At 36.5% G+C, this 72089-nt stretch overlaps 3 protein-coding genes and 1 pseudogene across 4 annotated transcripts; 3 read left to right on the forward strand and 1 right to left on the reverse strand.

Annotated features, from left to right (window-relative positions):
- Nucleotides 1–19531: 19531 nt before the first annotated feature.
- LOC113312033 lies at nucleotides 19532–19939 on the reverse strand. Its single transcript, XM_026560807.1, has one exon. The coding sequence runs from the start codon at nucleotides 19937–19939 to the stop codon at nucleotides 19532–19534; it is 408 nt and encodes a 135-aa protein (XP_026416592.1).
- A 10383-nt stretch (nucleotides 19940–30322) lies between these two features.
- LOC113314296 (transcription factor FER-LIKE IRON DEFICIENCY-INDUCED TRANSCRIPTION FACTOR-like) lies at nucleotides 30323–31893 on the forward strand. Of its 2 annotated transcripts, none has more exons than XM_026563086.1 (3): nucleotides 30323–30982; nucleotides 31089–31367; nucleotides 31593–31893. In XM_026563086.1, exons 1-3 carry the CDS (start codon nucleotides 30395–30397, stop codon nucleotides 31677–31679), a joined length of 954 nt encoding a protein of 317 aa, XP_026418871.1. In that variant the 5' UTR covers nucleotides 30323–30394; the 3' UTR covers nucleotides 31680–31893. The 2 variants fall into 2 exon arrangements, with proteins under 2 accessions (XP_026418871.1, XP_026418870.1); XM_026563085.1 differs by having other exon boundaries at nucleotides 30326–30982; nucleotides 31089–31469.
- Nucleotides 31894–33093: 1200 nt separating this feature from the next.
- On the forward strand, nucleotides 33094–35690 carry LOC113312034 (interactor of constitutive active ROPs 2, chloroplastic-like). The gene is made up of 9 exons (XM_026560808.1): nucleotides 33094–33435; nucleotides 33505–33801; nucleotides 33877–33888; nucleotides 33999–34116; nucleotides 34227–34375; nucleotides 34457–34664; nucleotides 34757–35272; nucleotides 35356–35547; nucleotides 35614–35690. Exons 1-9 carry the CDS (start codon nucleotides 33094–33096, stop codon nucleotides 35688–35690), a joined length of 1911 nt encoding a protein of 636 aa, XP_026416593.1.
- A 15944-nt stretch (nucleotides 35691–51634) lies between these two features.
- Nucleotides 51635–52991, forward strand: LOC113312035 (annotated as a pseudogene).
- The last annotated feature ends 19098 nt before the right edge of the window (nucleotides 52992–72089 follow it).

A 72089-nucleotide genomic window follows, 5' to 3' on the forward strand; every position in this document is an offset into this window, starting at 1 on the left:
AAGATGGTTGGTAGATCGGACGGTGATGCGGAGGTAAGCGATGAGCCACCGTTGGATATATGATACAACAAAATGAACGGTACTTGATGGAGTTAGGTACTGTAGTGTGAAGCGGAGATATCAAACTTCGATGACAGCAAGGGAGCGACCGTTGGATTCAACTACCATCTAATCTGAAGGCTTGGAATTTCAGCGCTGTGGTGCTTGGCAGAGACATCAGATTTTGATGCTCAGCAAGGAGCGACCGTCGGATGCTTCTGAGAAATGATCTGATGGCTGAGAACGGAGGCGCTTTTGTGTGTAGAAAATGAGGTTGTGCGCACCATTCTTCGCGGCTTCCTTGCGTAATTTCTCCCGGCTTTTCACTACTTTTCTGCTCTTTTCGCTCCGCGACTCATCCGAACTTTATTTACTACCTAAAAATGCAAAATTAATTAATAAAAATATTTATTCTTGAAAACAATGAAAATACAGAATATGGGATAAAATGTAGAATTAATGCATAAAAGATGAGTTAAATGCCAACAAAAAGGGATAGATATATACAATATTTGGCACTCATCAAATACCCCCAAACCTGAATTTTACTTGTCCTCAAGTAAACAAAACTAAGGAAATCCTAACTATACCACTGTCGCTGGTCTCTCGAATGCATTTAGCGTATGCACTAAGCCTTTTAAACCACTAAGTGTCCCTAGTGGACGAGTTGAAGTCTCGTGAAGGTTTACCAGAGGTGTGCCTACAAAACCTAAGGACAAAATATGAGCTCAGATTCCATCAAACGTGACATGTGCAAAACAGTTAAGCTCACAGCAAAATGGAGATGTCAATCTAGCTATCGAAGGCACAATCCTAGCACTGATAACAAAAAAAGACATGTGATAAGAGTGTAAAGTGTATCTACACATGTGTAAAGAAAGATCTGAAGTCATGACTACTAATCACCAAGAGATAGTTTCTCAGGCTAAGAACTGAGGTCGAAATCTAGCTAGCTGTCCGGACTTTACGAGAATTGTGAATGAGTTGGAGGTATTTCACAATTACTCGCGTTGTACATCAATGGCATACACCCTCCTTGCTTACAACACAAAACACAAAATGATATTTACATGACTCTTATTTACATTGACAATTCTCTTTTTATTTTTGGAACAAGAGATGAATTGATAATACTTGATTTTTTTTTTTTTTTTTTTCTGATATATTTTTTTTTTTTTTCCTGAATATATACATCGTTTTTTTTTTTTTTTTTTTTTTTTTTTTTTTTTTTTTTTTTTTTTTTAAGAGAAACACTTTTGATACATACAAAAAGAAACAAAAGATTACATGACACTTTGCAAGAGGTAGCCCTTTTTGATGCACCCAGTTAAATTCGATGGTTGTCTTTCTTAATGTAACCTCCATCTTCTATCCCAACCAACCAAAGAACAAGCTAGTCAAGTTTCGTTCAGTATTCTAAAGTGATTGGCAATCGTAACTTCCTATCCAACACCTTGAAGATCGAGGCCATACATGTATTGGTAGATCGTGCGCGTGCAAATTTCTTATCACTATGTGAATTGTGCTAGAATCAGGGTGCCTAAATATCTAGACTAAGACTCCTAATAAAAATACATATTTGCACAAGAGTCAACATTTCAAGGTAAATGAGCTCCATTTTTATGATTTTTCATTTTTTTAATTTTTTTTTTTTTTTTTGAATTTGATTTGATTTTTCAATTTTTTTTTGGAATTTTTCAATTTTTTTCAAAAAGAAGGAGTTCGTTTTCAATTATGGCAAATTATCATGGTATCTACTCTATACCCCCAAACCTAAACTAAACATTGTCCTCAATGTTTCAAATATGGAAAGAATTAAAATGCAACATATGGAAAGGGACATGCTGAGTAGAGTAAAAGGAGAGAGAATACCCGATTTCGGCGAAAGCAGAATTAAAACTCCGTTATTCAAGGCAAAAATCCAACATATTTCAGCCGAGATCATATTGGATTAGCAAAATATATACAAAAGGAAATTTAACTAACACATTATCTACAAGAAAATTTGGTTTAAAAATGGGAGCAAAGTAGAAATTTGGTTTTAAAAATAGGGAGCAAAAGAAAATTTGGTTTTTTTTTTTTTTTTTTTTTTTTTTTTTTTTTTTTTTTTTTTAAGAAAATAAAATTTGGTTTTTGAAATGGGAGCAAGCCCACTGTGCAAGCCTCTAATGAATGAAAGCTGCGGCCTACGAAAATCCAAGTTTTAATTTTGAAAGTTTAATTTGGCCCAGTTGGTTAAGGCCCGACGTTTGTTTTAAAACTTTTGGTTTCGAGGTCCACTTACAAGTCCATAATCAGTTATGACCTCAGCTGGGTTTAGACCCAGAGTCCAAAATACCAGTCCAATTTAAACAAGCCCACACAATAAATACAAGCCCACATATTAAACAACAAGCCCAAAATAAATTATTACAAACCCAAAATAGAAAAATAAAAAGCCCAAAAAATTGGGTTAATTATTACAAGCCCACAATTAAAAAAATTTGGAAGCCCACAGGTTGGGTTCTCTCAATGAATGGGTTTAGGCTTACCTTTTTAGCACAGCCCAGCTGCTCTGATATTGTTGCAAAAACCCAGTTGGGTTTTGGTTCTTTTCCTTGGTGGCGTCCCAGCAGAGGAAAAACAGGTTCAGAACAGCAGGTCCAACAGCAAATGAAGTGAAGCAGATGCAGATGCAAATGCTATGCAGTGAAATGCAAAAATAGCTAATAAACAACAGAAAACACAGCACCAATCCCCGGCACGGCGCCAAAAACTTGTTAGTCCCCGGCAACGGCGCCAAAAACTTGATAGGCTTCTAAAAGGTCCTAGAAATTATCCCCGGCCAAAAACTTGGTGGGCCCGGAAAGTATATAAAATTATGCGCAGAGAAAACGGAGGCCTACAGTAATACCGCAAGTGCACGGTCGTCGGTTGTAGCTCGTGCAAGTACGGGTCGATCCACAGAGATCGGGTGTGTTTGGAAGTGTTTTAGCTAATTGGGTTTCTAGTTTGCTTTGGGCTTAGAATACCCCTTTGGAAATATTGGGCTTAATGTACTAATGGGTTTGTTCAAAATAAAAAGAACTGAGCTTGGGCTCAGTTTGGTCTTTGAAGTGCAAATGGGCTTTGGCCTTACAATGAGTTCAGGTTTTTGGGTTAAGCCCAAATTAATGAATTGGGCTTTAGCTCTAACCTATCAATACACTAGGCTTTGGCCTTAATGAAATTGGGTTTTGGTTTTGGTCTTCTGATGAGCTCAAATTGTGCTCTGGGCTTTTGGTTAACTATGGAATGGGCCTTAGTGAACTGTGGCTGGGCTTAGTGAACTGTGGCTGCAACAGCAGCAGTAGCAGGACTGCACAGCAGAAGGGCAGCAGCACAAGTGAAGCAAACAATGCAAAGCAGCAGAAGCAAGAGCTGCACAGCAGAAGAAGTGGCAGCAGAAGAGAACAATGCAGCAAAGGAGTTGCAGCAGACAACAGCAGCAGCACTGCAGCTACACAGCAAGGGTAGCAGGTGCAGGAGAAATAGCTGCACAGCAAGGCCAAAAAGAAGTAGCAATGCAGCAGTGGTAGCAGTAGAAGTGCAGCAGCAAAAGTGACAGAATGCACAAGGAATAGCAAGAACAGCAACAACAGGGTGAACAACAACAAAAGGGTGAACAAAAGCAAAACAAAACAAGAGCAACAGAAAACAACACAAGAATGAACCAAGGCCTAAGGCCAAGGGCAGGGTTGTGGTGAAGAAACTGAAATGAGGCAATACTAAGGCAGCATACAGGCAAACAGGAGGTATACTAAAAGAATGGAAGAGAACTAGCTTGCTATAAGCACTAGTTTCTCCCAATGCACAATCAACACTACAACCTAAGCATACACAAGAATGGCAAGAAAATCAGCTTGCTTTAAGCACTGATTTCTTGCCATTGCACAATCAGCACATTGCTTCACAGATACCTAGCCTAGCATTCCATCAATTGACAGTGAATTTAAACATGACAGTGAATTGATACTAACAGTGAACAATAACAGTGAGTAGAATTAACAGTGAACATCAAGCATTAACAGTGCATGAGACCAAGTATTAACAGGAACATTAACACAACTAACATTAATCAGGAAACAAACAGGATATGAAAAGTCTAACATGAACAGGAACTAAGCAGCAAATTGAACTAAAAAATCAACATTAACAGAACATGGGAATTGAACTGAACATGAAATTGAAATTGAGTTGTAAACTGAAAATTAACAGGACATGAAAATTAACAGAACTTCGCAGTTCTGGATGCAGGCTAATCCCAACATAACTATTACAACACACCACAGTGCTATTTATATCCACAAGCACAATTAGGGTTCTACCCAAAAGAAATCAGTGAAGTTATGGTTTCACCCAAAAAGTGAAATTAACTCACCTAACCTACTGACAGCCCTAATACGTCGACCCATGCCTCTAATTATACATTCAATCACTTTCCCCCAATTATCCCCAAATTATGAAATTAGGGTTTATAAGAAATAAAATCAATCCATACCTAATCTCTGAAAACTGCTACTGACTTCGACCCATGCTTCTCCTTAGTCTCCTGATGCTTCCCACGCCTCCAATTGATGCTTTAATCATATATATCACCAATTTCTCACCTAGGGTTTTAGGCAGAGAGATGAGAAATTGATGTTGTAAATGATGATTAAAGGGATGGTACGTGATGGGTTTAGGTAGAATAGAGAGTTGGTGGTATGGTGGTGTTTGGTGGCGGTGTGGTGGGGCAGTGGAGGTGAAGAAGACGGTGGCAGGACATGGTTCTGCTGTGGAGAAGATGGTGGAGAGGGTATGGCTCGATGGTTTGGGAGAGAAGGGGGGGTGTGTCTGGTTAGGTGGGTGGTGCTCGGTCACTAGGGTGTAAGGCAGGTGTATCTAGTTTTGATGTTCTGTGACTCTGAGCTGCGAGATGCGAAGATGGTTGGTAGATCGGACGGTGATGCGGAGGTAAGCGATGAGCCACCGTTGGATTATATGATACAACAAAATGAACGGTACTTGATGGAGTTAGGTACTGTAGTGTGAAGCGGAGATATCAAACTTCGATGAACAGCAAGGGAGCGACCGTTGGATTCAACTACCATCTAATCTGAAGGCTTGGAATTTCAGCGCTGTGGTGCTTGGCAGAGACATCAGATTTTGATGCTCAGCAAGGAGCGACCGTCGGATGCTTCTGAGAAATGATCTGATGGCTGAGAACGGAGGCGCTTTTGTGTGTAGAAAATGAGGTTGTGCGCACCATTCTTCGCGGCTTCCTTGCGTAATTTCTCCCGGCTTTTCACTACTTTTCTGCTCTTTTCGCTCCGCGACTCATCCGAACTTTATTTACTACCTAAAAATGCAAAATTAATTAATAAAAATATTTATTCTTGAAAACATGAAATACAGAATATGGGATAAAATGTAGAATTAATGCAAAAGATGAGTTAAATGCCAACAAAAAGGGATATATATACAATATTTGGCACTCATCAAATACCCCCAAACCTGAATTTTACTTGTCCTCAAGTAAAACAAAACTAAGGAAATCCTAACTATACCACTGTCGCTGGTCTCTCGAATGCATTTAGCGTATGCACTAAGCCTTTTAAACCACTAAGTGTCCCTAGTGGACGAGTTGAAGTCTCGTGAAGGTTTACCAGAGGTGTGCCTACAAAACCTAAGGACAAAATATAAGCTCAGATTCCATCAAACGTGACATGTGCAAAACAGTTAAGCTCACAGCAAAATGGAGATGTCAATCTAGCTATCGAAGGCACAATCCTAGCACTGATAACAAAAAAAGACATGTGATAAGAGTGTAAAGTGTATCTACACATGTGTAAAGAAAGATCTGAAGTCATGACTACTAATCACCAAGAGATAGTTTCTCAGGCTAAGAACTGAGGTCGAAATCTAGCTAGCTGTCCGGACTTTACGAGAATTGTGAATGAGTTGGAGGTATTTCACAATTACTCGCGTTGTACATCAATGGCATACACCCTCCTTGCTTACACACAAAAACAACAAAAGATGACTATTTACATGACTCTTATTTACATTGACAATTCTCTTTTATTTTTGGAACAAGAGATGATGGAATTGATAAATACTTGATTTTTTTTTTTTTTTTCTGATATATTTTTTTTTTTTTCTGAATATATACATCGTTTTTTTTTTTTTTTTTTTTTTTTTTTTTTTTTTTTAAGAGAAACACTTTTGATACATACAAAAAGAAACAAAAGATTACATGACACTTTGCAAGAGGTAGCCCTTTTTGATGCACCCAGTTAAATTCGATGGTTGTCTTTCTTAATGTAACCTCCACCTTCTATCCCAACCAACCAAAGAACAAGCTAGTCAAGTTTCGTTCAGTATTCTAAAGTGATTGGCAATCGTAACTTCCTATCCAACACCTTGAAGATCGAGGCCATACATGTATTGGTAGATCGTGCGCGTGCAAATTTCTTATCACTATGTGAATTGTGCTAGAATCAGGGTGCCTAAATATCTAGACTAAGACTCCTAATAAAAATACATATTTGCACAAGAGTCAACATTTCAAGGTAAATGAGCTCCATTTTTTATTTTCATTTTTAATTTTTTTTTTTTTTTTTTTTGAATTTGATTTTTCAATTTTTTTTGGAATTTTTCAATTTTTTCAAAAAGAAGGAGTTCGTTTTCAATTATGGCAAATATCATGGTATCTACTCTATACCCCCAAACCTAAACTAAACATTGTCCTCAATGTTTCAAATATGGAAAGAATTAAAATGCAACATATGGAAAGGGACATGCTGAGTAGAGTAAAAGGAGAGAGAATACCCGATTTCGGCGAAAGCAGAATTAAAACTCCGTTATTCAAGGCAAAAATCCAACATATTTCAGCCGAGATCATATTGGATTAGCAAAATATATACAAAAGGAAATTTAACTAACACATTATCTACAAGAAAATTGGTTTAAAAATGGGAGCAAAGTAGAAATTTGGTTTTAAAAATGGGAGCAAAAGAAAATTTTGGTTTTTTTTTTTTTTTTTTTTTTTTTTTTTTTTTTTTTAAGAAAATAAAATTTGGTTTTTGAAATGGGAGCAAGCCCACTGTGCAAGCCTCTAATGAAATGAAAGCTGCGGCCTACGAAAATCCAAGTTTTAATTTTGAAAGTTTAATTTGGCCCAGTTGGTTAAGGCCCGACGTTTGTTTTAAAACTTTTGGTTTCGAGGTCCACTTACAAGTCCATAATCAGTTATGACCTCAGCTGGGTTTAGACCCAGAGTCCAAAATACCAGTCCAATTAAACAAGCCCACACAATAAATACAAGCCCACATATTAAACAACAAGCCCAAAAATAAATTATTACAAACCCAAAATAGAAAAATAAAAAGCCCAAAAAATTGGGTTAATTATTACAAGCCCACAATTAAAAAATTTGGAAGCCCACAGGTTGGGTTCTCTCAATGAATGGGTTTAGGCTTACCTTTTTAGCACAGCCCAGCTGCTCTGATATTGTTGCAAAAACCCAGTTGGGTTTTGGTTCTTTTCCTTGGTGGCGTCCCAGCAGAGGAAAAACAGGTTCAGAACAGCAGGTCCAACAGCAAATGAAGTGAAGCAGATGCAGATGCAAATGCTATGCAGTGAAATGCAAAAATAGCTAATAAAACAACAAGAAAACACAGCACCAATCCCCGGCAACGGCGCCAAAAACTTGTTAGTCCCCGGCAACGGCGCCAAAAACTTGATAGGCTTCTAAAAGGTCCTAGAAATTATCCCCGGCCAAAAACTTGGTGGGCCCGGAAAGTGTATATAAAATTATGCGCAGAGAAAAACGGAGGCCTACAGTAATACCGCAAGTGCACGGTCGTCGGTTGTAGCTCGTGCAAGTACGGGTCGATCCACAGAGATCGGGTGTGTTTTGGAAGTGTTTAGCTAATTGGGTTTCTAGTTTGCTTTGGGCTTAGAATACCCCTTTGGAAATATTGGGCTTAATGTACTAATGGGTTTGTTCAAAATAAAAAGAACTGAGCTTGGGCTCAGTTTGGTCTTTGAAGTGCAAATGGGCTTTGGCCTTACAATGAGTTCAGGTTTTTGGGTTAAGCCCACAATTAATTGAATTGGGCTTTAGCTCTAACCTATCAATACACTAGGCTTTGGCCTTAATGAAATTGGGTTTTGGTTTTGGTCTTCTGATGAGCTCAAATTGTGCTCTGGGCTTTTGGTTAACTATGGAATGGGCCTTAGTGAACTGTGGCTGGGCTTAGTGAACTGTGGCTGCAACAGCAGCAGTAGCAGGACTGCACAGCAGAAGGGCAGCAGCAAGTGAAGCAAACAATGCAAAGCAGCAGAAGCAAGAGCTGCACAGCAGAAGAAGTGGCAGCAGAAGAGAACAATGCAGCAAAGGAGTTGCAGCAGACAACAGCAGCACTGCAGCTACACAGCAAGGGTAGCAGGTGCAGGAGAAATAGCTGCACAGCAAGGCCAAAAAGAAGTAGCAATGCAGCAGTGGTAGCAGTAGAAGTGCAGCAGCAAAAGTGACAGAATGCACAAGGAATAGCAAGAACAGCAACAACAGGGTGAACAACAACAAAAGGGTGAACAAAAGCAAAACAAAACAAGAGCAACAGAAAACAACACAAGAATGAACCAAGGCCTAAGGCCAAGGGCAGGGTTGTGGTGAAGAAACTGAAATGAGGCAATACTAAGGCAGCATACAGGCAAACAGGAGGTATACTAAAAGAATGGAAGAGAACTAGCTTGCTATAAGCACTAGTTTCTCCCAATGCACAATCAACACTACAACCTAAGCATACACAGAATGGCAAGAAAATCAGCTTGCTTTAAGCACTGATTTCTTGCCATTGCACAATCAGCACATTGCTTCACAGATACCTAGCCTAGCATTCCATCAATTGACAGTGAATTTAAACATGACAGTGAATTGATACTAACAGTGAACAATAACAGTGAGTAGAATTAACAGTGAACATCAAGCATTAACAGTGCATGAGACCAAGTATTAACAGGAACATTAACACAACTAACATTAATCAGGAAACAAACAGGATATGAAAAGTCTAACATGAACAGGAACTAAGCAGCAAATTGAACTAAAAAATCAACATTAACAGAACATGGGAATTGAACTGAACATGAAATTGAAATTGAGTTGTAAACTGAAAATTAACAGGACATGAAAATTAACAGAACTTCGCAGTTCTGGATGCAGGCTAATCCCAACATAACTATTACAACACACCACAGTGCTATTTATATCCACAAGCACAATTAGGGTTCTACCCAAAAGAAATCAGTGAAGTTATGGTTTCACCCAAAAAGTGAAATTAACTCACCTAACCTACTGACAACAGCCCTAATACGTCGACCCATGCCTCTAATTATACATTCAATCACTTTCCCCCAATTATCCCCAAATTATGAAATTAGGGTTTATAAGAAATAAAATCAATCCATACCTAATCTCTGAAAACTGCTACTGACTTCGACCCATGCTTCTCCTTAGTCTCCTGATGCTTCCCACGCCTCCAATTGATGCTTTAATCATCATATATATCACCAATTTCTCACCTAGGGTTTTAGGCAGAGAGATGAGAAATTGATGTTGTAAATGATGATTAAAGGGATGGTACGTGATGGGTTTAGGTAGAATAGAGAGTTGGTGGTATGGTGGTGTTTGGTGGCGGTGTGGTGGTGGCAGTGGAGGTGAAGAAGACGGTGGCAGGACATGGTTCTGCTGTGGAGAAGATGGTGGAGAGGGTATGGCTCGATGGTTTGGGAGAGAAGGGGGGTGTGTCTGGTTAGGTGGGTGGTGCTCGGTCACTAGGGTGTAAGGCAGGTGTATCTAGTTTTGATGTTCTGTGACTCTGAGCTGCGAGATGCGAAGATGGTTGGTAGATCGGACGGTGATGCGGAGGTAAGCGATGAGCCACCGTTGGATTATATGATACAACAAAATGAACGGTACTTGATGGAGTTAGGTACTGTAGTGTGAAGCGGAGATATCAAACTTCGATGAACAGCAAGGGAGCGACCGTTGGATTCAACTACCATCTAATCTGAAGGCTTGGAATTTCAGCGCTGTGGTGCTTGGCAGAGACATCAGATTTTGATGCTCAGCAAGGAGCGACCGTCGGATGCTTCTGAGAAATGATCTGATGGCTGAGAACGGAGGCGCTTTTGTGTGTAGAAAATGAGGTTGTGCGCACCATTCTTCGCGGCTTCCTTGCGTAATTTCTCCCGGCTTTTCACTACTTTTCTGCTCTTTTCGCTCCGCGACTCATCCGAACTTTATTTACTACCTAAAAATGCAAAATTAATTAATAAAAATATTTATTCTTGAAAACAATGAAAATACAGAATATGGGATAAAATGTAGAATTAATGCATAAAAGATGAGTTAAATGCCAACAAAAAGGGATAGATATATACAATATTTGGCACTCATCAGTAATCCATATGTATGGATAGTTTTGTCACTAAAATTGACAAATGGGGAGATAGTTATGTCTCGGACTAGGATAAATTGTATAGTTGAGCATTAGACTTCACGGCGTTCATCAATTGAAGACGAAGAACTACTAAGGAGAGCTTGTGGAACTTCATCAACAAAAGGTATGTGGTGATTGAAACTCATCTATCACTTGTAAAGTCTATTTCTACTCTATTTCCTATATTGAGACATAAGTCGTGTTACGATATAGTTTTCTGTTATATACGTTTGAGATTTCAAGCTGAGTTTAACTCGCTTACATATTTCTAGGAATATGTGTTGGTAATCTTTCGCTTCAATCAAGTTCATCTTGATCATGTGAAAATCGCTGAGTAACATCTTACATGGTTTGTGTGATACAATCATTTGGTGTAGACTTGGAATGTTTCGTTAGGATTATTTCAATAACTTGAAAAATTCATTTGATGCTAATAGTGTGTGAAAACGGATATTGTCATCCTCTAAGAAAGTTTCAATGATTGAAATAAGAGTTTAGAATAATTAACCATCATTGGATTACAAACATATTGTGCATTCTTGCATGTATGTGATCCATGACCGGAACTAAAGTATGCATACCCGTATGTGTACTTGAAGTTGTGAAATTCCGTGTACCAAGTACACATACCGGTACGCATACTTGTGTAAGGTATAGGTCCGGGAATTTCTTCTAGGTATTGGAAGTGTACTAAGTATGCGTACCCTTTTGCACACTGGCGAACCCAAACTCAGGCCGGCTACTTAACTATGTATACCCGTTTGCATACTTGAGTGGTTAAAGTTCTAAAATCGGTTGGCTCATGAACTAATACGTTTATATATTAAGGAATGCATTCTTTGCAAACCGTGGCTATAATGTTCATGAATTGATTCGAGTGAATCAAACCGATTTTGCTTCAATTGTGTTCTTGTATACTTCTATAAGAATAGAGCAATTGAAAAACTCTTTAACTTGTTTCATTTGAGTCATTTGAACTAGTTATGGTTAAGATGAATAAGGTTGATATGAGAGTGTTCATATAGCTAACCTCGGTTAACTACGGTTGAGCCTACATGGTATACACGTTTAGGTACGGTTACATAAACCTAAATTAGGGTACATTTCATTTGTTTATAACAAGCTAAGTTCGATCTAACGGTTGAAAGATATTAGCTTGAATCTAATCAGGTTTTCATCTAACAGTGAATATTGAATTCTTTGTTACCAAGATAACATTGATTGCGAACCCTGATTTGAAAACTATATAAAGGAGAAATCTAACAACTGGCAAACCTGATCCCCACACCTCATGTGTGATACTAGTTGCATAAGCTAGAGTTGATTCACCTTTAACCTTAGGTTTTTCACGAAATCCTGTAGGTTAACGATTTGAAGACTTCATTGGAATTGTGAAGCCAGACCCAACTTTTTTCTCTGTAGTTACGTGATCTATCTTGTTTTTTCTATCGTTTTTGAGTACTATCTTCTTTAAGATTGGGTCGAGATTTAATCTCCGATAGGCAAGATAAAAAGTAATCACAAATATCTTCGTCTCATCGTTTGTGATTCCACAATAACTTGTTTCGCTACCATACGATTAAGATTATTGTGAGGTGATTGATATTTCTAGGATGTTCTTCGGGAATATAAGTCCGGTATATCAATTGGTTCCTGTTCACCTTGATTTATCAAAAGACGGAACAAAACTCGTAGGTAGTTCTGTGGGAGACATATTTATCTATTCCCATCGATTTTTCTGTGTGAGACAGATTTTTTTATCAAGTCTTCGAATTTGGGTTGTAGCAACTCTTGGTTGTGGGTGATATCAGCTAAGGAAATCAAGTGTGTAGTATCCTGCTGGGATCAGATACGTAAGGAGCGCAACTGTACCTTGAATCAGTGTGAGATTGATTAGTGTTCAACTAAAGTCCAGTCCAAAGTTCATTGGTAGTAGGCTAGTGTCTGTAGCGGCTTAATACATTGTGGTGTTCAAATCTGGATTAGTTCCCAGGGTTTTTCTGCATTTGCGGTTTCCTCGTTAACAAAACTTCTGGTGTCTATGTCATTTCTTTTCCGCATTATATTTTGTTATATAATTGAAGTATCACAGGTTGTGCGTTGAATCGATCAATTGGAAAATCCAACCTTTGGTTGTTGATTGAAATTGATTGATCCTTAAACATTGGTCTTTGGTACCGTTCAAGTTAATTCTCTTATATTCAATCGGGCTCGCAAATTCCTATTTGCTGATTGCAGATTGAATTGAGAAAGAGAGATACAAAACTCTTTGATATACTTTTCTCTAGATTGATTCTAATTGTCTAGTTGATTCTCTTGAAAATATATTGGAGTTTGTCTGTTGAGATTGCCAAACAAATTGTTGGGTGTGGTTGTTAGACCCCCGCTTTTTCAAAGATATTGTGGATATAGTGACATCAAGTTCTCCCTCCTCGAATGATTTTCATCTTGTTTTGCGTGGTTCGAAGAGAAAGAGATATGAGGTTATAAGCTGTCATCCAAATGAAAGAGTCTCACAAAAACAGATTAAAGTTGGTGCTACTATGCCAAGTTTGATATCATTACCCAGAAACTTTATCACTGTATGACAGTGATTTCAGTGAATTATTAAATTTATTGTAATAAAACAACTTTCATTTATTAATGTTTATCAGCTAAAATGAAATCCAATACGACACAACGATTAAAGGAAAAGATTTTTGGATACTTAAAATTGATAAAATATCTATAATACAAAATAGAAGGGGTTTTTGAGCTTCGACCCATGGATAACAGTTTGAGAGACAAACATTGCATCCGACCATCCCAGCCTCATCCCAGCGAAAGACATCCAACGGATATTAAAGTTGTAACCTATCCGTTACGGCACAGGTTACTTCTAGTCAGACTTACATAACGGGTTTTGCATGTTTTCTCCTCAACCACGCATCACCAAAACCTGGTATATAAAATTGTTGAATCACCCTCTCCAAAATTTTCAGTAGACACAAAAAATCAAAATGAATTTAAAATCCATAAAGTTACTTGGGAATATGAACGGTTTCATTAACTTATGTGGAGTGAAAATCAAAGACGTAGTGCGAATGTATCCAAGGTCATGATAATTGGTAATAAGGCTCTTGAGCTACCAAGAGCCTATGCATCTCAAGAGCAAGGTTATTTGGCAGTAAATCTCTTGACAAAAATTGCAAGTTTATTTGTGTAGTTTATCACTCAAGCGACTTTCAAAAATTGGGCTTGAAAGTCAATAGTTTTAAGAAAAGGAAAATAAAGGCTCACGTAAATTTTGGGATAAAATATCGCCAGAATTTTTTACGACAAATGACGACTTTATTTCACTCTAATTTTCTATATTTTAATTTTGGAATGATTGAGAAAGTGGATGTATGGTAATGGCATACACATGTACATATCATCTGGATTAATCATATTATGAAAAACTAATAAAAAATATGTGGGATTGGGCCTAGCGAGAATACCGACTTTCAAGCCCATGTTCAACACCATTAGAACACGATGGTATAGGTGATTTTGGTTGGGATTCAGAATTCACCATGTTATTAGATAAATGTTGCAACGAGTGCCCTTATTGCATGGGTTATATGTAATAAGTAACAAAACCTTACACACTGGCTTTAAGAAAGCTGGGACAATCTTTTGACTTTCCCTTCAAATTCTTCGTTAATTAACACACGAAAAAAGACTAGGAAGAGATCCCCAAACCACTCTCCAACTCTTGCATGACTCACATCACCCGTAAACTCATCGTTTATTTTGCATAACGTTTTTTCTCCTAAATAAAGGTAAACGGAGAATTATCGAGGAGACATTAAAAGATATAGGGACAATTCCGCTCAAAAGTATTTCAAATAAGAAAGAAACTATTTGGAGACTATCTCGTTCAACATACGTATTCAAAACTATACGTATACTTTTCATAAATTCTTCCTTCTTATCATAACAAGCATGCGTAATTTATAAGTTGACTTGGCACCAAATGCAATTTTGTTGCCACTCACAATCCGAAATGGCAATCCTGTGGTCATTTCGTTACTAGCCATGTGTTTTGATCAAGCTTTCCGAATATAAAATCGGTCCACATTTTCAACTTTGAAGTGTCTAGTTCGTTGGATGTTTCCAAATGGTTTTGATGATGAAACTAATTTTCATTTACCATGTTTTCTCGTTGATAGTTAAAGAAGGATCCCACCATCCAAAATGAAGTGTGCCAAAGACCTCGCTCAAGTCTTAAGACCAAAGCCCAGGGAGTCTAAGATGTCTTGGGCCCGACTCTTGACCTTGTGAGTCTAGGGCCTAGTTAGCAATTCGACAAGCGGTAGTAGTTTGGGTCAGTAAAAATGCACCCATTATCCGGCCAGGTACAATTGAAACTCGACCAACTATGCGATCAATTATTCAAAAAAAATACGGAAATGCATAAATTCGTATATCCCGAACTGACATTAAAAATTTCACTCATATAATACATTAGTAATAAGTATTTATAAGCATAAAAAATTAGTTATTATGCTATATGGTGAGAAAACAACATCTTTATGTTTAGAAAACTCGCGTATATGAACCAAGATTGTAAATAGGCAGTGGATTATTACGGAAAGAACTAGTTCGCGAATATTCACCAATAATGCGATAAAAATTCGTCGAATCAATAACTAGGGTCTAGGGAGCCTCACTCCTTAGGTGAGGTGTGTGGGTGCACCACATATACGGTGATGACGATGACCTGATCATGAGTCAGGTCGAAAGGATCTAAGGGCATTAATTATATTTATTGGAGATCAACAGACACCTCAAATAGAGAGACCAGCCTTCCTATAAATTTATTCAATTGACTGCCATCAATTATCACAAATTCTTCTTCTTCTTTTTTCTTTTTTTTCCTTTTTTTCCTTTTTCTTTTTGCTGTTGTAAATATCGACCTTTGTTGTCATTTTTTGGACACGAAAGGGCAAAGTTTATATGAAAATAGTTCTTAGTCAACAAATAAGTGCCAAAAACAAAGAATTTTTTCCCCAAAAAATCACATGAATGTGTGAACCAAAACATCCTAATTAATAACATATCAAAGTTGACAAAAACAAACCCTTATAAGTCTCAGAATTCAAAGCCTAATTGTACGACAAGAACTTAACGACTGCAATAATCTGATTAGTACTCCTTGAAACATTGTTATGTAACCTATTATTCATTTTCCTCCACAAACTCCGCAAAATTGTGAAAGGGTAATAAGCTCCATATCTTGTTAATCAAGGTTGTACTTTTCTTAACACTCCATTTCCATAAGGTATTTCTCACACCATTTGCAAGCACCTATTTGATACCAAAACTATTCAATGAAAATTTAACAAAACAGTAAAGCAATTTTTTTTGTGTAAGAAAAGGTGTTCATGATTCAACCCGATTTCTACAAATAAACAGTTTGTAATCATACCTACCTTATGTAAGTCGTCGACAGTGGGAGCACCCTTAAAACATACCTTGTCTGGAAAGCAAAAAAATCCTTCGGTCTTCATAGATTTATAAGCATTTGCTGCAGAAAAGTAGTTGTCATATCTCCATTTTCTGTCATCATCCTCCAAAGTCACAACTGGTTCTCCAATTTTTTTTAAGAGTTGCAACGCCTCTAATAGTTCATGTACATTCAGATTTCTATAGAGATGCAAATTCCAAGCACCCTCAGTAAGCACCATGTCTTTTATCGTTGCCCTTTTTTTCTTCGAAGTCTTATAAACTGTTAGACCATTGCTCGGTTGAACCCACTAGCGTTGGTATGTCGTCAATTTTAGTTGCCAAAATACATTCTTGATTTAGTATACTAAAGATAGTTTCAGACTAGGTTAGGTCTAAGAAGAGCTATTCTTGAAGGATGAAGACTGAAGATTACAAGAAGACATCAACAAGGACTTCATCAACAAAGGTATGTGGTGATTGATTTCATTTGGATTCTTTTTCAATTCTACCTTTCTAATCTATCGAAGCAAATGCTCACTCTATGGAACAATTTCTATGACGGTTAATGTACATTTTTGTATATATACTCGAGGTTATTTGGGCCAGGACTCTTGTTTCAATAACCTTAATCCATGGAAAGTTTCTCATGTTATAATGAATGAGCTTACGAATTCAATGAGCCAAGAATCACTCAATTCCGAGTTACAATGATGAAGTTATGAGTGATTTATTAAAGTAACAGTTTTAAGTGTTGTTGAAACTGTTACAGTTCGTTAGTAGGAAACTATCCATGGATTGCTTCTAACGGTTCACGGACTTGAGCCCAATTACGTGATTAGAAGTCCTTTTTAGTCAAGTTGGTGATGTTTCCTTATCTAGGAAAGTTAGCTATTACTCCAAACATCTTTGATTACCATGTTAAAGTGTTTGTGATTCCTTTCTAATTTAATTTGTGATTTATTCACATAAATACAATATTTGCTAAATTAATTATTTATTTAATTATTTTGGCAAGAGCTGTAACTTAGGAAAGAGTCCCAAAATTAGGAGAGTCTTGAAAAAGGAAAATAGCTTTGCTTAGCTTTCAAGCTACCTTTCACTATAAATAAAGGGTTCGTGAGGCTACACGCTTTTTATCCCCTTTGGAAAATTGGTGTAAGCTCATAAGGTTGTTTTCCATGTCTTCTGTTCTTCGTGAACAAGAGTGAGATAAAAGTCTTTGTATTGGGGATCACAAAGCCAAGTTGGTTTAATCTTCGTGATTGATTATACAACTTGTAATCTAGGTTTTTCACCTCTTGTATATTCTTAGGTTTTCTCTTCTGATATAAAACCATTCAGGAGTTGTTGATTATAAACCCTATGTTTTGATAGATTTCAGTTTCCGATCATATACCAACACTTGTTACTCGAAATCGGAGACTAGAAAGAAAACTTCGATTAAGGTATCTCGTAAAAATCCTTAAGAAGTTTTAAACAAGATATCTCTAGATTTATTCTAATTGTTCTTGTTGTAGAATTATTATGGTTTTCTTAACTTGGAAATTGATCTTTAGAATCGCCCAAGTTCACTTACAAAAATCAGGTTCACAGACTCCTTGTGTGTACGGATACTGATTGTAAGTAAAACCCTAATCTACAAGTTTGTTTCGGCATCTCTACTTTTATTTGGTAGTTGTTCGAAACAAACACAAGATTTCCAAAACCTTGATTTACATCTAAAGGGAAATCAAATCGATGTTTTTTTTGTGAAAAAAAAAGATCGAAAAATATGAACCGTGTTGTTGTATCTTTTAAAGAGAGCCTTGGGTTCTGCTAGAAGATTTACGAGAAGAATTCCTAAAGACAATCGGCGTTGTGCTAGGAGCTCTATTAGTGCCGAAGCAGGTATTACATCTAGTCCGAATAGGTAGTAGGAATTTGGTGTAACAACTTATAATCAGTGTGTGTTTATTCTGGACTAGGTCCCGGGGTTTTTCTGCTTTTGCGGTTTCCTTGTTAACAAAATTTCTGGTGTCTGTGTTATTTCTTTTCCGCATTATATTTTTTTATATAATTAAAATAATACAGGTTGTACGTTAATCAATCATAGTTGCTAAATCAGACCTTGTTTGTTGAATAAGACTTGATTGATCTTGAACAGTTGATTTTGTTCTTTTCACATTGTTAGACCAGTCTGGACTAACCCTGTTTCAAGTGGACACTGTGTTGAAATATTCCTTTAGTGATTGTATCTTAAAGAGGTTTATACACGGTGGATATTGAATAGGTTGTGATTAACACAAAAGATTTTGGTTCAAGAGCTTCACACTAAAATCAGGTTTACGGACTTGTTTCTGTTTAACTCTGATTGTGTTGAAATAGAGATATAGATATTTGATATACTTTCCTATAGATTGAGTCTGACTGTCTAGTTGATTCTCTTGAAAGTATATTGAAGAAAGTCCTCTCAGATTTCCAAACGAATTGTTGGGTGTGGTTGTTAGACCCCCGCATTTTCATAAACAACAGGAAAACAGAACTTAAAGAAATTTTACATGTCCATATATTATTTCAGAATTGATACTCTCTCCATTCCTTACCATCAACTTATGATCATACTTAATAAATTCTTTAGCTTTCAAGACACCAGACCGAAGATAGTGGCAGAACGATCTATTTTTGTGCTTAGGGAACAAAGCTTCAGGTGTACCTTTAAATTTATGATTTATGAATCTTCACCACAAAGCCTGCTTATCTGACCCATACCTCCATATCCATTTTGAGTGCAAAACCTTGTTTACAATCTGCAGCTTCTTGATTCATACTCCCCTTCTGCATTTCGGAAAAGTAACATTAGACCAGGATATGCAATTTCTCTTTTTAGATGAGTTGTTAGAGCCCCATGAGAACTTTTGCATGATTCTAATTCTAGGACTTTGAAACAAATAGAGATAACAAATAGGCAGACTTGATAATAAACTTTGTATCATAATAAGTCCTCGGCCTTTAGACAAATAAGAATTTTTCCAAGTAGCTTGCTTATGATTAAATATTTGAACAATACCATTCAAAAATGTTCTAATTTTAGATTTGGTCCTTAATGAAACTCCCAGATAATTCATAGGTAGTTGAGAACAAGAACAACCAAATATATATGTACCAACTTCCTAATCATGCATTTGTCTTAATCTAATAATAATGCTTTTCCTGAAATTAATTTCAATCCAGACACAACTTCAAAATCTAAAAGAATATATTTTAAGTTTTGTAACTGAACTTCTTCATCATTCAATAAAATAATTAGGTCATCTGAATTGCAAATAGCAAAGTGTAGTACCTTATTGTGCCACCTCAAAACCTGAAATCAGGGCATCATTTATAGATTTTTTGAACATTAAAGATAATACCTCTGAAACAGGAATGAAATGGAAAGGGGACACATCATTTCCCTGCCTAATACTGTTTTGGTTTCTAAAGGGATTATTAGCTTCGCCTTTTTATAGAACTATAAATATCGAGGTAGAAATATGCTATTTGTTCCAGCTTCTCCACAGCATTCTAAATCCAAATTTAGCCAAAGTTATGTCCACACCGTTCCAGTTTACATTATCAAATGCTTTTTCAAAATCCACCTTATAAATCACACCAGTTTTATTAGACCTTAACTTAGCAACAATAGGTTCGGGAGCTATTAGAATTTCGTCTTGTATCTGCCTTCCATGCACGAAAGGCCCCTGGAAATCAGAAATGATAGAATGCATAACCAATTTAATTATTTCAGCCAATAATTTAGAATTAAGACACTTCCAATTAAGTTGATTAATAGGTCTAAAATTATGAAGAAAAACAACCCCACTACATGCCATAGTCTCAAATTCCTTCACAACAAGCATAAGATCATACTTAATGATATCCCAAGTATATTTATAGAATTCCATTGTAAAACCATCTACATGCTTCAGACTCTTATTAGCGCCAAACTGATCAGTCACTTGTTTGACTTCTACTTCAGAAAAAAGGTTTCTCCAAATTCATACAATCTCCAGTAGATAAAGAAGGAAAAAACAGGCTTATACTTGTAATCCACTTATACTTGCGAACTCAGTTCGAAAGAGTCTAGTTTTTCTTTTCAAAAAATATTTTTATAGATCCTTGAAATCAGAAGATTAACTCTATTTTGTATGTTTTGACTCTCAAACTTTTTATTTTACTTTTTAAGCATGACTTTCCAACTCAGAAACGTCTCCCGTGTACAAAGCTACTTCTGTATTAGGATGTGAGAAATTTCATTAACCGTAAATAATTCAGTTAATCAAGATTTTTCATTTTATTTTTCCCCTCCTCAATAATCGTATAAAGTCTACACTAATAAATTCCAAATTACATATGGTATAGGGAAAATTGGCACCCCGATCGTAGCGGAACACATGATCACAAAGGGAAATTGGTGATTTAAACCAAACATGGAGAAATAATGAGAGAGACAAAAGATAAAAAAGCACATAAACAATACAAGATATATATGATTCACCTTTACAGGCAACATCGACGGCTACCACCACCAAAAAAACTTCAATTAAATCAAAGACCATTACATGTTCTTTTCGCAACCCACATAAAAAAGTCAAATAGAAATAGTCAACAAGACATATCGACAAACCATAGAAACCAACTGTCTAAACCATTCTTTAAACTATCCTCATAGATCTTATTCCACACAATCTTCACGGTTGCTAGTAACAGATGAGAAACATGGAAACTCTCTAGAAACTTGGGTTAGAATGAAGCTTTAAATCCTGAATACTAGAACACCAAAATCCTCTCTCTACAAGTTTTTTTCTCACAGATTTATTGACCCTCACGGTAACGCTCGACCCTCCTAACAAAGAGGCCAACATTCTAAGCACAAGGACTTACCATTCTTCTAGGTTGGGTCTACAAACCTACAATTCTAGTTATATATAAAACACAAACTTGGTCACCAGGCATTAGTCTCTGATTAGGAAAGTAAACTCTTTCCAAAACTCTATACTACCTAGTTTAGGAAACCTACCTCCACGTGGAAACATGTCAATATAGGAAAACCCATCTCATTACAGAATAGCCCCAAAACAAGGAACCCAAGGTTTTTCTAACAATTTCCACCCCGGATCATTCTATCAAGCATGAGAAAATCACAGGAAATCACCTCCATCTTCCACCAGAGTTTTTCATCATTTCTATATACACATAGAATTACTTTTGAAGATCATCATATATCATTATTACTGTGTATCTGAAAAAAACTGTTAGATGTATCCACTATGATTAACATGCTTGATCCTTCGATCAATTTATAAAGCCATCACTAATATCTGGCATACTCTTTACTACCATTACATCCAACATACTTACTCAGAATATATTCCGTTTGAATTCCCATAATGATGTGGTACATGTTTAATGATCCGTCTCTTCCACCGATATTATCCCCATTTAGACACTGCGGTTATCCGTCAGTGTGAGGTTCTTAACGGGCATCGCTGCGGTCATCCAGCAACAACTTCCCGGATGGTCACCCATCCCTGGATTGCTCCCGCCCAAGCACACTTAACTGCAGAGTTTTCTGCCAACTCTGGATCCAATTGTGCAGAAAAGGCCTCGGTGTTAGGAAAGGACAAACCATTACTTATATTTCTTTCAATCAGAGAACCACTGCCGAAATCGGGGTATTCCAATACCACCACCTTAAATTGGAGCCGTCCTCAACTGCGGAATATATTTTCAAGCCCAGATCTCCGACGTTCCCTGCCCCTCATGAGAGAAGCACCTGGACTAACCCCGTCTAGCATACCTTCCCACCCTCGGCAGGTGACCCCTCGTCGTCTCTGATACCATTTGTAATGACCTGTCCCTTGCACCGATACTATCCCCACTTAGCTACTGCGGTTATCCGGCAGTGTGGGTTTTTCAACGGGCATCGCTGCGGTCATCCATCAACAACTTCCAGGATGGTCACCCATCCTTGGATTTCTCCCTCGAGCACGCTTAACTTCAGAGTTTTCTGCCAACTCTGGAGCCAATTGTGCTGAAAAGGCCTCGGTGTTAGGAAAGGACAAACCATTACTTATATTTCATTCCATCAGCGAACCACTGCCGAAATCGAGGGATTACAACATGATTTCGAGATCGACCACATTCTTGATAGTACGTTCTTGCCACCAAGAATACTTTAACATATATTTAATGACATAAATATATAATATCTCGTGCATAACTTCGAGGCGTTGTTGGATAATTTCTTCTAAATGAGATCTACCGACCTCATTCTTTCTTCAAACTTTGTAACACCGTTCTTAACAGTGTATGGTTACTAACACCTTTCCAGGAGTATGTCTACATGTATTCCACCTCATTCATCTTAATTTTGCATTCCGTACTACATCATAAAAAAGCAAACGAAAAACATACACTTCTACAAAGTTGAACCTCTAATTTGTAAATTACACCACAAACTTGTCTTTGTGTAAACACTGGTTGAAACATTATCTTCGAACGATATTTCTATGCCCGGACAATAAACTATCGCTAAATTCCAAGTTCAATCATACCAGCTCGTCCAGAGGCTCAGCGGAATACAGGATTGCAAAGGGCAATTGTTGATTTGAACCAAACATGGAAAAGTAATAAGAGAGATGGAAGATAAAGAATCACATATACAACACAATATATATGGGTTTCACCTTTACATGCTACATCTATTGTCAACACCACAAAAAAACTTATATTAAATCAAAGACCATTACATGCTCTTTTTGCAATCCACAAAAAAAATTCAAACATAAAGTGTCAACAAGACATACCCGAGAACACCATGGAAAAAACCATAGAAACCAACTGTCTAAACCATTCTTCAAACCAGCCTCATAGATCTTATCTTCCACACCATCTTCACGGTTGCCGGTAACAAATGAGAAATATGGAGACTCTCTGGAAACTTGGTTTAGGGAAAATCTCTAAACCATGAACTCTAGAATACCATTATTTTCTTAAGTTTCTCTCTCACAGAATTATTCACCCTCACAGTAGCACTCGACCCTCCCTAACAATGAGACAAAACCCTAAATATAAGGATTTACAAATCTTTTTGGGTGGATGTCTACAAACCTACAATTCTAATCTATAATACAAAACAAAATGGGTTTTTGAGCTTGGATGGTCGGATAACATTTTGAGAGACAAACGTTGCATCCGGCTATCCCAGTCTCATCCCAGCGAAAGACATCTGACGGTCGTCGTTTCTGTAACCCCTCTCATTATGAATCCAAATTTATTAATCTATAATTATTGCATCACTTCTTAACTCAAGATATTCAAAGTAACATTAAATGAAATCATAATACATCATATATACATTAATTGGATATAGTGGTGGCATGATGAACCAAATGGGAAATGAGATTTATTTATTTTTATTCATAACTCATAAGTGAGATATGCATTCACACTATTACTTAAATGATTTTGTATTCGTTTTGGATAATGTGTATGAATAATTTCATAATGTGTTTATAGACATTATTTTCGCTTAAAACAAAATAAAAAACTATCTTGCAAAGGAACACGATTGAAAGTCCGATTTTTTTTTACACCAATCAGATATCATATTAAAGCAGTGTCGTTACGGCACGGGCTATCTCTAGACATTTATTAGAACTCTCTGTTAACCTCATGCCGTGGCGTTACGACAAGAGTTATCTCTAGTTCTGTATATACACAATAAAAAATTGTCCACAAAGTATTAGTCTCCTATTATGAGACTAAGCTCTTTCAAAAACTCTAAACTACCTAGATTAAAAAGCCGACCTCAAAGTGGAAACAGACTTTTCAGTATGGAATAGGCCCAAAAACAGGAAACCCAAGGTTTTCCTGACATATGGATCACACTTAATTTGTGTGCATGCATCTAAATCATTTCACCATTTTTTTTTTTGAACAATTTTTTGGGGACCATGGTTTTTTTGGGGGACCATGGTTTTATTTTGGGTAAAGACATTAGAAGTAAATCTAGGTCACCCCTTATCTAGATATTTATATTAATACCTAAATTACCCTCCTGATTAATTTTGGGTGATGATTAGTTAGTGTTAATAATAGTTAGTGTAATGATTAGTGAGATGATTAAGTTAAAGATAATTAGTGAGATTAAAAATCAGATGGTTTGTTTTTTAAAGAAGTAGAATTATTGAGAGAGTAAAGTTAGAGAAGATGAAGAAGGAAAACATGAAAAACGATGGATTTTACCAACCACAACCGGAGGAAGGGTATTTGGGTACCCAGGTAGGCTTCAAACTTAGATAATGTTGGTTGAATTGCTCTAAACTTTCAAAAAAAATGAAATTTTTTATGTAGATTTGGGCCAGTTCGGTTACCGTATGTCAAGAACATGTAACCGAACACACCTGAAAGTGTAGTTCGGTTACGTTTTCCAAACACGCAGGTTACCGAACTCGCTCGTTAATGGAGGTTTTGGTCGTACAATGTAAAGTTCGGTTACCTGGGATAAAATGGTAGGTAACCGAACTTTGAACTTAACAATTTATTTGGGTACATCTTGTGTGTTCAGTTAGTTCGCAAACTTCAACGCAACCAAGTTCCCAACCGAACTGCAGGTTAAAAGTAACCTAGTTCTAGAAGTTCGGTTGGTTCGCAAACTTCAACATATTTTGCGAAAACTGGGCTTATATATGCATATATGCAATTAGGCAAACGTTCAGTTACTATGAAATTTATTTCTTGGTGAATTAGGTAGAGTTCGGTTACGAAGTTTCAAAGGTAGAGTTCGGTTACAAAGAAAACTTAACATTTTTGCGAACGAACCGAACTTGTGGACTTCTCATTATTTTCGTAAACTAAAGTTCGGTGATATCCTTATTTTGCGAAGGAACCGAACTTATGGACTTGTGTTGTTCTAATACAAGGAGTTCGGTTAAAAGTATTTTTTTGCGAGTTCGGTTAAGAAAAAATTAATTCTTGATAACCGAACTTTTCTCTGGAAAAAAAAACCTCCATTAAATCTCTCTGAAACTTCCATTTTCAACTCATTTTAATGATTACTTCTCATTTATTCAACCAAAAACGAATGACAAGTAATGGGTTTGTGAGAATATCTTTGTTAATGTTTTAAATTAAGCTATATATATATATATATATATAGTGGTGGTGGTGGTGGTGGTTGGTGGTGGTGGTAATCGGTGGTTGGTGGTGGTGATAATCGGAGGTGGCGGTGGTGGTGGGCGGTGGTGGTAATCGGTGGTTGGTGGTGGTAGTAATCGGCGATGGTGGGAGATGGTGGTGGGAGGAGGTGGTGGTTATATATATATATAGGTGGTTATTGGGTTGGTTTTAAATTAAATTAGGTTAAGAGTAGGTTAGTCATTTCAATGCTTTAGAACACCCCTTATAACTATAGTGTAGGTGACCTAATAAGACCATGGTCCCAAAAGAAACCATGGTCCCAAAAAAGTCTTTCTTTTTTTTTGTTTTGTTTAAAGCTCATGCTCCAAAAGGCTTTCTGGCTGGACAACCATAGGTCCATAAGGGAGGAAAGGTCCAAAACATGAAACAAGAGTATTTTCTAGCCCAGCTGCTAGAGAATGTGCCCCCATATTACAAGTTCTAGGGATGTAAAGATATTTAAAATTTCTAATACAAGAAACTTAAAATTTTTAGCATCCTTCCACCAAGCATCAGTGAGGAAGAGCCATCGAAGTCTTGCAAAGAGATCTTATCAACTAAGGCATGATCATTACTCCCAAAATAACATGTGTTAGTTTGGGCCCCATACCTTTTTTTTTTGAGAGCGCAACGTACAGGTTTTCCATACAGCTCTCCTTCTAGCCTACAAGGCTACAACAGATTCTAACTTATCCTTTGATAAAATAAATCACTGAACAGTGAACACTCAGAAGTTCTAGGAACCCAATTGCAATATCAGTTCTGACAGAGAGCCGAGAGCCGATCCACGAAGAGAGGCTACCAGCAAACAGGGGACGGGGAACAGGAATCTTGGGGAGAGATATCTGGGGGAGGCTGCTAGCAAACATAGAACCAAGCATGTACTCACCATTAGTGGCAGGCATTTCACCTATAATTGATGCCGACATTTACACGTCTATGTCCATGAACAGTAGTACTTAGTCAGGTCTACCAAACTGAAAGTGATCCTAGTTGGCCACAAAGCCACGGACAAAAGTGAGTGCAACACGTGGTGCACACTTTCATTTGCTTTTAGTCAAGTACCTTCATGTCCTTTATAAGTGATATTATCCAAGGTGTCGAACATTATCAACTTTTAAATAATCAAGATTAATAAGCTAACCAGTAATTAGAACACACAGACAAAGTGATGATTGTGTATGATTCCACTGATCAGACGTTAGAACTCGTCCATTCCGTGTGTTCCACAATTGTTTTGTTTATTCCTCCTCCCAAAGTCTAGGGTTTCATCCATATGCAGCTCATATAAAAACACAAAAGAATATCTAGTGTTTTGTTTGTAGATTAATTAATGTAATCCGTACTCCTGTAGTATTTTCTAAATAGTAACAGAGTTAGGTTATTTGTCCTGATCATCATGATGATGATGATTAGTAGTTAAAGCTCTTATCCTCAATCCTCATCATAATAAAATAGTTAGCGGTACTGAGTATTGGGACGGAGTTCCGTGATCGAATGAGATCATATACACATTTCAGCATGAATTTGCTGTCGAGGTATCTGCACATCTTGTCAGGCTCCCTACGTACAGTGATCCAGCCCTCTGTCATTGAGCTGGAAGGTTATTTTAGTTCTTATCTAAAGCTTTTCTGGTTAGAGGAATAGTAAAATGAAATTTGAGGAGCAAATAGTTGATTTATTAATCAGGAACAGTTCTAAATATTTATGTAACCTAATTAAAATAGTCTTCCTAAAAGCAAGTCTAATGATAGAATCCAAACTATTCCAAAGCTTGAAAAAAGTGTTTAATAGTCTAATAGCTTACAAGGTGGCTTCCACACTTTTTCCTTGCCATGTCCAAGGTTCCTTTAAAAAGACTAGGAACTTGGAATCCAAACCAAAACACCACAAGGATTGACGCTCAAGCTTGTGGTTGATTTTGTTGTTAAATCTTATTTTCAATTTCTGATCGTTGATTGTGTGGACCAAAGATGAAGTGTTAATCGGATTGACTCAATCCTTTTAACGTTTTGAAATCTGTTTCACCCTCCACCATTAAATTTGCACTTCCATGATCTGTTTTAAGTTGCGACTTGTGAGGTTGCATTGAATTTGGATATTGAAAAATCTTCTGACTATTAGATTTACTCTAACAATAAACTCTTCATGCATTCACAATCCGAAGATATAACGTAAATTAAAGCATTCTTGCTTTGCCACCTTCGTCCTCGTGGCCACCATAAGCCATAAATTGGGTTCAAATTTATTTTTATTGTGAGTGTGAAGAGTTCATGTGTTATTAATATACTAATTATAGTTTGACTCACATAAATATTTAGAATCCATCTTATTTAACGAGTCGGTTATGATTTTTGTTCTCTTTCTAGCAAAAATACATCTAAATTATGCGTACTTTATTGCAACAAAAAAAACATATTATATTTGTAGAGGATTCGAACTAAGTTATCTAAAGTAAGATGTTTTATGAAATTTACTTATTTGGAAACATGCCGGTTCGAGAAGAACGTGCCCTCGGTTTCTCGATAAGTGTTGCGGTGACCATAAATAAATGTGATTCAGTGCTTTGAATAAGAGGGTTAAGATAGGAAAAAAAATTCTTGGTTTATAGCAAACGGATATGGTTCGGGATAATGATGAGTCGATCAAGGTGAACAAAGAATGGGATGACATCAAGAAAATTGGAAAACTTTACTCGATGTGACTATGATTCGTGTTAAATTAAGGTGTTTTCTTTGAGAGACAAGATCGTTCGTAGGTTTAATTGGCGTCTGCATATATTGCAAGGAGAATATTTTGAATCATGGTGGTGTTATGTGGAAATCGTTCATATGAAGATTGTAACATGTTTTGTCTATGTGGAGGATGACTCAAGATTGTTGGCTCTTGAAGTTGGTAAAATCCATCTAGAATTGTTTGACAGCTCAGTTCAAGCAATGTCAAGTGTCAGGCATGTGTCCAAGAAGAAGTATTCTACACAAGGTGGAATAATGAGTGATCATAAAAACGAAGTAGTTTTATGCAAGTCGATGCAAAAACTTGTATAAATTTAATGAAGAAGTTGTTTGTAGTGATGCTAGAAGAATGACAGATAGTTATTCCAGTGGTGCAAGTGTAAAGGAGGAATTTGTTTTAGGTGGTGGCTCAAGCGCTCAAAGTACAAGATAATTTTAATTCTTTCTAGTGATGATGTCCGAGAGGATGACCTTGTATAAGGTGGTACAACTTTATGCCTTGTTGGAGTGAAGACGTCGGTTTTGATAGCGTCAGAAAGGCGGTGTTTGTTGGGGTCTTGTTTTGTAAAGATAGTTTCGGAATTCTCTGTAACATAACTTGGAAATTCTCCAGAACATAACTTGGGTGTTTCCTATATTATGTGGTTTCTTAGTTTGAGTTGTTTGGATTTCCTGATTAAGGTATGCTATTGGTTTTGACTCGTCTGTATCTTCGCAATTAAAAGTACCTGACACAAATAAGTCCTAAAAGAATATAAGGATTGGGGCATCTAGGGGGTACATTAAATAATCTTAACTAAAAAGAGAGCCTTAATTTCCGGGCCTTTGACTCTAATGGATGAGGAAAAGTTGAGACTGTTTTCAGGAGTTTTAAACCCTACCGAGCAAGGATATAAGTAATATATAATATAGCTTATATCGTGAAGGGTAAATCATCCTCTCAATAACGAGAGAAATCAAGGGTCACAACTATTCTGTCCTACAACGGCTGGTGATGAGGACAAATCTATGTGAGAAGAGAGACTTGTAGTGAGAGCGGGTATGAGACAAATATAGGAATTCTAGGGTTCATATATGAGAAGCTAGAATTCATGGTGTTCTTCATGTTCTTGTTTAAAGTCGAAGCAACCATAGTGATGGAGGTTTATGGAAGAAGAAGAACAAAAAAATAGATAAGCTCTTCGTATTACGTCTTCTTGTTTCTAAATCTTTTATCGCTAGTGGAATACATAACTAGTTGATTATTTGAAATGTATCGATGTAATAACTTGTTATCATAATGAAAGATTCTCGGGGTGGTTTTGACCATGAATGTAGCCTACGAAAGATAGGTGAACCACGTAATCTTTGTGTCGTGTGTGATCGTCTATTATCATATTGGTTATATAAATTGATACTAGTATTATCAATCATGCTAATCCAAGGATGTAAGTAGAGGATTTAAGCTGAGTTATCTAAAGTAGGATGTTTCATGGAATTTACTTCTATGCAAACATGTCGATTCGAGATGAACATAATCTCGATTTCCCGATAATGATAAAATATTTGACATTTTCACGTGCCTAAAACATTAAATGATCTTCATATTATGTAACCCAGTTTTTCCAAAATTAACAAACTTCGTATCATATAACATTACCATCTATCATTTTGAATTCAACCGCTTATAAACAATTGAATTTCAAATCTATAAAATTGTGAATTAAATTTTAGAAGGATAAAAACATCATGCCGCGTGTTCTACAAAAAAAGATTAAACTTTTAATAAAACCTAATATGGGTCACATAAGAAAAATAATGCCAAATAATATTAAATTTTATGGTTTTAAAAATTTAATCTTTTCGTAAAATAAAAAATAAATAAATAATAGTAATAAAAAAAAAACTATCATTATAACAGCAGAATTACACCCTCCCTCAAATTAAGGTCGGGACTGTGCGTATTTCTTGATTTCTTTGGTGTGCTTAATTTTTTATTTAGAGGAAAAAATGTGTTAAATGAAAAACTTATACAATATAGGCGCATATAGCATAGCATAGGTAATTAGGTAGAGTCTATAGACGATTTTGAGTACCTATGGCCCATAGTGGACGACATGTATATTATTAGTAGGCAATCCAAAAGAAAATCTAACTGACCATCTTTTTGGGTCTGAGTGGAATTTCTTTCTCAATAATGGCACCCAAAAAATGATTGGAATTGAAGTATCTTGTTAAGGAAAAGTCAAGTTGCAAATTAAGTTTTTTTTTTTCTTTGTTCGAATTCGAACTTCTTAAAAAGAATAATCTTCATAACGAAAAGAAATTTAAGAGCAAATTAAAACCATAGATTCCTTTCACACTTAATAGGATACCAATTCAAACACATATATATTCTTAACTTGAAATAGTGCTTGCTTACGTTCATTTCATTATAGAGTGAAAAACAAAGAGAAACTAGCAATGGACATTAGTAATCTTCAACCATTTCAACAACAAACATCCAATATGCACAGTAACGATTTTGATCTTCATGAGTTCATCAACCATGTGAGTTTCGAAGACTTCATCGATCAAGTTAGAGAGGATTTCATCGAACCCATCATAGATTACGGGACAAATTATTATCATGATCATGGCAATTTTCATCAGCAACAACAAGTTGACAATGAGCTTATGTACTTCAATGATGGTGCTAGGTGTAATAACAACCAGCTCTTTCCAACTCCGGGAGACTTGTTCGAATTGATCAATAGTTACTCCGCTGCTGGGAGTACTACTACCACTACCTCTGACCCTGTCTCGGCGAATCCCAATGTTGCAGCGCCATCATTTAGTTCTATTGACATCGACGCAGTACTAGACGAAGATGAAGAGAATGAAGGAGACGACTATTCATCCGGAACCACATCTACGCGACCATCATCATCATCTTCCAAGCGGACTTCATCTGTTGATAATTCGAGAATTTTAGGCACGGAGCGAAGAAGGAGAGTCCAAATGAAGCATAACCTTTACACTTTACGCGCTTTGGTTCCTAACATCACCAAGGTACTGCTCATTTCTCCTAGCCAGTGTAGTCGATTAAAAACATAAAATGTAACTATAATTTTTTAAAATGAATTGAATTCTAATTAACACTTGCTTGGCTATGCAGATGGATAAAGCATCAATCATCGGAGATGCGGTTTCGTATGTTCAAGATTTACAAAAGGAAGCGAAGAGATTAAAAACTGAAATAGCAGAACTTGAACCAACGTTGACGAATCAAATAGAGAAATACAAAAACTTAGTTGAGAATCCGGAAAAGAACCGAACTTCTGATCATAACAAGGAGCATCAAATTTGCAAGAAAATATTGAAGATGGATGTATTTCAAGTAGAAGAAAATGAGTTTTATATAAGAATAGTTTGCAACAAAGGAGATGGTGTTGCGGTATGTCTATACAAAGCTCTTGAATCATTAACTTCCTTCGATGTTCTAAGTTCGAAATTTGCAACATTTCCTGATAAATTGGATTTTACCTTCACACTTAATGTAAGCCAAATTCCCTATTTAGTAATTTTGGTATTTTTCTTCTTTTTTATGTCCTTTTCAAGTGGTCAGTTCAGTTGTGTGAACAATTTTTGTTGATTGACTTTTGTTATATAATGAAAACAGGTTAAAGAATGTGGAGGGAAAATGATGAACCTATCAAATATGAAGCTATGGCTGAATGAAGCTCTTTTGAATCAGGGATTTGTGTGAAAATTAGGCGAGTCCTTTTGTCGCGTTAACATTGTTATTTGTTACAATCGAGTGAACAATTAACTGTGTAAAAAGTGCAGACCCGTAGAGTAAACCATTGGGCTGTACGTGGGCAACGCACTTATGTTTAAAATCGTGGATTTATTCTTCGTTTGTTATTATTTTTTAGAATTATGGATTATTAATCCGGAATAAAAACGATTTAATTGTTCACATCTTATTTTTGCTGATCTATATTTCCATACCAAACGTCTCAAAACATTGTCATTAAAAGTTTACTAGTCGTATTTTCTGGATATAAATTTCATACACCTGACAATTACATAATTAGTACATTCCTCGTTTATAGGAGTTGACATGGGGAGTAGGAGATTGAAAATGTCTGAAAGTCCAGTCAAAGAAGTTGGAGAAGACCTTTATAGAAGCCTATAACAATTGAATAGAAGTTTGTTTACTTTTGAGTGCTGACTTTGGATTGGCATGCGGCAGGAGACATAGTTAAGTTATCTGGTTGAGGGCAAGACTTCTGTTTATGCTGTGGTTATTGAACTATAGCTCCTTTTTCCTAGAATGGCCGATGGGGAACTCCTTTAACATGAGAGTTTGTTGAAAGCTATGTAGTCGTAAGAAATCTTACAACTACACTTCACTGTAACTGATTCAATCTCTAGATGATCATTATGAATTCTTGTTTTATTAACTAAAGATTAAGAATGTTTACAAGAATGATTCAAGTATTACAACAATTCTACTTGAAACCTAAGCTCACTTTCTCTCTCTTCCTATTTCCTTTCCAAGACTTGTCCTAGAATCCTCCCAGAAACAATGACTCTCTCCTTTATATAGGATTTTACATAGTGGATGACAACTAAGAAACTCATTATTTTCGGGATCACTATGTGACACATTCGCTCATATACAATCGCTCATCTTCGCATATCATACTTATTCGCATAATTCTTCACACTTTACTTGTGACTTTGCTGACATCATCTGGTACGTCATCTCAACTTTGTTGTGTGCGATGTTGTTCGCTTAAGTTATATTCTTTACTTCGCTTGATTACTAACATGTGCGATATTTAACTCCTACATTTGCCTCTTCTCATATTGCTTATTCTTCAGAGTGAGCGATATGAGAAATTCTCCTCTTGTAATTCGCACATGCTTATCTTTTTTCATTTTACTTTGCCGACAATTTTCCATATTTCAAGCTCTCTTTATGTACGTGTGTCCTTTTAACCACTCATCTTTCGACACGTCCTTTTTAACCGTTCATTTCTTGGTATTAATGAGAATAAATCTTGAAAAACGGGTCGCTCTTTCCTATATATTCTCTTCTATATTACTCCTTTTTTTTCCTTCATTCTTCTTCACCTTCTCTGCAAATTTATATTCTTCATTCCCATTCTTTAATGGCTCCTGCTGGTAAAAAGATGGAAATCGAATTTAACAGAGTTAAAACTGACTTCAATCAGAGGGGTTATGAACTCTCTCTTCCACCTTCATGTAATTTCGCATCCAAACTTAATCTTGATCTAATCAAATCTGAGCAATTTAATAACCGAAAAATCATCATTTCGTTAGGTCAATTTCAATTTCTACCAATTCCCTTATATAATCCTGAGATTCCTCTTTTCTATAGAATTCTTGCTGATGAAAGATTCACACTATTTCAGTTGAGTGGTGATGCTATCAGGATACCACTAGAGTATGCTCGTCGCGCAGCTGGTCTTGGAAATTCTTATCCTAATGAAGTGCGGAAATAGGATCATCGTGATAAAATTATAGATCCTGCTGAGTATACTCTTGATAATTTCTTTAAGAATTATTACATCGCTATTGTGAAAAGTAACGTGACTAAGTGGGTTGTTCGCATAAAGAGAGTAGACGGTATCACTGAAGATGAAAAGATTATGCGAGACGTTGATTGGAACTCAAACTATAATCGTGTTGCTCCCAGATCCAATGATTCTAGTTGGCTTAATTTCCCTGTCATCTTGGAAGGATCCTTTGTATCTCGTAAAGCTGCGGATGGTTCTGACAATCCTCTGCCCGAAGATTTTCCTCTTTACCAACCTTGGGAATTTAAATTATTTGAAAATGAGGAAAAGAAAGTAGCGGTATGTGATCCTCTTAATTCAATGTGTAAATTCTCGTAACTTTCCTTCTTATATCTTATTTCTTCTCTTTCGCAGGATGCCAAAAAGGTCAGTACTTCGCGCAATGTATCATCTTCGCAGAACAAGGAAGTAAAAAACACACTTTCTATTTTTAACAATATTTTTGCCTCTGTTTCTTATCTTGATTATTCGCGTAGGTGAATCCTTTGAACGACAAAACTTTAGGCAAAAGCAAGAGCACTTCTAAGAAATGCGCATCAAAATCTGAATCCAAGAAAACCTCGTTAAAAATGATATCTCTAGAAAGCGTGCGAGGTATGATTCTTCTTCAAGTTCAGAATCTTCAGATAAAGATACTTTTGTTTCTGAGGAAGAGGTACCGATTGATTCGTATCGAAAGAAGTTCTCTGATCTTTTTTTTGGAGATGCTCTTGCTACTCTTGGGGATGATGAAACGGATCGTGCTTTCCAGATGGTCTCAAGGATCTGTACTGCTTCTGATTGGGGGGATCGATCTCTTCGTGGAGCTGCCTCTGTGATAAACCCAGATTTTCAATTTGCGATGAATTGCTTGGTAATATTCTGCAACATTTTCCTTTTATCCTTTCCTTATTATTTCTTCTTTTTCTTATAATGCTTCTTTTACATTTCACAGAGTGCTCGCATATCTTATGCGATTTCTTTAGACAATGAAAGAAAGCTTCGCAAGTTGCAAGATGAAAATGCCACACTGAAACAGGAGAAATCTATTCTTTCGGATACGAATGCGAATCTTACAGGCGAGAATATGAAACTTAGAAATGAGAATTTAACTAATTCTCAATTGGTTCTCCGAACTCGAGAAAGAAACAAAGAACTCATTCGTATGCAATTTATATTTTCTTACTTCTTTTCTTTTATGCGATCGTTCGCACTTCTTACTTAACTGTCTTCGTATACCTGTATGACCTTTCAGATGAAGCGGCTAACCTCCCCTATGTTGAAACTCTTTTGGAACACCTCAATTCCTCTTTAAATAATTATCCTACTCTAGGATTTGAAAATCTCAGCTTAGAAGAGTTAAGATTAAAATATACTACTCTTAGAGAACGCCATAAAAGTGCATTATCCACTGCCAATAATTTTAAACGACGTTTTTATGAGGAGAGAGAAGCAATTCAAGTATTGGAGGCGAAGAAGAACAAATTTATTATTGAAAAATATGAGATCACTCTTAGGGGTGCAAAAACACTAGAACAATTTCAAGAATCCCTTATTGAGGTTAAGATAGAACGTGATTCAGCTTGTCGTGAGAGGGACATTCTTATTGAGGAAAGAAATTTAATTCGATCTCAACTCCTTATAGAAAGTGAAGTTGAGTTTAACTGGGCTGCTAGAGTTCTGAACGATGCTAGAAATAATCTAAGTGTAAATGTTAGCCTTCACACTGAACATTCTACACTGGTCGCAGACATTACTTCCAATTATGAAGGCCATTTGTTGTTCTTTGATCTTCATTTATATTCTTTAGGAATAATTGTCTGTTATCTTAACTCTTTTGTTGATGCTTCGCAGAGAAAGAGAAGGAATATCAAAAGAGAGTTGCAGAGCTAGAAACTCGCTTGGCTGCTAAAGAAGAAGAATCATCTGCTTGTAACTCAAAGTATCAGCAATTGAAGGAAATTTGGTTTAATTTAGTCCAAAACAATAGTAACGATGTTAATCGTTCTCGTGAGGCTGTTGTTAAAAGAGTTTGTCTAGAGAATGGTATTCCTTTGTCGAAATACAACTTTCCAGTGATTCCTGAAAATGTACCCATTCCTGATATCCAAGTTACTGATGGAGAAGAAGATTCCGAAGAGGAAATTAGTGATTCTGAATCTGAGCGAAATGAAGAAGATGAAAGTTAATTGTTTCTTCTTGTTGTAATATACTTGTAGATTCTTGTAAATTCAGTTTTCATCTTTTTAATATGATTCTTCTTTCCTTCGCTTTATATTTACGACTTCTTCATATGCATGTAAGACTTATCAAAATGGGGCAAATAACACTTCCTTTACATTCCTATTCTTTCCTCTTGTTATTTGGCAAATTTTGATAAACCAAATATGATTGGTATACTTTATCATGAACTTCCCTTGGTGCGAGCATATTTCAAACATTATGAATAATTTATTTATTTTTATTAGCTATGAGGTCTTATTTTTGCGTTCTTATGTAAAGGTCTTATGTTGCCTCTGTTTATGTGCGACGAAATCGCAGACAGTCTTTGCATCATAGTGTATTGACCCATTGATCTCGTCTTATCATTTTCTTGTATTATTTCCTCTTCAGGTTAATTCGCGTAAATACCACAAGTATTAATACTCGTATGAGTTAAAAGTCTTGTGATATTTACGAATTTTGACACAATTCAGCTCCCTAACAGAGGGTGTCGCCTTATCTTCCCCCTGGCTGCCCCTTCAAGGAATCTTACCTCTATCGTGTTAAGATTATGGCTCTTCCCATCCGGCTTTTCAACAACCAGTTGATTTCGCAATATCGCATACGCTACCTATAGGGTTTATGGTAGCAAGGTCGCACCCTAAGTGGGGTATCTTCGGACCGAGTGCATCATAGTCAGGACTTGTCAAGAGTGGCAAGGTACGCTCCAGATGTCCCGGGCACTCTTGACTCAACCGTGTACCTGGGCGCCCTGATCGAGTTTCTGCACTCCTTAGGAGAGCCTTTCTCACCTTAGGCTCTTAATCTAAGATTACTATCTTAGACTGAAAATTTAAGGTATATCTCCCGGATGGGGATTATCATTTTATTCTCACCCCAAATCTCCACAACTCAAGTTCTGGGGTCGATGTAGCCTTCCCTTGAGTCATGCCTTCTAGGTTTCTCCAACTATGATGTGCGATAGGTCTTACTATATTGCCTCTTGCATATAAGCGAACTAGGGTGCACGCCAAATTTGGATTCCTAGACAATCTGATAATAAATATCATTTTATGTAGCCTTTTATAAAGGTCTTATTATAAAGATTTCTCTTTTTGTTTTCTTATTATGGATTTACCATATGAAATTAAAATTTCTCATTCCAATCTTTAAATTCGTACAACTGTAGTACGTAAATGTTGCTATCGAATCATCTTATTCGAGGAAAATCAGGTACGTTATTCATTCTACTCATTTACCTTCTACACGTTTTGTATCTTCTTAAGTTCGCATATGTTTTCCAGAATATTCATTTGTATCACCATTGAGTTGGCTTTGTGTGCAAGTCATTGTGCCCTCCAATTTTTGGTATTTTTCTTCCACGTTTTCTCTTTCCATAGAACTTGCCTCTCCAATTTCATACACCGCATCGACCATCAGTCTCCCTGCTCTTTGACTATCTGCTGCATATTTTTTGAAATTTCTTCTCTTGAATTCTCTTGCTTCGCATTTGTCAACATCAATTTCTTGGCAATTTTTACTTTCAATTGTATCTCCTCTTATAATGCCAACACCCTGAGGTAGAGGAAACTTGATGCATTGATGAAATGTTGATGCAAGAGCTAATATTCCATGCAGCCATGGTCTTCCAATGAGAGCATTATACGGCGATTCGACATCCACTACATAGAATGTGATATATGTTTGTAAATTTTGTAGAAGTATTCGCATATTCACTTCCCCCTTTGGTTTGTTCGCAGAACCATTAAAGCCATAGATTTTGTATGTTGAAGGGATTAACTCATCATCTTTCCCTACCATGGTTTTATATGTATGATAAAACAGAATATCTACAGAACTTCCCGTATCTATAAGTATTCTATTTATCCCCTAAGTATTCTTCTCATTTTCTTCTTCATCTTCTTCCAATGGTTTTGGATTAATTCCCAATTTCACCACTAGTGGACACTCATGTGATGATCTTCCTTCCGGTATTTCATCTGCACTGAACGAGATTTTCTGCCTTTGCCAGTCCTTCAAAGGTGATATTTTTGCCAAGTTGAAAATTTCCCTTCCTTCAGCATCTCTCGCATATACTCGACTTAAGACATTATCATGAAAATATTCTATGTTTCTGAACGAGTGTATGATCGAGTTATAATATAAATTCTTTGCCTTCGCACCCACTTCAATAGCAAATGTACTCTTTTCCTTCTCCTTTGCATATGTATTTCCTTGAGGTGGAGGTGGTGGTGGTGGTAAATTCCTTGGTTGTTTTAGTAAGAAATGGTCCAACTTTCCTTGCTCAATCATTCGCAATATAATCTTCCTCACATTTCTACAATTGCTTGTTGTGTGACCATGGAATCTATGATGGACACAAAATTCTTTACTTCTCCTTCCTGGTGGCAGTTCTTCGCATACATTATGTGGTTCTGGAATATCATCCATTAAAAGAGCGGCTTCCCATACTTTATCCACTGTAGTGTTCAACTTTGGAAAATTTATTTGTTCCCACACTATTCTTCCAGCTTTCTTGTTATAATGTGTTTGCTGTCCTGCAGAGCTTCCTGGTTGAACTGTATCAGCATCTCCATAATTTTTAAGTTGCTTGTCTCTGTACTCTTTATTAAACTCTGCTTGATCTGCACTGCCCATAGCCACTAACTTTTGTTCCATCTCTGCATTATTCCTTCCTTGAGTTCCCTGAGATGTACTCGCAACAACATTTGTGAGCCTCAGAAGTAAACTTGTATTTCCACCTTTCAAATCAGATATTGCAACTGGGTAGTATTCCATATCTCTTTGATTTTCCTCAAGTGCTATGTATTCTTCTTGAAATTCGCGCAGCTTCGACATTGTTATTGTATCCTTTATTCTGAAGATTTGGGTATATAATAAATATGTTGCAAAGAGAGCATTAATGAATGCAAGAATAAGATGTCGCTCATCCACCTGTCTTCCCATTTCACTACACACTGTTCTCCAACGAGTCGTTAGATGACGCAAACTCTCATTTGTTCTTCTGCGAAGTCCGAATGTAGTATCAATCCCTGGTCTTGATAGATTATTACTTATGTATTGCCCCAAAAAGACATTTTGTAGATGATGAAATGAACCAATGGATTTTACATGTAGGCCTTCAAACCATTTCAAAGCTTCTCCTGCTAGACTTGCAGCAAAATATTTGCACATTACTGCATCATAATTTTCCCACTGCAATAAACATCTAGAATAAGCTTTTACATGTTGTATCGCACATGCGCTTCCATCAAATATACTTGTAAATGCCGGTAAACTGCACTTAGATGGTATCGGTGCTCTTTGAATTTCTTTTGTAAATGGATTTTTTCCAGCTTCCTCCACTGCTTCCTCTAGTTGTCTCCTTCCATCATTTCTCTTAGTAGTCATCATTTCTCTTAATTCTGCCATCTCCTTAAGAATTTCTTCGCTTAATGATTGATTCAAATCCTCTCGCATGGGTCTATTTAATCTTGCTTGTCTCAATCTATTCTAATGATTTTTTTGGCGTATTGCCTCTTGTATCTCCTGTTGTTCAGTTTTCTCTCTTCTTCGCCTACGCCTTTCAGTATTTGCTTCAATTTGTACTATATCAAGTCTTTCTTCATTGCATGTGCGATCATATCGATGTCTTGATATTTCTCTTTCTTGTGGAGTAATTCGACCTTGATCTATATCATCTATGCGATGACGCTCGCGTCCCCTTACTCGATTATCAATATGACGCAATCCGCTTTGTAACTCTCTTTCTTCTAATTCTTCCCTTCTTCTCTGTCTACCTCTCGCACATGCAATCTCTCGTTTGCGCTCATATTCGTCTCTCAACATTTCTCTACCATGTAATATCATTTGTCTTTGCCTTGGATCCTCTTCTTCCCTTTCACAATTAGTATTTTCACGACAAAGAAGTTCGCGTGGGTGTTCATATCTATTAGTTGCTAAGTCAATTACACGTATCCTTTCCCTTTGATCTTCCAAATTTTCATCTTCTTGCGAGTTTTCTTCAATGACTTCCATATGTTGCCTTCGCCTATCATTTCTCCGATTAAATTGGCTTTGTCGGGAAGAACTCCTACTGGATCTTTACTTTGAACGTGTATCACTCCTTGACCTTTGTTCTTGTAGTCTAAGATTCTCTTCTCGTAAATCATCATTTTGACGGATTAGATTCGCACGCTCTTCTTCTTCTCTCTTTCTTTCAATTAGTAATCTTCGCCTAAGCTCTGCAATCGTCATATTTTCTTCACTCGATGTAACTGGTTCTTCGTTCCCAATTATTTGTCACACTCACTCTATCATAATCTATATCATTATTCTGTCCTTGGTCTCGCTGAGATCCAATTGGAATTTCTGTTCTTTGATGTTCTTCCATTCTTTCCTCTTGTTGCTCAAGATTTGTAATTCGTCTTCGTTCAGAAAGTCTGTTACTTCTTCTAGTTGTCATTCTTTGTTCAACAATAGACTCGATCCTTACCATTTCTAAATTTTTAGATCTCACTTTTTTTCTTAAAATCTATGATATACTATCAGGAATTATCATCCAGAGCTGTTTTCTAGCGCCAAAAATGTAGTTGTAAGAAATCTTACAACTACGCTCCAGTATAACTGATTCAATCTCTAGGTGATCATTATGAATTCTTGTTTTATTAACTAAAGATTAAGAATGTTTACAAGAATGATTCAAGTATTACAACAATTCTACTTGAAACCTAAGCTCACTTTCTCTCTCTTCCTATTTCCTTTCCAAGACTTGTCCTAGAATCCTCCCAGAAACAATGACTCTCTCCTTTATATAGGATTTTACATAGTGGATGACAGCTAAGAAACCCATTATTTTCGGGATCACTATGCGACACATTCGCTCGTATGCAATCGCTCATCTTCGCATAGCATACTTCTTCGCATAATTCTTCACACTTTACTCGTGACTTTGCTGACATCATCTGGTACGTCATCTCAACTTTGCTGTGTGGGATGATGTTCGCTTAAGTTATATTCTTTACTTCGCTTGATTACTAACATGTGCGATATTTAACTCCTACAAGGTCAAGTCAATAGAGGGTCTTTTGTTGCCAAAAATCTACAGGAACGCCTTGTATGAACAGGGATTCAGGAAATGAGCTAAAAGAGCTAGCCCCTGGCCTGATATTGCTAGTTACCCGTACCATTAGATGTTTCTAGAGCACTAATTAATCTTCCTAGCTACGCATGATTCTTCTGAACATGAACGGGAAAGAGTTGTATTTCCTAGTGGTTACCATTAAATTGTTACTAGTATCATACTAGAGAAATATATATGTACCCTTCCTAATGCTGGGCAACAAATGGAAAATTTGTCACAGACCAAAATGGAGGTAAACCAGTAAAAAATTATTCAGTGTTTTTAGTGCCCTAAGGCTAAAGGTGACAATGAAGTAGAGGCGAAGCATCTCCTCTCTCCAGCTTAAATTTGACTGCATCAACCATGTAATAAAGTGATTACTCGAATCTATTAGTCTGTTAGATACATGAATGAAGGCATTTATTTGGATTTTAGATCGATATTTGGATTTTAGATCGATGGAAGCCAATCTCGGTGGTCTGATTGGACCGACCATGATGTTTGGTAAGACATATACAGTACATAAATAATGACATCAAGACGGCCTTATATATGTAATGTCGACCTAGTACCTTGATGGGTAATTTATTAGGGTAAAAAAAAACACCAAACCGTACAAAGTTCTGGCTGGCACTCATCAACGTGTCGAGGACTCGAGGGCAGAGATAGGGAGCATTATATAATTAAAGTCCGTTCATCACATCCTAACTGAAGAAACCTTTTTTTTTTTTTTTGAAGATTGAAGAGGAAGAAGCTTCTTTCTTGTGTCCACATATACTAAACAAGTCTTTCCCTTTCATCCTTAATACAAGACAAGCCACCAATTCAGTTGTCCTGGTTCATCATTATCCATCAGGGGGGTCACTAGTCTACTCTTATCCAAATAAATAATGAAACGAAAGTTTGTTGTCGAGTCGAGTATGTCTACTAGGACAAACTTTGCTGAGATGGAAAGATATTTGATCACTTGGTGTAATTGCAGGAAATCCTACAATACATCCCTCGTATGATTTTATCATTGATCATCTCATTTTTAGGTTTACATTCTTAATTTTATTGATTAATTTCTGAAAATTCTTACGAGGAAAATAAAGAAATCAAGAATGATCTCTGCTCTCAACTTTCTCTCTCCTATTTACTTGTCTCTCACCCAAAAAAGATCTCTCTCTCCTTTACAACTCGAATGACTATTTATAAGGGAAATACCTAGTGGATGACAGCTAATTTGTCCTTTATTTTCGAATATAGTTTGCGACATTCTCGCAACCTTTCGAATGTTGAATTCGCAAGCTTTCTAAACCTCGCGAGATTATCACATCTTTCTCATGATCTTTCCTGATGTCGTTTCTGAAATTGTTCTGCGACGCTTTTGTGCAATACCATTGTTACCTTCGCTGAGACATAACTGTTGCGAGATTCTGATCTTACATCTTGCCTCTTCTCATATCTTCTCAGCAAAGTAGAAAATGATGTGAGAAATGCGGCAACCGCTTATTTTCTCATATTCTGCATTTATCACACGTATTCTTTCTTCCATTTATTTCTCGACACGTCTTTTGTAACCGTTACTTTTTAACCGCTTAAATCTTTCCGTATTAACCATGTTTATTTTCTCGAGGAAAAATTCCATCTATATATATTTCTTTTCATCCTCTTCTTCTTTCTTTTTATTCTCTCTGCAACTTCATCGTTCTTCTACAAACTCCATTGTTGCAACTTTTCTTCTTTCTTCTTCAATCTTTTTAAATTCTTCTTCATCTTCAAATTAGATCTTCATAGTTCGTGATCTTCTTCAAGATAATTTCCCTGTTATCATCTTTCATGGATTCATCAAGGTTAGTCTTCTTTTTTCTTCCTTATAAATTTTGCTGAAATTGATATATTTGAAATTGATCTTGTTTATTGCCTTATGTGATGTTGTTTATGTGATTCCCATACTCTTGTTATTTCAGCAAAAGAGGCCCCAACACTAAATTTTCAGTTCAGAATCCTAACAATCCCAAATCACAGCATAAAGTTGTCGTTCATAAAAGGAAGTCTGCGAATGAGAAGGTAGTAAGAAACACTATCTTTTTCTAATAACAATATTATTGTCTCTGTTTCTTATCTAGATTGTAATTCGCAGGGTGATAAAGATCTTCATAGACCTCACAAGAAATCTCGCCACCTCAAGGCTGTTCCAACTATTGTTCCCTTCCATCTAATCATTTCTTCCAAATCTCCTGCGACATCTTCGCAAGATAAACCTTTATCTCCAATTCATGAAGACGCTGCCTCAGACTTCATTTCTTCCAAATCTCCTGCGATATATTCGCAAGATAAACCTTTATCTCCAACTCGCGAGAATGTTGCCTCTGATTTCATTTCTCCAATTGATCTTCCTATGACTGAAACTCCCCTTGTGGTTCCTTCTGCGAATGAAGCCTCTTCTCTTCCCATTGAGAATGTTTCTCAACCTTCTATCTCTACTAGTTATCTTCCTAAGTCTCCTCCTTTGTCGAAAGAGACCGTGGAAGGGATAAACATTTCTTTCAAGATTTTATCTGAGATTCTAGATGATGGCAAGAAGTCTTCCAATGATCCCATCAAGTCTAATGTTTGCGAAATTCTGAGCAAACATTTGGGTTCTGATAAAGCTGGATCGTGATAATCTTCGCAAGAAGAATGATGAGTTAAGAGGTATGATTTCCTCATCTATGTCTTTAATTTGCATTTTCGATGGTTTTATCCTTCCCCTGCTTAATTATCCTTTAAATCCCTCTTTCGCATGTTAAGCATTAAATCAGAAACGAGTAATGGAGAGATATCAATTTGAATCTGTTGTTGAAGAAGCCCGTGTTGATAAAGAAGTCTTAATGGATCAATATAACCAATTAGATAATCTCTATTCATATTCTCTTGATCAAATAAATAACCTTACCAATGAAAATGCCCAATTAGTTGAAAAACAAGATCTATTAAGTAATGAAGTATCTCGTCTTTCTTATTCTTTAACCAAAACTAATTTAGGGATGGAAACTTTATCAGATGAGAATAAAATCTTGTCTCAAGAGAAGCGAGTTTATTTAAGCAAGATGGCGATGTCTTCGCAACAACTTAATATTCTCCAAAAAGTATGTGCTGACCAAGAAAAATCTCTTCGTTCTTTAAGAAATGAACTTAAAGAAGTAACAGAATCATCTATCACTGAAAGAGATTCACTCATTCAAGGTAGAATAGCTTTAAGTGTGAAAGAAAATCATCTTAAAGATCAATATTCCAAATTAGAAGAATCTTATTCTTCTCTTGCGAAGAAAAATGCCTTCCTTTTTTATAAAGAGAAAAATCTTCAGTCTCGACTTAAAGGTCTAGTTGGAGATAAATTTGATGACGCAATGGATCATTGGGAGAATAGTTGTCTATCCTTGGTTCAACATCTTATTTCGCAAAAGAAAGGTAGTCATAATAGTTTGACTGCCTTAATTATCTTTCCCTTGTCATATCTCTCTGAATTCCTTATCTTAACAAAATTTCGTATTCTATTTTTCGCAGAGTCTGAGAAGAATCTTCATTCTTCTATTTCTGATTTGGAGGCTAAATATGCTAAAATTCGCAAAGAGAATGCATTACTTGTCTCTACTCTTACTGGTTCTCGCGACCGGGCAGAAAGAAGACTTGATTATCTTGCTTATTTTAAGGATATTCAAGATAGGAATCATCAAAGAGCACTTCTTCGCCAAGTTCATCTCTGGGCTGAAGTCCTTGTAAATGACATTTTATTGTACAACTCTCTTCCTTCTACATCAATTGATGCTTTAAAATTAGATGATGATGAAGTTCCTCGTCCTGCTGATAGTGATTACGATTATGAAAGCGGTGCAGAGGATAATTTCCTGGAAGATGAAGAAAAAGTTCCTTCTAAAGAAGCATCTGCTGGTGTTAATCAGAATGGGAAAGAAATTTCTACCGAAGAAGTAGTTGCTGGAAATATTCAAGATGATAATCAAGTAATTAATGGCGATAATCAAAATGCTACTCATGACGAAGATCAAAGCCGAAATGAAGGAGAAGCTTGCGAGAATGTTGGCGAAGAACTTCTGTCATCTCCTGCTACTGATATTGATATTGAAGCTTGAGATTCTTTTCTAGCTTTGTTTTCTTGAGCTGTCTTATTTTTATTACTTTTGAGAGCTACATTTTTCAATCGACTTTGGAGTCAACTATTTCTTTTAATATTTTGTTGATAAGAAAGATAATGCTTCTTGTATATCGATTCCCATACTTTCCTCTCATTATCTTTCTTGCGAAAAATAATCTGTTATAAATGCTTATAATTAGTTTGTTTTATTATATGGTCTTATTTTTCCTTCCTAATTAAAGGTATTATTATGCCATCTCTTGTCATTGCGACAAAATCGCAGGACGTCCTTGCACTTTCATACAAAAACCCATTGATCTTGTCTTAACTTTTTTTTTGTATGATGGCCTCTTCAGGAATGTTGCGACAATATGACAGGCCTAAATATTCTTGCGAAAATAAAGCCCCATGACATTGCCGTCTTGCGATGAAATCGCAGGACGTCTTCGCACTTTCATGCGAAAACCCATTGATCTTATCTTATCTTTTTCTTTTGTATTATTGCCTCTTTAGGAATGTTGCACAAATATGACAAGCCTTAATTATCCTTGAGAATAATAAGCCTCATGACATTTGTGTCTTAAGACAGTTATCATCTCCCTAATGGAGGGTGTCGCCCTTATCTTCCCCCTGGTTTCCCCTTCAAGGAGGCGTACTTCTACCATACAATGTTAGCTCCTCCCATCCAGTCTTCACAACAACCAGTTGTTTTCGCAGCCTCTTATACCTTTTACCTATAGGGCTTATGGTTACGAGACTGCACCCTAAGTGGGATTTTTTTCGGGCCGAGTGCAGTATAAGCCAAGACTTGTCAAGAATGGCAAGGACGCTTCAATCGCCCTCGACACTGTTGACTCAACCGTGTACCTCGGCGCCTTGATCAGATCTGCACTCCTTAGGAGAGTCCTTATTACCTTAGTCTCCCAGCCTAAGTCATATGCTTAAGTTGAGAATCCAAGGTGCCTCTCCCGAATGGGTTTTTATTGACCCCAATCTCCATGACTCAAGTTCCGGTGGCGGTATAGCCTTTTCCTGAGTCATGTAACAGGTACCCCCTAGTATGACGTACTTTAGGTCTTACATTTTCCTCTTGCGAAATTTTATTCGCGAACTAGGGTGTACGCCATAAAGGTTCGCCCCTTTCTTTTATGTCATTGTTCTCTGCGAAAATTTCGCACATCATGATCTTGTTTTGTCATGAATAATCCTGCAATTATTCTTTCAGAATTCATAACTTCTCAAAGATTCTTACGGATAATATCTTTTCAAGTACAATCTGTTCCATGGTCTATCTAATCTATGACCAACATCTCTTCCTTATGGGTCCATTAATCTATAAGCTCCTGTTCCAACTATCTCCTTTATGATGTAAGGTCCATCCCATTTTTTCGCTAATTGTCCACCATTTTCTCGCTGATATATTGGTATTTCTCGCAGAACTAAATCTCCTGGTTGAAATTCACGTATTTTGACACGTTTATTATATTCTCGAGCCAATCTTCGCTGATAATTCTCCATATGTTGTAAAGCTTTTTCTCTTTTTTCTTCTAATTTATCAAGTTTGTTTAGAATTAAACCCGCACTAATATTTTTCTCCCAAGCTTCTCTTTTTGTTGTCGGAATAACAAATTCTGTTGGTAACACCGCTTCAACTCCATATGTTAAACAGAAAGGTGACATTCCAGTAGCTTCTCTTCTAGTTGTATTATAAGCCCATATTGCATTATGTACTTGTTCACACCATGATCTGTGATGTCCTTCTAATTTCTTCTTTAATATATCTGCAATTGTTTTATTTGTTGCTTCTACTTGCCCATTAGAATGTGGATATAAAGGAGTGGACTTTCCACATTTTATCTTGAATGCATTGAGTAACATTTCTATGTTCTGCCCCTCAAACTGTTTCCCATTATCAGATACCAACTGTGCAGGAATTTCGAATCTGCAAATGATTTTTTCGAATATGAATGTAAAGATATCTTTGTCGCGAATATGTTGTACTGCCTTCACTTCTGTCCATTTTGTGAAATAATCTGTTGCGACTATTAAGTATCTTCTTTGTCCAGTTCCTGGTAAAAATGGCCCCACAATATCTAAGCCCCATTTTCCAAAGGGCCACACACTGGTTGAAGATGACAATGGTGCTCCTGGTGCATGTATCTTCCTTCCATGCCGCCGACAATCTTCGCAACGTCTTGATATTTGTTTTGCATCTTCATGCATGTTTGTCCAGTAGTAACCTTGCATTTTTGCTCTATGTGCCAAAGATCTTCCTCCACTATGATTGCCAGTCGTCTCCACTATGTAACATTTTCAGCACCTTTTCTCCTTCCTCTCGTGTCAAACATCTGAGTGATGGTCCACTAAAGATTTTCGGTATAACAACCCATCTCTTAATTCATAATTCGTTGCTCGGCTTTTTAACTTGTGTGTTTCCAATCTATTTCTTGGTGTTTCTCCTTTCGCCAAATATGCGTGAAGTCCATTCTCCAGTCTGCGACATTGTTTATTTGTTCTTCTTTTTCATTATCTATGACCATCACATCCACATCTTCCTCTTCTTTTTATTGACTGATGACAGAAGTGTTTGTATTTTTATGCATCTCGCAGTTGGATCTGTCATCATACTTGAGATGAAAGCAAAAGCGTCTGCGAGTCTATTATCCTTTCTTGAAATGTGCCTCCATTTTATTTTTGGGATTTTCGCTGACAATTCCTCAACCAGCTTCTTGTATTTCTTCAGGGATGGTTCATTTGTAGTATACTCTCCTTTTATTTGGCGAATAACTAGCTGCGAATCACTAGTGATCCTGGCATTTTCTAGTTTCATTTCTATTGCGAATTTTAATGCATGTATCACAGCTTCATATTCTGTTTCATTATTAGTGGATTCAAATTCCAACCTGAATGAAAAAGCCATCTTTATTCCTTCTGGCGAAATTAAAACAATTCCAACTCCATTTCCTTCTCCATTTGATGATCCATCTACCAGTATTTCCCATCTATTTGGTTCTGTTAATAAATCTTTTGGATCTCCATGTTCGTCTTCTACATCCATCATTTCTTCTACTGCTTCATCTTCTTCTAAAGGAAATTCTGCCAAGAAATCCGCAACAACTTGTGATTTTGGTGAAGATAAAACTTCATATTTAATATCAAAATGGCCTACTTGTGCATTCCATCCTCTCCACCCTTCCTGATCTTTTAGAATTCTTCATCACTGATTCAATTGGTACTTTTGTTAATACCTTATCTTGTGTGCTTGAAAATATATGCAGAGCTTAAATGATGCATAAACTAATGCTAAGATCAACTTTTCAATTTTTGAGTAATTCTTCTCTGCGGTATTAAAAGTTTTGCTAATGTAATAAATGGGTTTCTCCACTCCTGCGTCTATTCACAATAATACAGCACTTACTGCATGCGACGTTGTCGCAAGGTAAATCAATAATTCTTCTCCTGGTTCTGCCTTTTGTAAGATAGTTGTATTCATAAGATGTTCTTTGATTCCTTGAAAATCCTTTTCACATTCATCACTCCATTTAAATTTCGCACCCTTCTTAAGTATATCGAAAAAATATTTGCATTTGTCTGATGATCGCGAAATGAATCTCCCCAGTGAAGCTAGAAGCCCATTCAACTTCTGTACATCTTTTATTGTTGCTGGCGTTGGCATGTCACGAACTGCTTGCACTTTTTCCGGATCAACCTGTATTCCTTCCTTTGATACAATGTAACCTAAAATTTTTCCCGATGCAACTCCAATAATACACTTCTCGGGATTCAATTTAATGTTATACTGCCGCATTTATTCAAAAATCTCCCTCAAGTCTTGTACATGGTCCTTAGCTTCCTTACTCTTTACCAACATGTCATCCACGTATACTTCTAATGTTTTGTGTATCCATTTTGCGAACACCTTCTCTACCGTTCTTTGATATGTTGCTCCCGCATTTCGCAAACCAAACGGCATTTTCGTATAACAATATAAACCTCTAGGAGCAAAGAAAGCAGTATGTTTTTGATCTTCTTCAGCGAGAGGAATTTGGTTATACCCTTTGTACCCATCTAAAGATGATACCCTATCATTTCCTGCTGCAGATTCCACCATTTGAGGAATATCGGGTAACGGAAAACTATCTTTAGGGAAAGCTTTGTTCAAATCAGTGAAATCTATGCAAATCCTGATTCCCTTGTTTTTCTTTGGGACAATGACCATATTCGCTATCCATTTTGGGTATTTAGCTTCTCTTATAATTCCTGCCTCCAGCATTTTCTGTAATTCTTCTTCTATTTGGGAATGGTAAGTTGTTGCGATTTTTCTTATTCTCTGTTTAAATGGTCTCACATTTTTGTTAATCTCCAGTCTATGGCAAGCAATTGTTGGATCTCTTTCTGGTATCTCATCCATGTTTCCTGCGAAAATATCTTTATATTCTCGCAGTAAATTGACAGTTCTTTCTTCTTCTTCTATATCCATTTTGGTTCCAATTCTCAACACTAGAGGCTCCTCTTCAGTCCCAACATTTATTTCTTTTGTTGGTTCTGCGGCAGTGTAACTGGGTTTAGGTTCTCCCATTGGTGTGGGTTCTTTAATTGCTTTTATGGATCCTTCTCCTTCTTCCGAAATTTCGCTGGGTATTCCTTTGCCTTCTTTCGCCCTTATCATATATACTCTAAATTCTTCTTCCTTCTTTGCTTCCTTTACCAATTTTCTGCGAAATTGTTTCCTTTTTGCTTGTTCTTCATAACGCCTTACTTCAATTTGATGACATAATTTCGCATTATCAACATCTCCTCTGATTTCACCTATTCCACTTGGAGTGGGGAATTTAATACATTGATGCAACGTTGATACCACATCTTTTATCGCATGTATCCATGATCTTCCTAATAACATATTATATGGCGATTCCATATCCACCACGCACAATGTCACATGTGTTTCGATTTCTCCAAGTGGAATTCGTACCACTATTTCTCCTTTAGGTTTTGTTGTGGATTTTCCAGAGCCGTGAACAAAATATGTTGAATTGGATATTTCTTCATCTTTAAATCCCATTCCCCTAAATGCATGATAAAATATTATATCAACTGAACTTCATGCATCAATTAAAGTTCTGTTCAACATCCATTCTCCTGTGGATTTTATTGTTGTATCCTTCTCTTTTCGTGTAATAGGCATTGTGACGACCAATGGAGATGTATGATTCAGATTTTCTTTTGGTATTTCTTCTGCCATCAACACAATTCTTTGCTTTTCCCAATCTTTCAAAGGTGAAATTTTTTCTACCGCCATAATTTTCTTTCCTTCAAAATTTCTTTTATGTATTCTTCCTTTGATGTTTTCATGGAATTCATTAACCAAGCTTTTTGTTATCATATTACACTCCAATTTTTTGCCATTTTCATTAATTCTATTCATCTTTCCTCTAACTGATTCACTGATTTGTTTAATCACTTTCTTGATTTGAATTTTCTCAATCAACAATCTTCAACTTTCGATCTTCAATCTCCCTGTTTCTAGCGCCATTATGTAATTGCAGGAAATCCTACAATACACCCCTTGTATGATTTTATCATTGATCAGCTCATTTCTAGGTTTACACTCTTAATTTTATTGATTAATTTCTGAATATTCTTACAAGGAAAATGAAGAAATCAAGAATGATCTCTGCTCTCAACTTCCTCTCTCCTATTTACTTGTCTCTCACCCAAAAAAGATCTCTCTCTCCTTTACAACTCGAATGACTATTTATAAGGGAAATACCTAGTGGATGACAGCTAATCTGTCCTTTATTTTCGGATATAGTTTGCGACATTCTCGCAACCTTACAAATGTTGACTTCGCAAGCTTTCTAATCTTCGCGAGATTATCACATCTTTCTCATGATCCTTGCTGATGTCATTTCTGAAATTCTTCTGCGACGCTTTTGTGTAATACCATTGTTAACTTCGCTGAGACATAATTGTTGCGAGATTCTGATCTTACACTTGGGCAGTGCTGTTCTGCTGTAAGGCTTTTCTACATTTTGTTTTGTCCCTTCTTTTTTTTATTTCTTTTAACACGCTCTTTTTTGTTTAATCATAAGACTTTTATTACTGAAATAAAAGTAGAAAAACTGAATACACCATGCTGCAGCTTATGGATTAAAAAGGATGGAGGTATAGTCCACCGTTCATCGCCTGCATACGATTTATTCGAGCAAACCTTGCTAAGGTGTCAGCGACCTGATTGCAAAGCCTGAGTACAAAAGAGCAACACTAAGCAGATCTATTGAGAATATGACTACTCTCCCAAGGAGGGTACCGGACATGATGGTTATTGATGTGGTTGCTAATGCCCTACGATTGTCAGTTTCAGTAGCCACATATCGAAACTAATTATTGAGACTACTTATTTGTTGCCCGGCTGTTGCTTACATATTTGTCTTACGTTATCTAAAGAGAGAGCCTGACTTCACGGCTTACGTAAAACTGTAAATAAGGACTGACCATATTTCTTTTTCATTCAAACCACAACAAAAGAAACAGTCTAGATACTAACGGATTAGGTAAAGTAAAAAAAAAAAAAAAAAGACATTAAAGAAAAACCCGCTCACACTTGTATTAAAATGGCTCTGAGATTACGTAAAACCATCATAGAGTGGCACAGACGAAGGACCGAAAAGAAAGAAAAAAAACTTGCGAAAATGGATGATCTTAGAGCATACGAACCACCCAACTTACAGAGTAATGACTTTGATCAAGATTTTGCAAGTATAGAGAATTTTGAAGAATTCATGGATCAGATTAGAGAAGACCTTGACAAACCCATCGACAACTACGCGTCAATTTATTGTGAAAGTCATCAACAAGTTATTGACAATGAGCTTATGCACTTCCGTGATGGTGCTAAGTACAGAAACCAGTTCTTGTCCACTCCTGAAGATCTCTTTGGATACAATCAATACGGGAGCGCCAGCAATATTAGCGGTTGTAATATTGTCTCCGATCCAAATTTATTACCATCAATTGGTAGTGTTAAAATTGATGGACTACTAGAAGGTGAAGAAAATGATAGAGACGATTGTTCCTCTGGAAATACAAACACACCTAGACCATCATCATCTTTGAAGAGAAGTACTGATACATTGTTGGTGGATGGTTCAAGTTCGGAACGAAAGAGGAGAAGTTGGATGAAACAAAAGCTTTATTCTTTGCGTGCTTTGGTTCCAAACATCACCAAGGTTTGTTTTTTATTTTATTATTATGTTTTTTTTTTACTCTCGTTCTCATGCTGATAATATAGGGGAGACTGCGAAGCCAAACAAGGACAACTTCCCTCCTTTGCCAACTGCCTCCTAAAAGCAGTTTGTGCACAAGTACACACAAAATTTCTTAGATTTTCCCTTTTATTCATTGTCATTTCGATTTTGCATGCATTAATGTAATGTTATGCAGATGGATAAGGCGTCAATCATAGGAGATGCGGTGTCTTATGTTCAAGATTTACAAATGCAAGCCGAGAAACTAAGATTCGAAAACAAACCTTGAATCCTCATCGGCGAGTAAAAGAGAAAGTATACTGAACTTAGTCGAAAGTCCAAAAAAGAACCAAACTCCAGGACATAAAAATATGCATCAAATTTGCAAGAAAATTGTGAAAATGGATGTGTTCCAAGTAGATGAAAATTTGTTTCATGTAAGAATAGTTTGCAACAAAGGAGAAGGTGTGGCAGTATTTGTATACAAAGCTCTTGAATCATTAACTTCCCTGGACGTTCAAAGTTCAAATTTCACGACTTATCCTGAGAGAGTGACTTTTACATTCATGGTCAATGTAAGTCAATTTCCTATTTACTAAGTATATTATGCTTCATGTCTTGGTTATGTTTTTAAAAAAATTGGGTTTATGCTTTTGGTGGCATTTTTATTGATTGGTTCTGTTTTATGATGAAACAGGTAAGAGAGTGTGCCGAAAAAACTGTGGAATTATCAAACTTCAGTACATGGCTGAATACTGCTCTTTTCAACCAAGGATTTGAATACAAATTGAGCAATGTTTAGTCAAATCTAACCATTTATCTTTAGTGTCTTAACCAAATGTTTTTTTTTTTCTTTTTTTGTTAAGGAATGAGAATAGAATTATGGATTATTAATCCAAATTAGGTTGTAACAATGTGGTTCATGTTTTTGGTACTTAAACTATGGATAGAGTGCAGAGCTTCTGGTAGAAGAGTATACTTCTCTGTTATAGGGCACTGGGGCAGCAAATGATAAGTTGATTCTTCCGCTTTTATGCACAAGGAACAATTAGTGTCTTCCAATTGGATTAACCTCCCAATTCCTCCTCTTAGGCAAAATATCCTGCAAACACTAACTACTTATCCTGGCATTTTTAGGGGCGACCCTAAAACAATTAGGGGTGACTAATAAGACAAAATAGGGTCACCCAAACGTAAAACGAAGTCATTTCTTATCTCTGATTTTTCGAAATGGCTAATATGCCCTTTCATAATCGGTAGCCAAAACAATAATCGGTAGTTAATACATATAATCGTTAGGAAAATTTAGAACCAGTAGCTACCGATTATTGTGCAAATATTTCGGCTAATATGCCCTAATATAATCGGTAGTGAAGACCGAAATCGGTAGCTAAGAAAACATAATCGGTAGTAGAAGCAACAATCGTTAGATAATGAAAGGTTATATACTTAGTGTTTGGAAAAGTTTTTTGGTTATTCGGTAGTTAGAGTGGGAGAAGAAGAAAACAAAAAGAAAAAGTAGAAGAAGTGAGAGTAAACCCCGTTTTTTCTTAAATTCATAACAAACATTGATGGGTATGAAGAAGAAGGTGAGAAACATCATGAAGAATATAATGTTGAAGGTTCTTTACCGTTTAGAGAAGACGATTTGGGGTTTTTGTTGAATGTTCCAAACTTTTGTGGAGGAGAAGAAGCCCTAGAAGAAAATGAAGAATCGCACGAGATCAAAGTTAATAATGGATCAAACATACAGGTATGTTGTTAAGAAACTCAAACACCCATTTTGTGTGTGTTTATATGCGTTCGTAAACGAGAAAATTCGATTTCTGCATGCATTGAATGCCATGAACTTCCTAGAATCTGTAGATATTGTAGTACCATATCTACCTATTGCAAGAAACTGTATCCAAAATATCTACAATCGGTAGTTCTGTGGATGTATAAAACTACCGATTTTGAAAAAACCCAAATTGAAAGTTTTAATTTTTAATAATCGGTTGTTTTACAAATTTTATTTACTACCGATTTTCAAAGTCGCCCCAAATACAAATTTCTCCAGACTTATAATACTTGTTTGGTTCATCTTTTACAATTGGTAGATTATTAAAAACCATTAACCTCCGATTAAGGTAGTCGCCCCAAAAACAAATTTCTCCAAAAAATGGAACTTTCGTAATTCTTCATATTTCATATTCGGTAGTTTATAAATTCAGTTATCCTCCGATTATGGTTGTCTCCCCGGAAAGAAAATAACTTTAAAATTTCGAATTTTACAATATATAATCGGTTCTACTGTATTCACATTTATCTTCCGATTGGTTTGTAATCGGATGTTCGTGAATGAATAATACCTCCTATTATTGAAGTTTTTATACAGAACAATTGAACAATTTTCTATTTCTTTAATCGATAGTCTAGGGTCGTATATTACTACCGATTGATTGATAATCGGTTGCCTTGTGTCGTATATGATTTTCGATTGTGTTATAATCGGTTTTAAATCTTCTAAATATTGCTTTCGATTATTAATGCATAACTTGCTGTTATCGTACATAGGTTATTACAGCGGTTGATGACGATTATTATTTGAGGCCTGATACTTCCCTACACTATGCAAACGATTTGGTATTCTCCTGAATTATCTTTTCTTTTTCAAATAATGTATGTTAAATTGGTTATGCTTATGAGTTTTGTTTTGTTATATGCGCATTTAGACATTTGGAAGTAAGGCGGAGGCAAAGGAATGGCTTATGAACAAGGCAAAAGAGAAGATGTGCGTGGTAGTTCAGAACAGTTGTGTGAAGGATATTCCGTTTGAAATGATTTGTGAGAGAGGTGGGGAGGAAAAGAGTCATGAAGGAAAGAATTATAAGTACATAAGGAAGACGGGGAGGAAATACCGAAGCCATACAAAGAAGATTGGATGCCCATTTAATATTTTCTTCTAAAAGCCCGACGGTAGGGAAAGTAAAGAGTGGAAAATGTCTAAAGTTGCTAATGGTTGTCACAACCACGATGATCCAGATACTATAACTGGACATGTAATAGTTGCCAAGCTAAAACCAAATGAAATGGAGACGGTGAGGTCTATGCGGATCCAAAAGCGAGTGTGATCTTAAGTACAATAAAGCCGGACGACCCCGAAAACTTGTCTTCTTTGACTACAATTAATTCGGTCTTAGCTACGATCAAAATGGCGGAATGAGATGGTAAAGTGGTTCGTATTTTCTTGACACATCCCGAAATGATCCAATTGGCTCAATGCTTTCATCAAATTTTGTTGATAGATGCTACTTATAAGACAAACAAATATAACTTGCCGTTGTTGAACATTGCTTGCCACACTTCGGAAAAAAACACGTTTACAATTGCATGGGGTTTAATGGATCATGAGAACAATGTTGAAAAAGCGGGGGTCTAACAACCACACCCAACAATTCGTTTGGCAATCTGAGAGGACTTACTCGAATACACTTTCTAGAGAATCAACTAGACAGTCAGATTCAATCTAGATAAAAGTATATCAAAGAGTTTAATATCTCTAACTCTTAATTCAATCCGCAATGAGCAAATAGAAATCTGCGAGCCCGATTGAATATAAGAGGAGTTAACTTGGACGGTACCAAAGACCAATGTTCAAATGTCAATCAATGTAAATCAAAAACCAAAGGTTGGATATTCTAATTGATTGATCTTAACGCACAACCTGTGATATTTCAATTATATAACAAAATATAATGCGGAAAAGAAATAACACAGACACCAAAATTTTGTTAACGAGGAAACCGCAAATGTAGAAAAACCGCGGGACCTAGTCCAGATTGAACACCACACTGTATTAAGCCGCTACAGACACTAGCCTACTACCAATGAACTTCGGACTGGACTGTAGTTGAACCCTAATCAACCTGACACTGATTCAAGGTACAGTTGAGCTCCTTATGTCTCTGATCCGAGCAGGATACTATGCACTTGATTCCCTTAGTTGATCTCACCCACAACCAAGAGTTGCTACGACCCAAAGTCGAAGACTTGATAAACAAATCTGTCTCACACAGAAAAGTTTATAGGGTTGAAAAAATCTGTGTCCCACAGAAATACCAAAGAGTTTTTGTTCCGTCTTTTGATAAATCAGACTTATATTCCCGAAGAACAGCTTAGTATTATCAATCATCTCACAATAATTTTCATCGTATGATGGCGAAACTAGATATTGTGGAATCACAAACGATGAGATGAAGATGTTTGTGATCACGTTTTATCTTGCCTATCAGAGAAATTAATCTCGAGCAAATCTTAGAGAAGATAGTACTCAAACGATAGAATCGGGTCAGATCAGAACACGCAACTACAAAGAGAAATAGTTGGGTCTGGCTTCACAATCCCAATGAAGTCTTTCAAGTCGTTAACCTACAAGGTTTAGGAAAACCTAAGGTAAAAGGAAAATAGACTCTAGCTTATGCAACTAGTAACACACAAGAGGTGTGGGGGTTAGGTTTCCCAGTTGTTAGAGTTCTCCTTTATATAGTTTTCAAATCAGGGTTTGTAATCCAAGTTACCTTGGTAACAAAGCATTCAATATTCACCGTTAGATGAAACCTGATTCAACCAAGCTAATATCTTTCAACCGTTAGATCGAACTTATCTTGTTACACAGAAATAAAATGTACCCTCATTTAGGTTTATAAACCGTACCTAAACGTGCACACCCATGTTGGTCAACAATGGTCAACCGAAGTTAGCCATATGATAACTCACATATCAACCATATTCATCTTATTCATAACTAGTTCAAATGACTCAAATGAAACTAGTCAAAGAGTCGTCCAATTGCTATGTTCTCATAGAAGTATACAAGAAAACAATCGAAGCAAAATCGGTTTGATTCAATCGAATCAATTCATGAACATTATAGCCACGGTTTGCAAATATTGAATTCCTTATTATATAAATGTTTAAGTTCATGTACACAACCAATTTTAAAAAGTAACCCACTCAAGTATGCAAACGGGTACGCATACTTGAGTAGCCGGACTTGAGTTTGGTTATGCCAGTACGCGTACGGGTGCGCATACTTCAACACATTCCAAACTCCAGTAGATTTTCACGGACGTGAACTTTCCGCCGGTATGCGTACGGGTACGCATACTTGCCCAGACATCAGTAACCACCAGTACGCGTACGGGTACGCATACTCCAGGTTCCCGGTTTTGGACTTGTACACTAATGTGATTAACACACTATGCGTATATCCAAACATGGTTACATGATTCTAAACTCTTTATTTCAATAATTGAAACTTTCTTAGAGGACGTTATATAGTTGTTGTTCACAAACTATTTTTCGTCAAAGAGATTCAAGTTATTGAAATTATCATAATGAAACATTCCAAGACAATACCAAATGATTTTATCACACAAACCATGTAAGATGTGACTCGACAATTTTCATATGATCTTATTCGGACTTTCGTCACGAATGTAAGATGAATTCGGCCAAAGAGAAAGTTCGCCAACACATATTCCGAGAAATATATAAGTGAGATAAACTCATCTCGAAATCTCAAATGTGAATAATAGAAAACAATATCGTAACATGACTTATGTCTCAATATAGGAGATAAAGTAGAAATAGACTTTCCAAGTGATAGATAAGTTTCAGTGTCCACATACCTTTTGTCGATGAAGTTCCACAATCTCCCCTTAGTAGTTCTTCATCTTCAAGAGATGAACGTCGTGAAGTCTAAAGCTCAACTACACAATCTATGTCCTAGTTCCGAGACATCTAAATAAGCTAGAAATCAATACTCATAGTTTTGATCAATAACACTGACAAACATGCTTGAGATAGGAACACATGCGAGTTCGACCAAGCAATGCTCTAACATTCTTCCCCTTTGTCAATTTTAGTGACAAAACTATCAATACATATGGATTACAAAATAAATAAAAACTTTGTACCTTCTCATATAAATGCTTGATCTCCTTAGCATCTTCAACATTACTCGAAATCTTCGTTACTTCCAAGTACTCCAATGATTCCAAAGGTTGTAAGTTTAGTATCATCGTTGTTGAGGATCTGTAGCGATAACAATGAGAAAACAAATGATCTCGATCATTGTTATACAGTGTCATAGTATTATTACACAACATCAAAGTTCAATTGCATCACAACTTTGACAATAATACTACGATGATATGTATTACTCCCCCTTATTCAATACATCATCTCAATATAAAAAACCACTCCCCCTTACATAATGATCCGTAAACCATATGTATTTGTAGTATGAAACTACACATTAATTCTTCCCATTTTTGTTAATAAAATTGGCAAAGGTACGAAAACTAGTGGTATCCTCATGAAATTTCCATAGAGATTCTTCATGACCAAAAGAGAACAAACATACCAACAAATTTAGATGCAATCATAAAGCCGAAGCTAAATGCATTCATCAAGGGGTTTATAAAGATACAAGATAACCCCTATAAAATTCCACAGCCGCACTCCCCACAAAGATATGGCGATTAAGCACAAGTTCATAAACGAACTCTCCCCCATAAAATGTCATTCCCGAGAGAACAACAAAGGCGACCTTGCTTTTATAAGAAAAGAAGGATTTCATTGGATATAACCAAATCACATGAAAACATGAATTTGTATCCAAAAAATCAATAGAATTAACCATACAAGATGATCAATTCAATTGCACATGCTCGACATAAGAGAACTTACGGAGCAACACAGTAAAAACACAAAGATGTGGATCCGGGAAGATCAATACTGCGAATAAACAAGAAATCACTCTATTTTCCATCATCATTTGCACAATGATATAAAATAGACAATTCTTGTAAACAAAAGTTCATCCTTTCTTCCATCAGTATTTGCATAATGACATAAAAGGCATAACTTTTGTTTGTCAATAGTTCATTCTATCTTTTATAAATACTTTCATACCGACATATAATAGAGATAACTTTTGAACAAGTATGGGACAGTCAAGGATCACGGACGTAAACAACATATCCCATAACAATTTGCAATATATAAAACCATAAAGATTAAAATTGCAAACATAATCTTCCAAATAGCTTAGAATTTAAATAAATAAATCTAAAAACATTGAAGATGAAAAAACGTTTGGAACTAGCTATGTGTAATCACAATAATGGCTATTCCAAACCCTAGTAATCCTTTTAAACAAAAAACAAGAACAAAAATTCTCATAAGAAGTTTCCTAGACATAATCAAAACAACTCCTATGAAACATTTCACTTACTTTGAATACTCTTCTCATATTCCCCATATTCATCAAGCTCGTCTTCGATCAGATCAATCCTAGATTCAAGGTTATCCATTTTTTCTTCAAGTTTCTTGGAAGAAGCTTCGAGATCACTTTTCAGGACACGTACTTGTTCCAAGACGAGATTCATAGTTAAAGAGAGCTTATCAAAATGAGAGGAAGAAGAGTTCCCATCTGGAGAGGAATCCCGTTTTTCAGAGCACATCTCATTATCGAAGAATCAAAACGAATCTTCTTAGAGGGAAAAAGAACAGTCCAAACATCACTTTCTTTGCTTGAAAGGCTTGAAGAGGACATGATAGAATAGATAAATGAAATGTTCATACTGAGGAGAAATCTTCATCTTTAAAAGGAATGAAGATAGGGAATAAATTTCCCCAAAAGACCCTTAACCAAAACCCTAACAGAAATTGGTTATCCCCGGAGGAAGTCTTGTAGGAAGGAGCCATTCATGAGCAAGAACAGTTTTAGGCTAAAATAAACAGAAGCGAAACAACCCTACACTCAAATATTTCATCACAACCCTCTTGAAAATTATGATTCTTGTCTTAAGAGAGATAGACAAGAATTATCATAACAAAATTACAGAATGTAATTGTTTCAATCCAATGCACTGGGAGGTTTCTTATGAGGGGATGAAGTATTGGTTATTCCTTGTTTCTGTGTTGTCTTTAAGAAAGAAGAGTTACGCACAACATTTTTCCCCCTTTTTAGCATAGTTTTGAATACCCTGATTGTTGATTTTTGCAAACTATGCAGTGCTTTGGAAATATCTTTTGAAAAGAATGAGGGTTTCATAGGAGATTTATTTTTCCTCTTCTGCAAACATCGTTTAGTAGAGGATAACTGCTTCCGATCTTCAGTGATAATATCTTTAAGATGATCCTGATCATCACACAAGGCGACCAACATACTTGGTAAGTTCTTGTGGTTTTCTATATCATCATTTTCGTCAGGGTGACTTGAGGATGATATAGAGTCAGGTGAAGCTTGCTGATAATGTTTAAAAGACTCAATCGTAGAGGTCTGACATATCTTATAAGAATCACAATTGCAATTGACAACCTCCAGTCTTAAATTAAGCAGTTGACATTCCAGATATTCAATCCTTTTAATCAAGGTTTCCTTTTCCAGTTGAAACACTTCTGGAGACGTAAGATCGTTTATCACAGAATAATTAGGACTATTAGGAGGGCAACTGTGATTATCATCAAGGAGGTTAAGAGAACATTCATAGATTTCATCCTCAGGACAATAGTCAAGAGTATCCATTCATGCTTTAGTTAACTCGTCAACCTTCATATCAGGGTCTTTAGGAGTATCATGGACACTTCTATAGTACTTGAAACTAGTTTTTCTAACATAGTTTTTCTGAACTTTCTTATCCTTTTTATTGATTGATTGAGCTCTCTTTTGAAACTTTTTTTTTACTTTGTATAAGAGATTTCTTAAGATGTTGTATAAACAGTGACAGAGTAGAATTAAAGCAATTCTCATCCCTTTCATCAATCAATTTAGGACGTCGAGACCTTCTATCAGATGTAGCAACATGGTTGCTAAACAAGTGACGTTTATCTCTTTGTTTAAGTTCGAGATCGAAAATTTTAATCTTTCCAACAAGAGTATTTCTGGAAAGTGTATCAAGGTTATTTACCTCAACGAGGGCATGCTTCTTAAAATCGTATCTAGATGGCAGGGATCTGAGAATTTTCATCACAATGTCCTTTTTAGGAATAGGCTTACCCAATGTTAAAGATGCATTAACTATTTCAGACACTTTGTGATTAAACTCATCAAATGAATATTCATCTTCCATACGAAGGTTTTCCCAATCGGAATTAAGGTTTTGAAGTCTAGCTTCCTTATCACTGGTATTACCTTCAAATACGGTTTCTAAGATTCCCAAGCATCTTTAAACCGAGTGCACGTAGTCACATGGTGCTGAAGATCTGGGTAATGGCATGTATGATGGCATTCAAACCGTCGGAGTTTTTCTTTGCAGCAAGTATTTCAGCAGCGTCATATGCACCAATATTCTTAGGAACGGTCGCATCTCCAACTGCAACAACGATAGCATCATAGCCATTAACAATATAAACCCATGATTGAAAATCACGCGCTTGAAGAAAGGCACGCGTAGCAATTTTCCACCATAAGTAATTAGAGACATCGATGACTGGTGGTACGTTTATAGAGATAGCACTTCTGTCCATCCTCAGATCGCTACAAACACAGACTTATAAGGTTTTTAACGTGTTTTCCTACTCTGATACCAACTGAAAAAGCGGGGGTCTAACAACCACACCCAAAAATTCGTTTGGCAATCTGAGAGTACTTCCTCCAATACACTTTCTAGAGAATCAACTAGACAGTCAGACTCAATCTAGATAAAAGTATATCAAAGAGTTTAATATCTCTAACTCTTAATTCAATCAGCAAATAGAAATCTGCGAGCCCGATTGAATATAAGAGGAGTTAACTTGAACGGTACCAAAGACCAATGTTCAAGTGCCAATCAATGTAAATTTCTAATTGATTGATCTTAACGCACAACCTGTGATATTTCAATTATATAACAAAATATAATGCGGAAAAGAAATAACACAGACACCAAAATTTTGTTAACGAGAAAACCGCAAATGCAGAAAAACCGCGGGACCTAATCCAGATTGAACACCACATTGTATTAAGCCGTTACAGACACTATCCTACTACCAACGAACTTCGGACTGGACTGTAGTTGAAACCTAATCATCTCACACTGATTCAAGGTACAGTTGCACTCCTTACGTCTCTGATCCCAGCAGGATACTACACACTTGATTCCCTTAGTTGATCTCACCCACAACCAAGAGTTGCTACGACCCAAAGTCGAAGACTTGATAAACAAATCTATCTCACACAGAAAAGTCTATAGAATTGAATAAATATGTCTCCCACAGAAATACCCAAGAGTTTTTGTTCCGTCTTTTGATAAATCAAGGTGAACAGGAACCAATTGATAAACCAGACTTATATTCCCGAAGAACGGCTTAGTATTATCAATCACCTCACAATAATCTAAATCGTATGATGGCGAAACTAGATATTGTGAAATCACAATTGATGAGACGAAGATGTTTGTGATCACGTTTTATCTTTCCTATCAGAGAAATTAATCTCGAGCAAATCTTAGAGAAGATAGTACTCAAACGATAGCATCGGTCAAGATCAGAACACACAACTACAAAAGAAATAGTTGGGTCTAGCTTCACAATCCCAATGAAGTCTTTCAAGTCGTTAACCTACAAGGTTTAGGAAAACCTAAGGTTAAAGGAGAATCAACTCTAGCTAATGCAATTAGTAACACACATGAGGTGTTGGGATTAGGTTTCCCAGTTGCTAGAGTTCTCCTTTATATAATTTTCAAATCAGGGTTTGTAATCCAAGTTACCTTGGTAACAAAGCATTCAACATTCACCGTTAGATGAAACCTGATTCAACCAAGCCAATATCTTTCAACCGTTAGATCGAACTTAGCTTGTTACACACAAATAAAATGTACCCTCATTTAGGTTTATGAACCGTACCTAAACGTGCACACCCATGTTGGCTCAACAATGGTCAACCAAAGTTTGTCATATGATAACTCTCATATCAACCATATTCATCTTATTCATAACTAGTTCAAATGACTCAAATGAAACTAGTCAAAGAGTCGTTCAATTGCTATATTATCATAGAAGTATACAAGAAAACAATCGAAGCAAAATCGGCTTAACTCACTCGAATCAATTCATGAACATTATAGCCAAAGTTTGAAAATATTGCATTCCTTATTATATAAATGTTTAAGTTCATGCACACAACCGATTTTAGAAAGTAACCTACTCAAGTACGCAAACGGGTACGCATACTTGAGTAGTCGGACTTGAGTTTGGTTACGCCAGTACGCGTACGGGTGCACATACTTCGACATATTCCAAACTCCAGCAGATTTTCACGGACGTGAATTTTCCGCCGGTATGCGTATGGGTACGCATACTTGCCCAGACATCAGTAACCACCAGTACGCGTACGTGTACGCATACTTCAGGTTCCCGGTTTCGGAATTGTATACTAATGTGATCAACACACTATGCTTATATCCAAACATGGTTACATGATTCTAAACTCTTTATTTCAATCATTGAAACTTTCTTAGAGGACGTTATATAGTTGTTGTTCACAAACTATTTTTCGTCAAAGCGATTTTCAAGTTATTGAAATTATCATAATGAAACATTCCAAGACAACACCAAATGATTGTATCACACAAACCATGTAAGATGTAACTCGACAATTTTCATATGATCTTATTCGGACTTTCATCACGAATGTAAGATGAATTCGGTCGAAGCGAAAGCTTTCCAACACATATTCCGAGAAATATATAAGTGAGATACACTCGGATCGAAATCTCAAATGTGTATAACAGAAAACTATATCGTAACACGACTTATGTCTCACTATAGGAGATAGAGTAGAAATACACTTTCCAAGTGATAGATAAGTTTCAGACTCCACATACCTTTTGTCGATGAAGTTCCACAATCCCTCCTTAGTAGTTCTTTATCTTCAAGAGATGAACGCCGTGAAGTCTAAAGCTCAACTACACAATCTATGTCCTAGTTCTGAGACATCTAAATAGGCTAGAAATCAAGACTCATAGTTTTGATCAATAACATTGACAAAAATGCTTGAGATAGCAACGCATGCGAGTTCGACCGAGCAATGCTCTAACAAATGTGAGTTTCATTTGGATGTTGGAGACGTTGAGGTCCATTTATGACAGCGATAATTTTCCAAGGGTTATTGTAACGGATAACGATCAAGCCTTAATGCATGCAATAGCGGTAGTGTTTCCGGAAACCTGAAACTTGCAATGTACGTGGCACATTCAATGCAACCTCAAATCCAGTTGCCATCATCATTTCCAAGCTAAAAAATCAAGGAAGGGTTCCAAGAGGTCGAAGGAAGAGGATGAGCGAATTAGTAAATTAACCATGGAAGAACGAGAGGAAGAGAAAAGGTTATTTGATGAAAAATGGAAGGAGGATGGAATAATTTGGAGAAATGTTCATGAAAGCATGGGACAAGATCGTTGGTCGATGACCGAGGAAATTTACGAAGATAACTTGAAGAAATTTGAGGATGAATATGGCACTAACTACCCAAAACTTGTTGAGTATTGTAAAACACAATGGTTGGTACCGCTTAAAGAGAGGTTTATGTTTGTATGGACATATGAATATCGTAAATTCAAGAACGAGGCGACAAGCATTGCGGAGGGGTCTCATGGACGATTAAAGAAAATACTACTCGGTAGTCAAAATGGAGTTGTGTCGATCCAAGAAGCAATCCATGAATACACCAATCGTGATCTCATAAATATTTAGGGGTTGTATGTAATTTAGTGCACTTAAATTCCCTATGGAACATGATAAGGAAAGATTGCTTCTAAGGGGCGTTGTTCATAAAGTTTCAAGATGGGCAATAAATCACAAGATGGAACAATTGAAGTTTTCTAGAGCTTATGATGACGAGAATACGGTTTGTGTTTGCAAGGATATGATAGGTATTGGACTCCCCTGTCGTCATAAAATGGGTAGGTATGTCGAAGTGATTGACATCAATGATATTCATCCATTTTGGAAGCAATTAAATTTCACTCCAAGCACCCCCGTAGTTGATGGTCCGTCGTTCTTGGAGTCGGAATTGTGTGCACGAATAGCCGAGCGTTATGATACAACAAATGGCCCCAAGAAGAAAATATTAATGCACCATTTGGAGGAGGCCCTTCACCCTCGTTTAAGGGAGGTTGATGAACCTATTAAGCAAAAGGGGGCGGGTAGGCCGAGCACCAAAGTGTCGAGGACCATCCGAAGAAAAAAATTGAAGGAGTATTTGTCAAATAAAAGAATATTTTCTAGGCACGAGCATTCGGAAGCCTAATTTGAAGATGAGCAGGAACCTAAGAAAAGAGGTCGTCCAAGAAAGGATCAAAGTAGACCAACTGCACGACAAGTGAGACCAAAGGTCTCTAAGGAGCCTTCTCAAGACAGTCAAGCCGAGGTGGTTGAAGAAGTTTTGCTGATGGAGACCTAAACCAGCTCAGGAGTTGTTGAGCAAATGAGCGCCTCTCAACAAACCCAATCAATGGAAATAGTGACTATAAAGGAGAAGTATGGTATACTTAGTTGTCCTAAGGATCTTCAAGGAAGACCACATCGATCCACATATACAATATACGAAGAGTATTTGGAACAACTCTCTCCTCTCATTGCTCCATTTGTTTTGTCCACTGATGAGGTTGATGAGGATGGAAATTGTGGGTTTCACGTCGCTACGGAACAAATAGGTCACTTTAGAGAGGCGGTTATCGAAGATGTCACCCAATGCCAGTATTTAAGAAATAATATAATGGTACAACTAATGAAGGACAATGATTTCTATATGGAGGTGATGAGGCGAGGAGATAGATACGACAAAGAACAAGAGTTCAAAGATTTAGTTGCGCGTGTAAAGTACCGAAAGGGATTGAAGACAATCAGAGCCAAGTATTGAATGTCTATGCCTAGATGTGGATATCTCCTAGCGGACGTTCTGAATTGCATGGTACATTTTTTTGTTCCTCCTAAGTATTGACTTAGCATGACGTTTGCACCCACAAGGTCGGTTTGCGACGAGTCGGTTAAAGATAGAAGAATCGTTATGGCGTTTATGAATGACATGCATTTTATCGGTTTAAGGGTAAAGAAAGATTGTTTGTTACCTTTGTTGAGTACGTGGCACGATTACTTCCCAACAAACCATTGTAAGGATTGGGTAAAACAATATGAGTCCAACATGGTTGATTGGGATCGCGCCATGAACGACAACTATCTCGATGGGTTTCTCGAATTGATCCCCTCAGATGATGACGGTGTTTGATCGTTATGTTTGGAAGATGTATTTTGGTTGCCTTTTTTGTACATGTTTTTTGAAAAATCGTGTGAAAATATATGATATAATCGGTAGGTATAACATATGATATGCCTACCGATTATGGAAATCGGTAGTTTATTTTTGCACACTTATCTTTCGAATATGGAATCTTCTGATAATTCTTTTTTTATGCTTTAAGAATCGGTAGATTACAGAACACACAAACATCCGATTATAATCAAACTGTGACAACATTTTGCAGTTTCGCAGATTCGGTAGATTACATAACATACTAACTTCCAATTATAACCAAACTCTGGAAAGAAAAATTGAAAAACTTTCCCAGATTCAGTAAATTACATAACATACTAACTTCCGATTATAACCAGACTCTGACAAAAAAAATTGATAATATTCCCAGAATCGGTAGACAGAATAATATAGTAACTTCCGATTATACCCAACTTCAGACAAGAAATGTTGAAAATTTTCTCGGAATCGGCTGAAATAACATAATAACTTCCGATTATAACCATTATTCTCTATACTGTGGCCACAAACTTCAGGAATTCATAACTTCCACCATATACGAATTCTTCTCCTTTTTCCTCTAAGTACTGCTTTTTTGCGAGTGTCTCCTTCATAAACCAACAAATTTTTGTTATAACTTAAGTGGATCGGCAAGCTTAAGTGTCTCCTTTTTCCGCTATGTCAAAAAAGTATGCAAATCCTTACAAATTGTTGGATCGAAAAGCTTAAGTGGCTAGGGTTAAAGATCCTCTTTAGTATCGTTATGTAATCATTCACTCCTTTTTGGATAAGTCAGAACTGATCATGAACTTGTTGAAGGGATCTTTCCTTTGGATTTCCATACTCTCGCACAAGTTGTCTATACACCCTCCCCCAAAATATTTCGGGTGTGATCCTTCCGTCTATGACATCTTCACGTCTTGTTTCGTGGTAGCATGTTTTGACAATCGCCAAATCTTCAGCTGCGTCAAATGTTGTCATGATTGTAAGATGAGATATAAAATAAATTAGAAAGAGTAGACGATGGAAAATCTTCTTGTAGCATACACAAGACTAGATGTGTGTGGTTTGGTGCAGAAATGATAAGAGGTTACCCTCCTTATATAGATGAGAGTCCCAACGACTTTGTTTTTTGAAAATATGGTCGTTGTGGTGAGGTGTAACACAAGTGTACAGATACAATGTACACTGTGCGAACAATAATGAACTACAATCGGTTGAAATGGTCATAATGGTTTGTCTTGAATATGATAATCGGAGGTTTGGTATTTTTCTGAATCTCTTGTTAGAGCATGGCTCGGTTGAACCCAGCAAGCGTTGGTATGTCAAGTTTGGTTGTCATATTTTAGTGAATTAAAACTCATGTTAAGAGTCGCTTGATTATGTACTAGAGTCAACTTCGTATAGGTTATCTTGAAAGTATTAGGATATGAGACATTACAAGTATTGCGAAGTCTTGAAGATGTGAATAAGCAAGGAGGTACAACCACAACAATCATCCTTCCACTTGAGGTTAGTGATATTTTACTTGAAATGTTTCATTCCCTAACGTATCTTTCAAGTTGTGCATATTGAAAACATAACTGCGAAGCATATTTGAACTCTAGATAGACATAGTATTAAGGAATACGATACGAGGTTTATTGCTTAACCATTAAACTTTGTAGATAAGACACCGCCATAATCATTTGAATGCTATTGTGATTATGTATGGGTATGAGGTGAGGATTTCATCCTAGGGAACAATGTTTACATGTGTTCTAAGGAAGTAAGTTCATAAACTTGTTTGTGAACCGAAAAGCAAATTTCCAGGTGCTATTGGTTTTGTTATTCATTGCATATATTATGAACAACCAATATGTGTGATTGAGTATAACCGCTCACAACTTGTTTGTGTTCTTGGTAGAACTATTCACAAAGGTCTGACTTATGTATTGGTATGACTTTTATTAGTGAAACCGATCTTAAGTAATCACCTGAGATGGTATGATCGGGTTTGTGTTTTTTCTGACCAAATATGGGAAAGGGGAACCGATCCTAGTAAGAGGTGCAGTACATCACAAAGGGGAACCGATCCTTGTATGGGGTGCAATAAAGTTTATAGCAAAAAGGGGAACCGGTCCTATGGACATGTGCAACACGTTTTTAGGCAAAGGGGAACCGATCCTATGGACATGTGCAACACATATAAGTTAGATACCATATATATGTGGGAAACCGATCCTAGTACTTAGTCAACCGAATTTTGGAAAGCTAGTGTGACTATGCACAGTACTCAGATGGAGGTAGAACCGAAACTTGTTTTGGTAGAACCGTTAAACCCATGATTGTGATTGAATGTTGGTTTGATCAATCACATAGTTCTTGAAAGTCAGATGAACCAATTCTAAACTTGTTTGGAAGTGTGGCAAATCGGTTTCAAGGTTGTAAGTGTGGAAGAGAACTTACAAAGTAAGGATGTCGACATACTTTGAACATGTGGTGTGAATGTTTATTTCTTTAATTGTTCAAAGATATTCCTTAACTGCTAAGGGAAGAGAATCCCAGGATCGAAACATAAGTAAGTTAAGAATCTTTTAATTAAGGTTATTAATTTCATTTTGTAGGGAAATTCCAGAATTAGTAATGTGCATTTACTAATTAGATATTCCGAGAGATTTCGATGATTATTTTTGGACAGAGAATTTCCAGGAATTATGAAAACCGTATTTATGCTTTAATGAATATCTTGAGAATATTTTCGTTTTTGGAAATTCCTTGGTGTCCAAACTTCCTTGTCTATAAATACTTGAAGTTTGCCTTTCTAGCAAACTAATCCTTCGTAACAACAGACTTCCTCTTTTGTTGTTGTTACTGGTGTAGCCGCCTATTCGGAGAGGAGAGTAACCTAATTAGGTGAAATCTCTTACGACCGCTCAGTTTAAAGTCTTCTTTGGGATTGAGAAGCTCTAGCGTGTACCGTTGGTGGGAAACTAGATAATTGCGGTTTATCTTTTGTTTTCGGTTGGTTCGATTGACTAACGATGGTTGAAATCTGATTGCACCTAGTTTGTTTATTCTTGAGAATCTTCTCTTCTGATATAAGATTCACTCAAACTAGTTCAGATTTTCGACAGGGATCTTTAGACTGTTGTGAGTTCTAAAGAAGATCTTGTGATAATCCATTGTTAACAGACTCCGTTATGTGCATGATTGATCTCAAGAGATTTAAGTGATTGTATGCAGGTTTTTATTGAAGATTTAAGAAGATTTGAAGACAAAGAAGATATTGAAGATCTGACTTGGGTTTTATAATCTTTGGTGTGCACAATACTTGTTTTGGTAAAATAGGATCCAATTAATAATCGGTTTATCCTTGTGGTAGATTGGATTGATTAATTGAGTAGATCGGAATCAACACAATTCTTTGGATTAAGAGTGTTGTTGGCTTAATCTTAAACGATTACTTCGGTAACTGAACATAAGATAGATCTAAGGACCCGACGAAGGAGTTTATGTTAAGATAAACGGAAGAGCCTTTGTCCGAATCATATCACTTGGTTGAATAGAGTTGGTACCAAACAGATTTGTTGTTCCTTTACTGTTTGGAATACGAACCAAAGGAATTGTTCCAAGTACGTGACTTATTTATAAGATGGAGGCGTGGGAATATATAAAGAACTAGGTGAACTATATGTTTAGTTGCTTGGTCTCAACTATACAAAGTTATGTGTAATTTTGTGTAGCGGCTTAATCCTGAGAGTATTCAATTCTGGACAAGGTCCCGGGGTTTTTCTGCATTTGAAGTTTCCTTGTTAACAAAATCTTGCTGTATCATTTACTTAGATTTCCGCATTATAATTGTTTTATTATAATTAAAATAAATCGCACAAACGTTAATTACTATTTACTTGATAAGCAATCCTATTGTGTTTGGTTAAGTCCGGACCTTTGTATCAAGTAAACATACTTCGTTGTTGTATTTTCTCGATCTCGTATCCATAGACGATCACACGAAGTGTGAAACGATTAGTTGTATTGTCTCGACTCAGTCCATAGACAATCACTTTCAGAGAAAGGACTCATAGGTAGGAAAAGTTTTAGCTTGAGGTATATTTGGGTACCCTCGCCTTTTCATCTCCGGTTATGTGCATTTTGAACTCAGAGTCTTTAGTTTCGTTCAATACCAACAATCGGTAGATACTCTAATTTATTATCTACCGATTGAGTATGTATTTCGAGGCACGACTAGTTTCCACTTTATGTAACGGTGATAAGAAATCATAATCGGAACACAAATACTCAAACTTTCCTACGAATATGCATAATCGGTTACTAAATTTTAAATAATCCTCCGATTACTATTAAAATTTTGAAAATTACAAGGGAACATTCAAACTTTTCTAAACACATCACATGTTATTCTTTTTCCCAGTCCTAGATTCAAGTATCAATGCGGCTTCGAAATGTAGAAACGACTCCCCTCTCAACTTGGTATAAGCATCTTGTGTCGCAAACCTGTCGCCTTTGTGCCTAGCAAGAAACTCGTTGTACTTTGTGCACAATTTCAGAACATGATTCACCCTTGAACAAATGTGGGCTGGATCATAATCATGGCGTGGTTTTTTACCGTCCATCTTTCCAACGAACGAACCCAATGAAACATTAATCCAAAATATAGTCTCACTCGGATGTTCTTCGGGTAGATCTTTCACAATGTAATAATTTTTTACCCATTTGGTATCTTCCTCAACTTGTTTTAATCTTTTTCTTTGATGGAACTGTTCTTGACCTCGTTTCTTTTCCTTGATTGCCTCTTGTTCCTCCTTCGTTACCAATAACAATGGTCTAGTTTTTTTGGTTGTTTGCTTCTTTTGTGTATCTCTTCTTCTATTGATGCAATTGATGCAGTTGTTCGCTTGCATCTTCTAAGTATGTGTTCGACTGATGATGGACATGCCATTGAAAATGTTTTTCACTTTAAGCCATAATATTACTCAGGTTTTGAGCCATAATATTAAACGAAAATAAGAAAACAATACGCATCAATCTATCATAACCCGGAGATTTCTCTTTGAGGATACTCTTATAAGGGGCTGTGGTCTTTGCTTTAAGATCACGGATTACACGAAGATGGGAAACTTTCCGGTACCAATCCATATAGTTTGGAGAATTTTGAGAACCTTGGTTGACTGGTCTCCCAGAGTTGATCAAGAAATTCATCCTTCCATCGCAATGGAATTTAACAGATGGTTTACCCAAGTGAACCACCTTCATAGAATCTTTAATAGACTCGCAATGTTCCAGATCCAATGTGAAATTTCCATTCATTTCCTCCTTTGGTAAACATTGTACATAATCGTGTTGTCGCATCATCCTTGAGGCATTGTACATCACATATCCCGTGGAGTGCCACAATGGTCCAAAATAAAGGGTCAAATCGGACCGACCTGTTATATGTCCAATAGCTCGGTCTTCCTTGTATGGATTAAAGCATACGTCTTTGGGCCTTTAGTGAGTCCAAAACCTCATCTCACACGAATCAACTGCTGCTCCTTTGTCCTAGAATGGTTGTCATCGAAGACATACTTTTTTCCTCTAGGGTCACCTTTCGCCCACGCCGGGTTTTCAATGGCCAAT

The sequence above is a fragment of the Papaver somniferum genome, chromosome 9, assembly GCF_003573695.1.
Source record: "Papaver somniferum cultivar HN1 chromosome 9, ASM357369v1, whole genome shotgun sequence".
NCBI lineage: Eukaryota > Viridiplantae > Streptophyta > Magnoliopsida > Ranunculales > Papaveraceae > Papaver > Papaver somniferum.

Bases quoted from the DNA above. Each gene is read 5' to 3' on its own strand.
- LOC113314296 (XM_026563085.1), top strand. From the start codon at position 30,395: ATGGACATTAGTAATCTTCAACCATTTCAACAACAAACATCCAATATG. The intron at 30,983-31,088 runs GTACTGCTCATT...TTGGCTATGCAG, and splicing joins TGGTTCCTAACATCACCAAG to ATGGATAAAGCATCAATCAT. The intron at 31,470-31,592 runs GTAAGCCAAATT...TAATGAAAACAG, and splicing joins ATTTTACCTTCACACTTAAT to GTTAAAGAATGTGGAGGGAA.
- LOC113312033 (XM_026560807.1), bottom strand. From the start codon at position 19,939: ATGGAATTCTATAAATATACTTGGGATATCATTAAGTATGATCTTATG.
- LOC113312034 (XM_026560808.1), top strand. From the start codon at position 33,094: ATGGCTCCTGCTGGTAAAAAGATGGAAATCGAATTTAACAGAGTTAAA. The intron at 34,376-34,456 runs GTAATATTCTGC...TACATTTCACAG, and splicing joins AATTTGCGATGAATTGCTTG to AGTGCTCGCATATCTTATGC. The intron at 35,273-35,355 runs GCCATTTGTTGT...GATGCTTCGCAG, and splicing joins CATTACTTCCAATTATGAAG to AGAAAGAGAAGGAATATCAA.